The sequence below is a fragment of the Quercus robur genome, chromosome 7 (genome assembly GCF_932294415.1).
Source record: "Quercus robur chromosome 7, dhQueRobu3.1, whole genome shotgun sequence".
Lineage (NCBI taxonomy): Eukaryota > Viridiplantae > Streptophyta > Magnoliopsida > Fagales > Fagaceae > Quercus > Quercus robur.
In genome coordinates this window covers 34,955,163-35,027,251 of record NC_065540.1, presented here as the reverse complement: position 1 = coordinate 35,027,251, position 72,089 = coordinate 34,955,163, and the positions used below count along the sequence as shown (strand labels likewise).

General features: G+C 36.7%; 1 protein-coding gene across 1 annotated transcript; it reads right to left on the bottom strand.

Annotated features, from left to right (window-relative positions):
* Positions 1 to 46,195: 46,195 nt before the first annotated feature.
* LOC126693212 (cytochrome P450 81Q32-like) lies at positions 46,196 to 48,341 on the bottom strand. The gene is made up of 2 exons (XM_050389118.1): positions 47,394 to 48,341; positions 46,196 to 47,072 (listed from the first exon to the last, which is right to left on the bottom strand). The coding sequence occupies exons 1-2, from the start codon at positions 48,285 to 48,287 to the stop codon at positions 46,446 to 46,448; spliced, it is 1,521 nt and encodes a 506-aa protein (XP_050245075.1). The 5' UTR covers positions 48,288 to 48,341; the 3' UTR covers positions 46,196 to 46,445.
* Positions 48,342 to 72,089: the final 23,748 nt, after the last annotated feature.

Below are 72,089 nucleotides of genomic sequence, written 5' to 3'. Positions count from 1 at the left end.
ACATTGATGGACTCCATCACTGTCTTAGTTCTCTTGTTAAAAACTCTATACACCGGACTCGTAGTAAAGTACCCAAGAAAAATACCCTCATCACTTCTCGCATCAAACTTCCCAAGATTCTCCCGATCATTTAGGATATAACATTTGCTTCCAAACACCCAGAAATACTTCACTCTAGGCTTCTTTCCATTCCAAATCTCATAGGCGATCTTCTTTGTTCCTACTCGAAAAAATATTCTATTGCCGATGTGACACGAGGTGTTGACAGCTTCTCCCCAAAACTTTTGAGGTATTTGCTTGTTAAGCAACATGACTCTCGCCATTTCCTGAATCACCCGATTTTTTCTCTCTACCACTCCATTTTGTTATGGAGTTTTGGGAGATGAAAATTCCCTTTTGATTCCATTCTTTTCACAGAAAGACTCGAATCTTGCATTCTCAAATTCCCTCCCATGATCACTTCTTATTTTGGCAATTGGGACCCCTCTCTCGTTTTGTAGTTTCTTGCACAGAATTTCCAACCTCTCACATGCTTCTGATTTTTCTCTAAGAAATTCAACCCAAGTGTATCTTGAGTAATCATCCACAATGACCATAATGTATCTCTTTCCTCCTAGGCTTTCAGTTCTGCTAGGCCCCATTAGATCAACATGAAGTAACTCCAAACACCGAGAAGTAGCAATCACATTCACGTTGTGATGACTTACCTTTGTTTGCTTTCCCATTTGGCATGCACCACAAATGGTCTTCTTCACATTTCCAAACTTAGGAAGTCCCTCAACTGCTTCAAGTTTGGACACTTTAGCTACTTGTTTGAAATTAGCATGCCCAAATCTGTGATGCCAAAGTTCCAACATATCAACACAAGCACTTCTACATGAAATGGGTGCCGTGGGAACTACTCCATAACAGTTGTTTGTTGTCCGATTTCCCTCCAAGACCTGAATTTCTTCTTCATTGATGATCAAGCATCCCTTCTTAGAGAATTGTACCAGGAAATCATCATCACAAATTTGAGTGATGCTCAGCAGATTTGCCTTCAGCCCTTTTATGTATAACACATCTTTCAACAGCGGTAGTCCAGGTATCTCGATAGTCCCTTTGCCTAAGACTTGAGCATGACTTCCATCACCAAAAGTCACATAGTCACCAACCTTTTCTTTGAGTGTCTTAAACAGTGACTTATCCCCTGTCATATGGCGAGAACAACCGCTGTCAAGACACCACAAGCATGCATTAAACACCTTCAATGAGGTATGCACAAATAAGCTCACATAAGACAAACATTCTTGACCTTCAAACAAAAACTCATCATCAGTTTTCATGCTTCTGTCAAATTGACCATTCATTTTCAGACTCTCAATCATCTCACACAACATTCTATTCCTTCTTTTATATTTCTTAATCAACGATTTAGATTTAGATATGCTACTGTGTAAGATATGATTCTGATTTTCAAAATATTCCAGCATGTGAACAAATATCCTAGCATGTTTCTTAGTTTTTAACAACTCTACAAGTTCATTGGCAAGACACCCTTCAAACATATGCATAGAGTCATTTTCACAAACACTTAAACTACAATTCAGTATGGTATTTTCCATAATAGCTACCACAACACAGGGGTTTAGGATCGCACTTAGGTAATAAAACCACAACAAGTGCACCCGTTCTGATACCAATTGAAAGTTCAAATATGTGTAAAAACACCCTTGAATGTTTAGACCCCCAATTTACAAATTAACCAATTCAAGCATTATGTCAAACAACTAGTGTGCGGAAAATGAACATAAGCTATAATATAGAATTGGAAAAACTATCTAAGCCAAATTAAAATCACAACCCACAGCAGATAATAAAAGGCAAAGATAAAAGGGAAGGAAGATGCAAACACAAAGACAACACGCGATGTGTTATCGAAGAGGAAACCGAAGCCCTCGGCATAAAACCTCTCCGCTGCCCTCCAAGCGGTAAATAATCCACTAGATAATGTAGTTGGGATACATAGACAGTAATAAACCCTCCAAGCCTAATTTACCCAGTGCACCTAAGCCCTCCAAGCTTCTTGCTCCAACGAGGTTGCGCCGAACCTTTTTCTTTTCTAGCTTCCCGGATTCCGCTACTAGACTGTAGTATCAACCAATGTAGATTGGTTCCTTCCTAACTACTTCCCAGAACACCAAACAGCCCTCTCACAGTGATGAATATGGTGAGAACAAGGTTTTGGTAAAATGCCTCTCAAGGGTTTTACAATGGAGAGAAAGAGAGTTGAGGAATTTGAAGAGACTCTAATGTATAGATTGTAGATGAATCAATCTTGTTTTACTCTAGAGTTTCTCTCTCAAAATTCTCTCTAGAAGCTCTCTTTCATTTGTGGGTTTAAGGGGTATTTATACTAAAGTGAGAGAGGAATGTGAAACGTCAGGTTTTACAAAATAGAGGTGGCTCGCGGCTTGGCCTCGCGAATTGACTAAGTCGCAAAACCCAGTTGCGAGATAACCGTATGGCCAGTTGTCTTGTTTTGTCCTGTAGTGCTTCAGCTAGCATGACTATTCACCTTCTGGCATGCTTGCCATGTGTGCTGCATCTGGCGGCTTGTAGCTGCGAGCCACCCGCGAGATCAAGCCGCGAGTCTCTGTTTTCTTACACACTCTTGAGCAATCAACACTCTATCTCACTCACTACCCTTACAACAAACCCACCTAAATACAGGGTTACTAAATGCTTAAATACAAGCAAATTTGGCACGAAATAAAGCCAATAAGATGGTTGATTAAATTCAACCTTACATATGTTAATTTGATTAATTAATAAACTTTGCTAATTAATCAATTAATTCATCACAAGGGGTCAATACATTTTTGGCCTATCATAATGACTTCCTACTACCAAAAAAAAAAAAAATTTGGTCCAAATCCTCCTCACTTGTCTGGTGGAGGTGACCAAGAAGAGGGACCACCACTGAAGAAGGGTTCTTCATTACAAAAAATTACAATAGTCAAGCTTACAATTTAAAAAAACATTAGTGTGGGTGCAAGCGCTGGCGACTTAGGTCATCCTTGAAAGCTCGAAAACGTGTTAAAAACACAAGAGATATTTAGACCCCCAAATTAAGGTTACGGCTCGATAGATTTGACACTAACTTAATTATAAGTGCGGAATAGTGTAAATGTGAACAGATAAACAAACAAGCTACTTTAACACATATTCATATAATCGCAGTAGTAAAATGAAATGTAAAAGAGCAGGGAAGAAGATTGCAAACATAGATAACATGCCGATGTGTTATCGAAGAGGAAACCGAAGAACTCAGCGAAAAACCTCTCCGCCGTCCTCCAAGCGATAATCGATCTACTAGACAATCAATTGGGATACATGGGTTAGCGAGAGACCCTTCAAGCCTAATCTACCCGCTGTACCTAAGCCCTCCAAGCTCCTACTCCAACAAGACTTCTCGGAACCGTGTCTTGTCTAGCTCTCCGGATCCCACAACAAGCTTGTAAGGTTGAATTTATTCAACCATCTAATTGGCTTTATTCCGTGCCAAATTTGCTTGTAATTCAGCATTTAGTAACCCTGTATTTAGGTGGGATTGTTGTAAGGGTAGTGAGTGAGATAGTGTGAAGATTGCTCAAGAGTGTGCAAGAAAACAGAGTGTCGCGGCTGGGACTCGCGACTGGACTCGCGGCTTCAACCCGCCAGAAGATGCACACGTGCCAAGCATGCTGGAAGATGAACAGTCATGCTAGCTGGAGCACTACAGGACAAAACAGGACAACTGGCCATACGGTTAACTCGCGACTGGAACTCGCGACTTAGTCAAGCCGCGAGGTCAAGCCGCGAGCCACCCCTGTTTTGGAAAAACCTGACGCTTCGCATTCCACTCCTCTTCAGTATAAATACCCTTTTAACCCACGATTGAAAGAGAGCTTCCAGAGAGAATTTTGAGAGAGAAACCCTAAAGAAAAACCAGATTGTTTCACCCACAATCTCTACCTTAGAGTCTCATCAAATTCCCTCACTCTCTTCCTCTCCATTGTCAAATCCTTGAGAGGCCATTATACCAAACCTGGTTCTCACCATTATCATCTCTGTGAGACAGTCGTTTGGAGTTCTGGGAAGCAGTTAGGAAGGAGCCAATCTTCATTGGTTGATGCTACGGTGTAGTAGCGGAATCCGGGAAGCTAGAAAAGAAAAAGGTTCGGCGCAACCTCGTTGGAGCAAGAAGCTTGGAGGGCTTAGGTGCACTGGGTAGATTAGGCTTGGAGGGTCTATTGCTGTCCTTGTATCCCAACTGTATTTTCTAGTGGATTGATTACCGCTTGGAGGGCGGCGGAGAGGTTTTTCGCCGAGGTCTTCGGTTTCCTCTTCGATAACATATCTGGTGTTATCGCTGTGTTTGCATCTTCCTTCCTCTCTATCTCTGCCTTTACATTATCTGCTGTGGTTTATTTTGTTGTGGCTTAGATAGTTGTTTAATCAATTCCATGTTATAGCATATGTTAAGTTTCCGCACACTAGTTGTTTAACATATTGCGTGTGTTGATTAAATTGGTTTTTGGGGGTCTAAACGTTCAAAAGTGTTTTTGTACACGTTTTTGAACTTTCAATTGGTATCAGAGCGGGTACACATCTGTTTGGTTTCATTACCATTGTGTGACCCTTGACTCCCTTTCTTTTTGAGATGGATAGGTCTCAATCACTTAATGCACCTCCATATTTTGATGGAAGTAATTATGCATTTTGGAAGGTTCGTATGAGAGCCTTTTTATGCTCTATTGATGAATCCGTGTGGGATGCTGTTGAGATGGGTTGGACCAAACCTGAAGCAGCCAAATCCACATGGGATAAGGCAGCACTTACTGCATCTAATGCTAACAGTAAAGCACTAAATGCTATTTACTGTGGTGTGTCTCCAGATGAATTTCACAGGATTTCACACATTATTATTGCCAAAGATGCATGGGAGATTCTGGAAACAACTTATGAAGGCACGAAGAAGGTGAAAGATACCAAGTTACAAATGCTGACCACTCGGTTTGAGGAACTCAAGATGAGTGAGGATGAGTCCTTCGACTCGTTCTATGGGAAGTTAAATGAAGTAGTTGTCAGCAAGTTTAACTTGGGGGAGAAGATGGAGGACTCTAAGATTGTAAGGAAGATCCTTCGATCATTGCCGGAAAGCTTCCGTGCTAAAGTGACAGCCATTGAAGAGAGCAAGGATCTTGACGACATCAAGGTGCAGGAGCTGGTTGGTTCTCTACAGACCTATGAAATGTCGCTGCCAAATCAACGGAAGGGTAAATCCATTGCTCTAAAGACCGTTAATGAGAAGGTGGAAGATCAAGGCTCTTCGGGAGAAGATATGGTGGACAAGGATGTAGCCTATCTTGTTAAAAATTTCAAGAAGTTTTTGAAATTCAAAAACAATGGAAAATTTGATGATAAGAGAAAATTCCAAAATTCTGGAAGGGAGAAGAGGGATTTCCAAAGGAAAGATGGAAAAGAATCCCAATCCACACAAGGTGTTACTTGTTTTGAATGCAACGGGCATGGACACTTCAAGAGGGAATGTCCTAACTATTTGAAATCAAAAGGCAAGGTGTATGCCACGACCTTGAGTGATTCAGACTCATCCGACTCAGAATCTGAAGAGAGCTGTGATGGAGAAGGGAACTATTCAGCTTTCATGACTATTGCTCATGTTGAGTCTTCGGATGAATTGAATTTGCTTGTTCAAGACCTTGGAGAACATAGTGAGGATGACTCACTAGAAATTGTTGAAGAATCGGAAGCTGAAGAAGAAGAAAGCACAGCTACTCTTCAAGAAAATTACAACTCACTTTTGGAGAAATCTGGTGAATACACAAGGGTGGCCAAGGCTGCTGTGAGAAAGATGAAGAAGGCTGAGGAGGACTACAAAAGTCTCCTAATCCGGTATAGGGAGGCCAAATGCGAGATTGAAACTTTGAATGGTGAGCTCTCCGAAGCTTACACTAAAGTTAGATTTCTTGAAAGTGAGGTTGTTCAAGCAAATGCAAAAATAGAGAGGGTCACCACCAAGAAGCTTGACGATGTTATATCTTCTCAAAAGAGCTTCTCAGACAAATCCGGACTGAGATATAGCGGAGGAAGTAGTTCAACTGGAAATGTCACCAAAGAAGTAAAGTTTGTCAAAGCCAAAGATCCAGTTGCAGCTGACCCTATTGATGAGAAGCTCGAGGTGGAGGAGAAGAAGAATGTGGTGGACCAACGGATGCTGAATCATCGTAATCAGTATGTGGGCAGGTCTGAGTCTCGTGCCAAGTCACGTCCTCGACCACAAAGAGGTCCTAGAGGAATGTATGTGTGCCATTATTGCGGACTTCAAGGGCACACTCGACCGAATTGTCAAAAGCTGAGAGCAAAGAACAGTGCTACTCCTCAAAGGTCAGGAGGACCAAGAACTGATAGGAGAACTTGGGCAGGGGATCAACCTAGAGAGCAAAATGGAGATCCCGGAATGATGGACGTGATGAAGATGATTGGTGCATTCACCAACTGCTTGGAAAGCTTCTCACGAAGGTTTGAAAGCCCTAACTCCCGTACCCAATCCTTTAAGGAAATCACCCCAAACGCAAGTGACGTGTGGGTGAAAAGGGGTACTCATGCATAAGCACTACAACATGTCCATGCATTAATTCTTCCTATGCTTTGTGACTATGTTTGTTCGGTATGCTTGTTGCTTTTGATTTTGTTTGTTTGTTTGTGAATTTTTCTTAATTGTGTTTTATCAATCTTTTTGTTTCTTGAGTCAAAAATCCAAAAATCACATAAAAATTTGAAAATCAAAAAGGCTTGATTGACTTTGTTGAGTTTTGTCTTAAAACTCGTTTTGCCTTGTACCTTTGTGCTAATGGCTTTGTGCATTTTCGAGCATTGCTTGTTTTCATGCACTCATATCACTATGGGAAAAATCTTGAAATCTATGTGATTGTTGTAAATAGATCTTCAAACTTGTCATGAATGATTAGTGAATGGTTATGTTGATCTTGAAACATGCATAGACTTGTGTCTATATCTCTTCCCATTTTTTATTTTTTTTGCTTAAAAGAGCTCACTAAATGTAAATCTCCAAATGAAAAGAGATATTGAGCTGCAAAAACCTGTCGCACATTCTAGTATTTGACTAGGAAAAAGGGTAAGCGACCTTATATCAAAAGTGAAATTTCTTTCAAAAAGGCCAAAGGCCTGTTCTTCAAAGAAAAATGTTGTCTATACCTCTCACAATGAGAGATGATTGCCTCAAAAGATCAAAGGTTATGGCTGAAAGTGGAGTCAAATGAAAGGCTCCAAGTTATGTTATCAAGTTGTGTGGGAAGTCATATATTCATATTTCTATAATTGAGATTGGTCACATGATCTAGTGCTAATTGTGTATGCCTTGGTTGAATTGATCATTGAAGCTTCACATTAGACAAAGGACTATTTCATTGTTGATATCCACACACAACACACAAGTTTATGTTTGATAAATGCCATATTCATTTGTGTGATTGTACTTGATAAAATGTGTTTTCACATGCTCAATCTTTGTTAATTCAAGCACAAAAAGATTTTTGAGTGTTCTAGGTGTTTTTGGAAAGTATTTTGCTGGAAAAATCTGAAAATTTCAAAAATACAAGTTTTGCCCTGTTTTGGCGACTCAGTCGCGGGTATGTCAAGTCGCGAGCCTCAGCCGCATCTTCGCTGGTCAGTTTTGGCGACTTATTCGCGAGTGGAAGGTCCAGTCGCGAGATTCACTCAGAGATTTTCGCGGCTCAGCTCGCGACTCACTCGCGGGTAGACCTTCCAGTCGCGAAAAACACTTAGAAAAATTTTTCAAAATTTTCCTCTTGTGTGCTTTGGCGGCTTGAGCTGGCGACTGTGTGGCGACTTGAACCAGTCGCGAAAATCGCGTGTTTTGCAGAAACAGGAGCAATTTTTAAACTTTTTCAGTTTTTCCCTCGAATTTTTGTGACTGTTCATCTTCTCTCTAAACACTCTTCCTCCCAAACACTCCGTGCTCCCTTTTCCAATCTCTTGTGTTGCACTCTTACAGCCCAAAATCGTCAAGATACAGGTATGGGTTTTCTGATTTTCACTCTTTTCTACTTGATTCTGTGCTTTTACCCTTGATTTTTCGCATTTGATTGTGTTTTTTTTTGAAATGGGTTTGTGGTTCGGTCTCTGTTCTTTGTTCTTGCTTTGCGTGTGGATGTTGTTGATATAGGTTGTGTTAATGATAGTCTTATTCCTATTGCTCTTGTGCTTAGCTAAGTATTCCTTTCATTTCAATCTGAACTTTGAGTTGTTGATGTTACTCTTGGTTCTGTTTGAGGTTGTGAGTTTTCCTTTGCTAGATTTGCATGTCTTAGATTGTTAATCTGTGGGAAGATTCTGTTAGGCTCAATATATTGTGTGTATGTCATATCATTTTCCATAATCTGCCTCAATGTCATTTATTTGCCTTCAGGATAGCTTCACCATGTTGTTCATGTGTTTCCTATCCTAGGCTTGGTTTATCCATATGTTTGAACTAAATTGCTTGCTGTTTAAGTGTTTGAAGTTCACTTGTTTGATTGATATCTCTCTCTGTTAACTACATGGTACTGACTGGTTATGCACATATATTGTTATATATTGTTGTGGCCTTTTCTGATTGTTCACAGATGGCTCCTTCACCCCAGAAGAAGAAATCTACTGCTAAAAGGGCTGACAAAAGACTTAAGATGGATCCTAGATTGTTTAGGTCAGTTCATCATTTTGAGAGATACAAGGATAACTTCTTGAATGCAGGAATCATTCAAGAGAGATTTGTGGATTTGGAAGATTTAAGGCAAACTTTTATTCCCAGTTGTTTTGAAGGAAGAGGATGGGACAAACTTTTGAGTGATTTCCCTTTGGTGTGTGAACCCCTGATTAGAGAATTTTATTCAAATGCTGTGATAAAGGAGAATGAGTTAAATTGCTGGGTTAGAGGGAAAGAATTCATTTTGGATGCACATGTCATAGATGATGTACTAGGGCTTGAGGGTTTGGATGATGAGGAGTTTATCAATTTCAAGGATAGGAGTGTCTCTATTGAAACAGTTCAACAGAGGATAGGTGGGCAGAGAGAAGGGAAGTGTTTGAATACCACTGCCTTTCCAGTGGACATGAGGGTTCTAACCATAATCATGATGTTTAACCTTTATCCTATTAAGAAGTTGACCACAATCAATTGTGCTAGAGCAATTTTTCTGATGGATCTCAAAGAGAAGAACTTCATAGATATAAGTTCCCACATCTTTGACATCATTGTGGATGAGACAAGAACAACATCTAGACCAAAACTGATCTTTCCCAGTCTCCTAATGAGGATATTTCGAAGGAAGGGTGTTCAAATTCCTCAAGACATCAGTCACATGTCTACACCCTCTGCAATCAACAAACTTACCTGCAAAAGGATCAGTGTTAGGCTTCCAGGAGAAGAAGATGAAGGTGATGAAGGAGAGGAAGTCCCAATGGAGACTGATGCAGAGGCAGCAGGGCATGCATCCACCTCAACACCAAGAAGGAGTGGCAAGAGGTCCAGAGCTTCAACTTCTGCAGATGCACCTCCAGATGCTTTCCAGATCATTCTGGAAAGGCTTGATGGGATCAGGGCAGTCCAGACTGAGCATTCTGACAGGATGAGAGCCATGCAAGACCAGATTGATGTCTTGGCTGCTACACTTGACAGCTTCACAACTCAGCATGACCAGTGACCCTTTGGCCATTCCATGTCAAAAAGGGGGAGAAAGTTCATTGATAATTGAAGCAGAAAAGCAGCTCTTGAGGGGGAGTAATTTGTTGAGGGGGAGTAATTAGTGTTTTTATGGTTTTTATGGTTTTAATACACTGGGTTTTGGTGTATAACTGTTTCTAACTCTTTTCATATACTCTTGGTTTATTCTTTAAATATATTTGGATGATGTTATTCAGGTATTAGTTAGTTTGTACCCATATGCTTTTGTAAGCTTTGAGGGTTTATGTTTTATGCATAGTTTGTAGGCCTTGTGGTATGTACCATGCTTAAGTGCAGCCTTTATGCTATGTTGAAATCAGTACTTTAATCTAAATGTTCTGCATTGTGATTGTTGTACTGTCACTCTTGTGCCCTTGTAGGATTGTTCCTAGATGCATATGCCTTGTGTGCTATGCATTGGTTGAGTGTTGTACATACAAGTGTCTTGCCTTGTGCTTGTTAACTTGTATGTCCTTGTGTTCATTCCAAGTGTGAATGAACACTGTGATCACTACCTTGTGGTGTTCACTTGGTTGATCAAGCCATGGTTTGTTCATTAACTCCATCTTATGCTTGATCTTATATTGCATGTTTCATATGCATTTATAATTTTCTGCTTACAATGATCATGGTGTATTGTTGTGTTTCAGGAGTTTATGTTCATATGATTCAAGTGCTTCACAACTTCTAGAATTAGGTGTGAGTGAGTTTTGATCAACTGTTCCCAACTCACATGTTAAGTCTAGAGTCTGTTTTAGGGTTTTGTCACGGAATAGCCAAAGGGGGAGACTGTAAGGTTGAATTTATTCAACCATCTAATTGGCTTTATTCCGTGCCAAATTTGCTTGTAATTCAGCATTTAGTAACCCTGTATTTAGGTGGGATTGTTGTAAGGGTAGTGAGTGAGATAGTGTGAAGATTGCTTAAGAGTGTGCAAGAAAACAGAGTGTCGCGGCTGGGACTCGCGACTGGACTCGCGGCTTCAACCCGCCAGAAGATGCACACGTGCCAAGCATGCTGGAAGATGAACAGTCATGCTAGCTGGAGCACTACAGGACAAAACAGGACAACTGGCCATATGGTTAACTCGCGACTGGAACTCGCGACTTAGTCAAGCCGCGAGCCACCCCTGTTTTGGAAAAACCTGACGTTTCGCATTCCACTCCTCTTCAGTATAAATACCCTTTTAACCCACGATTGAAAGAGAGCTTCCAGAGAGAATTTTGAGAGAGAAACCCTAAAGAAAAACCAGATTGTTTCACCCACAATCTCTACCTTAGAGTCTCATCAAATTCCCTCACTCTCTTCCTCTCCATTGTCAAATCCTTGAGAGGCCATTATACCAAACCTGGTTCTCACCATTATCATCTCTGTGAGACAGTCGTTTGGAGTTCTGGGAAGCAGTTAGGAAGGAGCCAATCTTCATTGGTTGATGCTACGGTGTAGTAGCGGAATCCGGGAAGCTAGAAAAGAAAAAGGTTCGGCGCAACCTCGTTGGAGCAAGAAGCTTGGAGGGCTTAGGTGCACTGGGTAGATTAGGCTTGGAGGGTCTATTGCTGTCCTTGTATCCCAACTGTATTTTCTAGTGGATTGATTACCGCTTGGAGGGCGGCGGAGAGGTTTTTCGCCGAGGTCTTCGGTTTCCTCTTCGATAACATATCTGGTGTTATCGCTGTGTTTGCATCTTCCTTCCTCTCTATCTCTGCCTTTACATTATCTGCTGTGGTTTATTTTGTTGTGGCTTAGATAGTTGTTTAATCAATTCCATGTTATAGCATATGTTAAGTTTCCGCACACTAGTTGTTTAACATATTGCGTGTGTTGATTAAATTGGTTTTTGGGGGTCTAAACGTTCAAAAGTGTTTTTGTACACGTTTTTGAACTTTCAAAGCTCCATGTTGCGTCTACCATCCATGGCTTCTTCTAATGCTTCCCAGCAGCACCAAACGATCACTTAACACTTTGAAAGGGTGTGATAAGTGTTTGGGCTATCAACCTCTCAATGGTATGGAAATGGAGAGGTAGGAGTTGAGGAAAATCCACAAGCTATTATGTAGAGGATTGTGGGTATAACAATCTCTAACTCTAAAGGTGTTTTGCTAGAGTTTTCTCTCTGAAGCACTCCTTTACATTTGTGGGTAATATGGGTATATATAGTATGGGTATAGAAAGTGTGTATCAAATAGCATAATCTGGCAAAACAGAATGTCTTGTGGGTGTCTCGCGGGAAGGCCTTACCTGCGAGATACCCGCGAGACACAGCTGTCTCCATCTGTACTGATTCTTCGCATTCCAGTCATGTGCAGGGCACATGCATTACTTCGCAGGATACTAAGTCGTGAGATACCCTCAAAAACCTCTTCAGTCTTCAATAGCTTAAGTCTTCACACACTCTCTCTCTCTATCACACAACCCTTACAATCAAATCCCACAATAAATACAAGATACAAAAGTTGGATTGAAATTACAATCAAATTTGGCACAGAATTGAAGCCAACAAAACACATAGTTGTAAATTACAACTTTACAATCTCCCCCTTTGGCTATTCCGTGACAAAATCCCTAAAACAGACTCTAGACTTAAACGTGAGTTTGGGAACAACGGCAAAACTCACTCACACTCAATCTAAAAGTTGTGAAGCACTTGCACGTATATACTTGTAACCTGAAACGCTTGCACACAAACAAAACTTCCATTAAGCTTATGACACATTGAATACATGGTACGTATATGAGCAAGTAAAATGCAATCAAGTTAGTAAACACAACATCTAAGCATATCTTGATCAAACAGGATCAGTCATTGAAGAATGACTACAATGAACATTTAGCAAGTAAATGCTCATCCGAAGACGCAATGCAATAAAGAGCAATCCCACGGATCAATTGCATGTCCAACACTCGACTAATGCAAAATACATGAAGTATATGCATCTAGGAACAAGATCCTACTAGGATACAAGAGTGAGGTACTCAAGACATATTGGCAATATCTTAAGAGTACAAAAAGATGCTACAAAGGAAAAAGGTAAACAACATACTGAATTAAACTGAAATTAAAAACAGAGTGTACTAAAGTTTTAAATAAAAGCAGTAAAAGCATAAACATAAACCAGCAATTATAAAAGCTAAAAATAAACACAAGTAAACTGCCTGTGAACCAATAACCAATGTTTCTAAGCCTAAACCTATGCTCCCCCTAACACTATGCAAGTTCTTCCTTAGCTTCCCCTCAAAATTTTCTCCATTTTTTTTACTAGAATGGCCAAAAAGGCTAGAATTGATCAAACTCTAAATCTAATCCCTGAGCCATGGACAAGTCCTTGATCTGTGAAGACAATGCAATGATCTGTCCCTGGACGTATGCAAATTAGGTCGCGGTGTGCTGCACATGGGAGTCTAGCATGGTGAACATCTGATCCACTCTAGCTAGAAGGCGATCAAGTCTGTCTAGTCCTCGTGCTGGTGTAGAAGAGGATGGTTGTGCTGAAGTCTCTGGAGTAGAAATGAATCTATTAATCTCTTCCTCTGCATCTCCACCCTCGTCCTCAACACAATCCTATGATATCGTATGCACACTTGTTTTAGAACCCAATGTGAGCTGTGCTCCTAGTGAGTGTATGTGCACCAATGGGATAATCCTTCTGAACTACTTTAAGGCCACTCGGAATTTTAAGGTGCTCCTTCGCAATGAGGCCCATAATGAGAGAGGGAAAGGGCATTATAGTTCTTGAATTCTGCTTCATAATGCTCTTTTTCAACACGTAGAGAATGTGTCCATAAATATCAATCTCCTTGTGGGTGAAGAGATCGTACAAAAACATTACCCTTAGAGCTGACAATGTAGTGAGGTTGGTGACTGGGTACAGGTTGTGAATCATCACATAGGCCAATGTCCTCATCTCTGGTGAAAATGGTATTGTGTTCATGGATGACTTCTTCGGTGTACCCCCAAGTATTCTTATCATCTCCTCTGTAGAACCCAACCTATCCTCATATTGCACTGTAATTGGCTGTGAGGGAGGATGAACTTCTAGAAAATCCTTAATACTTTCCCTAGTTATGACAAATTCTTTGTGTCTCACCCAGCAGTTTATGTGATTTTCTTCTACACTGGCATTGGAGAAGAACTCTTTGATGATCTCCGAGTACACAACTCCACTCGGGTTCAAGAGCTTTGTCCATGTCCTGTCCTTGAACACTTTAGGTATGAAAGTTTCCGCAAGTGATTCCATTTGTACGACCCTTTCCATGATGATTGTTTTATCCTTATAACAGTCATTATACTTCATATCAGCTTCAGCAGACTTGAAATGATCAAAATCAGTGCGTGCACATTTGGAAGTTGGTTTTTTGGTGGTTGTATGCTTAGTAGGAGCCATCTGGGCAAAGGAACACAAAACAGAAAAGAAACAAGTGTACAAACACAAAACAGAACACAAAACTTAATTAGATTCAAGTTAGTTCAAAACAAAAGTAAACAACTTAAAACAAAGCAAAAATAATACAAAACAGAGTAAATAGACTCAAACAACATGCTAAAGGTGTTAAACCAAGAAAGCATAAACACAATGCATGAATTAAGTAACTGTGCATGTGTGTGTCTGTGTTGAGCATGTGCTGATGCATGTGTGTACAGCATGTGATGCATGGGGATGTAGCATGAGATGCATGAGGTGTGCTTAATGTGGGCACAGCATGGCATTGAGGCACAAATTGGACATAGTGTGTAAAAGCCACAAACACTGACCATTCATGATAAGCATGATCAGTCAAGATAAACTCTAAGCATTGGAACTTACTTGAGTCCAATTCAACACAAAAATTTCACTAGGACATTTTGTTAAACACCTAACATGCAACAAAGTACACAGATGATGTAGAATGCATGAACATAATGAAATTTGCCTCAATACATGCTCAAACTGCCATAAGGGGCCAACACAAGAACAATCACAGTAAATGGGACTCAACCTAATCAAAGATTTTGAAAAAATTTCACAAAAACTAAGAACCCCAACCCTTTTTAGAAAAATCCCCAATATATAAAACCCTAAGCTAAAATCTGCATAATCTCAGTAAAATGATAAAAGAGGGTATCAGAAATGCATACCTTGAAGAGATTTTGCAAATATAAACTTGAAATTGATGGGGTTTTGAAGAAAAATAAGTTTTGGGTTGAAGGGGGTTCAAGAGAGTCTAAGCGAGGGAAGTGAATAATTTTTGAAACCTTGTCACATCTGCTACATAAAAACTGAAAACATGCGTTTTTCGTGGGTTAGAGAGTAGTGAAACAGTCGCGAGAAAGTCGCAAGATAGTCGTGATAGCCTCTGTATGAACTTGAAAAAATTCAGTTTTTGCCTAAAAACATTTCGCGAGAGGAGTTTAGTCGCGAAATACTCGTGAGGCAGTAGCGAGACTTTCTGTATGAAAATGTGACTTTTTAGTTTCCCTTAAGCACATTTCGCGGGTAGCTCTCAGTCGCGAGCTTCTTGCAAAAAGACCTTTGAACCAGTTTTTGAAGAAAAACACAAAAATGCATTTTGAACAAAAAACTAAAAGCACAAAGTATAAAATCACTTTCAAAACACATATAAAACACTCAAAAATCTTTTTAGGTTTGATTAGCAAGTACTTGAGCATACACATCACGTTTGAATATGTACAATCACACAAATGAGATAAGCATTATCTGAACAAAGTCTTGTGTGTAGTGTGTGAGTATCAAACGAGGAATAGTCCATAGACCAGAGTGAAGCTTTAATGATCAATTCAATCAAGTCATACACAACTGGTACGAAATCAAGTGGTCAATCTCAATTATAGAAATAAACATATATGACCTCCCACAAGAGAATGATTACAAAAATTAGAAGCTTATCATTTGGCTTCTGCATAAATCATAACAGTTGATCCTTTTTGGATAATATATCTCTTTTTGAGATCGGTGCTTGAAATTTTTGATATTTCAACATGTAGAGTTAGCCTTTGGCTTTTTGAGCACCATACATTTCAAGATTTCTCTCACATAGATAAATGTGCATACATAACAAGCTAGACTTGTAAATGCACTACGCCATTAGTATGAAGGTACTAGGCCAAACTCACATGTGATACACAAAAAACAAGTGATCAAACTTTTTGAAGATTTTTCAATTTTTATGATTTTTGAATTTTTGAACACACTAAAAAATAGAACAAGAAAAGTAAGATTAATAACAACAAGTAAAAGCAAAACTTGTAAAAGAAACATGCTATAAACAGAAAGAAATGCATCATATGATGCATGAACCTATGATCCTAAACATTGGAAGTATTGATGCATGGACATAGGAGATAATCATGCATGAGTACCCCTCTTTACTCACACGTCACGTGCGTTTGGGGTGATATCCCTATAGGATTGAGTACGTGAATTGTGACCTTCAAACTTGCTGTTGAAGTTTGCCAAACATGTGGTGAATGCCTCAATCATCTTCATTACATTCATCACACAGGAATCTCCATTTTGACTTCTTGGTTGCCCAACAACCCAATTCCTCTTGTCATCTCTTGGTCCTCTTGACCTTTGATCCCTGGCATTATTCAATGCTCTCAGCTTATGACAATTAGGTCTGGTGTGTCCTTGAAGTCCACAATGATGGCATACGTGGTTCGTTCTCAAACCTCTTTGTGATTTTGAAGGTGATCTCCCTTTGGCTTCAGACCTGACCGTTGATTGGTTGCGAGGCTTGTTCAAAACCCTTTGGTCAGCCACATTCTTCTTTTTCTTAACCTTTTCCTTCTCCATAGTAGGGGCAACTACAATTGGCTCTTTGGCCTTCACAAAATTCACTTCTTTGGAGATATTCACAGCTGAACTACTTTCTCCGGTGTATCCCAATCTGATTTTGTCGGAGAAAGGTTTTTGATGAGAAAAGACTTCATCGAGCTTCTTGGAGGAGACTTACTCTACTTTAGCATTGGCTTGAACCACTTCAAGCTCAAGAAATGTTATCTTTGAGTAGTCTTCGGTCAGTTCTCCATTCAACGTCTCTATTTCACATTTGGCCTCTTTATAACGCACTAGAAGACTTCTATAGTCCTCCTCTGCCTTCATCTTTTTAACAGCGGCCTTGGCTACCCTTGCATATTCTTCAAACTTCTCAAGAAGGGAATTATAGTTCTTTTGAAGGCCCGCTGAACTTTCATCTTCTTCAGCATTCGATTCTTCTAGAATTCCCATGGATTCCTCATCACTATGCTCCCCAAGTTCGTGCACAAGAAAATTCAGGTCTTCTGAAGATTCAACATGAGCAGTAGTCATAAATGCTAAGAAATTCCCTTCTTCATTACAACTATCCTCTGAATCTGAATTGGAAGAGTCCGAATCACTGAGAGTTGTGGCATATTCCTTGCCCTTCATTCTCAAATAATTAGGACATTCTCTCTTGACATGTCCATGTCCATTGCACTCGAAGCAAGTGATTCCTTGAGCAAATTGAGGCTCCTTCCCATCTTTCTTCCTGAATTCCTTCCTGTCACCCTTGTAAGATGAAAACTTCCCTTTGTTGAAAGGCTTCCCACTATTTTTCATCTTCAAAAATTTTCGGAAGTTCTTTGCAAGGAATGATACTTCCTTTTCCACATCATCCTCTTCGAAGGAGTTGTCCATTCTCTCGGTGATGGTTTTAAGAGCAAGTGATTTGCTCGATTTATGAGAGGGCAGTCCCAGCTCATATGTTTGGAGAGATCCAATTAGCTCTTGGATTTCGATCTCATCCAAGTCTTTACTCTCTTTTATAGCTGTGACTTTTGTTCGGAAACTCTCCAATAAAGACCTCAAAATCTTTCTCACCACCTTATCTTCAATCTTCTCTCCGAGATTGAGTTTGGCAATTACAATTTCATTGAGCTTTCCATAGAAAGAATCGAAAGCCTCATTATCTCCCATCTTAAGTTCTTTAAATCTAGTGGTAAGCATTTGAAGCTTCATGTCCTTGACTTTCTTGGTACCCTCATAGGTTGTTTCAAGGATCGTCCAAGCTTCCTTAGCTGTCATCACGTGTGATATCCTATGAAACTCATCAGGGGACACACCACAGAATATAGCATTAATGGCCTTACTATTCGCATTAGCTAATGCAAGAGCTACCTTGTCCCATTCGGACTTGGCAGTTGTGGGTTTAACATACCCATTCTCAATGGAATCCCATACGGACTCATCTATAGCACACAAGAAAGCCCTCATTCGGACCTTCCAAAAAGTATAGTTGCCTCCAACAAAGAATGGTGGGACATTAAGAGATTGTGACTGGTTCATCACAAAGGGTCAAGGAACACACTCAGGTATTTAAACCATAGCGAGTGTACCCACTCTGATACCAATTGAAAGCTCGAAAATGTGTTAAAAACACAAGTGCTATTTAGACCCCCAAATTAAGGTTACAACTTGATAGATTTTATACTAACTTAATTATAAGTGTGGAATAGTGTAAATGCGAGCGGATAAAAAAATAAGCTACTCTAACATATATTCATATAATCACAGTAGTAAAATGAAATGTAAAAGAGTAGGGAAGAAGAATGCAAACACAGATAACACGCCGATGTGTTATCGAAGTGGAAACCGAAGAACTTAGCGAAAAACCTCTCCGCCACCCTCCAAGCGGTAATCGATCCACTAGACAATCAATTGGGATACATGGGTTAGCAAGAGACCCTTCAAGCCTAATCTACCTGCTGTACCTAAGCCCTCCAAGCTCCTACTCCAACAAGGCTTCTCGGAGACGTGTCTTGTCTAGCTCCCCGGATCCCGTAACAAGCTCCATGTTGTATCTGCCATCCTTGGCTTCTTCCAATGCTTCCCAACAACACCAAACAATCAATTGACACTCTAAAAGGGTGTGATAAGTGTTTGGGATATCAACCTCTCAATGGTATGGAAATGGTGAGGTAAGAGTTAAGGAAAATCCACAAGCTATTATGTAGAGGATTGTGGGTATAACAATCTCTAACTCTCAAGGTGTTTTGCTAGGGTTTTCTCTCTGAAGCACTCCTTTACATTTGTGGGTAATATGAGTATTTATAGTGTAGGTACAGAAAATGTGTATTAGATAGCACAGTCTGGCAAAACAGAATGTCTCGCGAGTATCTCGCAGGAAGGCTTTACCTGCGAGATACTTGCGAGACACAGTTGTCTCCATTTGTACTGACTCTTCGTATTCTAGTCATGTGTAGGGCACATGCATTACTTCGTGGGATACTAAGTCGCGAGATACCTGCGAAAACCTCTTCAGTCTTCAATAGCTTCAGTCTTCACACACACTCTCTCTCTATCACACAACCCTTACAATCAAATCCCACAATAAATACAAGGTACAAAAGATTGATTAAAATTAAAATCAAATTTGGCACGGAATTAAAGCCTACAAAACACATAGTTGTAAATCAAAACTTTACAATCCTTTCCTTTGTGGGAAGTATGCATTGGCTTATGGTGGACTATGATGGAAGGTGTAAATGGAGTCACCACCTAGTTTAGGTCTAAGATCAACAAATATAACACCCTTTCAGTTTAGAGGGAGTTTGTTGAGGACAACAGTGATAGTTGGGATGGTAAGAATGATGGTGATGATGTTGTTGAACCAAGCCAAATGGGTGCTGGTATAATGAACTCTAATTTTGAGAGTGAGGGGTTGCACAGTCTTGATGAATCATCATCTAATGATGAGACTGGAGATGATAGTGATGATAACACTGAGGATGAACCGAAAATACCTAGGGGAAAGAGAAGGGGACATAAACCTGAGAAAAAGAGGAGCTTCCTAATGTTTAAGCCAGTTGTTAAGGCTGAACATATCAAATTTGAGAAAAATATGTTGTTTACAACATCTAAGCAATTCAAAGAAGCTATAACTGAGTATGCAGTTCATGGTGGCTAAGGGATCATATTTGCAAAAAATGATTTGTAGAGGGTCAGAGTAGTTTGTCAAGAAAACTGCAAGTTTGTAGCCTATTTAACAAAGGTGCCAAGGGAGAAGAACTACTAGCTAAGAACACTGATTATGGATCACACATGCTGTAGGAGTTATAAGAATCCAAAGTACACTTCTTCATACATTGGAAAGAAATTGATGAAGAAGGTGCAAAGATAGTCTAACATGAAGTTAAGAGACATTCAAGATGCTATATATAAGAAGTTTACTCTAAACATAAATGCAGGAAAAGCCAGCAGGGCAATGGAGAAGGCAAGAGAATATGTTGATGGGGCTTACACACAATAGTACAATCAGCTATGGGAGTATTGTAAGGAGTCGAGGAGGGCTAGTCGTAACAGTACCATACTTATGAAAGTACATACCTTCAATAAAGGTGATTTAGCTGCTAAGACAGACTTGGTCTGTGGGGTTCCTTATTTTAAGAGGTTGTACATATGCTTGGAGGGTTACAAGAAAGGGTTTCCGACTAGATGCAAGCCAATCATTGCTTTGGAAGACAGCCATTTGAAGACTAAGTCAGGTAGACAATTGATTATAACAATTGCTAGAAATCCTAATGAAGAGTATTTCCCACTTGTATATGTTGTAGTGGAGGCTAAAATGAAAGTCTCCTGGACTTGGTTCATAAATCTACTACTTGCAGACATAAGTCAAAATAGAAGATGGGCATTTATATCAGACTAGCAAAAGGTATGTAGCTTTATTACCATATTGTAGTCTAGGGTTACTAACACTACATATTTTCTTGTTATACTGAAGGGGTTGGTGCAGACTTTCATTGACAATTGACCAAAATATGAGCATAGGATTTGCTGCAGACATTTCTACAACAATTTCAAGAAGAACCACCCTAGTGTTTTGATTAGAGACCTGTTTTGGAAAGTATCCGAAGCTACTTATAAAGTAGAGTTTGATAGGGTGATGGATGAACTGAAAGAAATTGATGAGGATGCACACAATTGGCTACAAGCTCATTCAACCACCATATGAGCAAGACACATGTTCAGGGAGGATGGTTTGATTGATACAGTATTGAACAACATGTGTGAAAGTTTTAACTGCAGGATACTGAAGTTCAGATCTAAGCCTATAATTACTATGGTATGATACTTATGTTTTCACTAACAGCTAGATAGATACATTGTTTGATACATTATTTATGTGTGATTGCAGCTGGAGTGCATCAGGCTTTATCTTATGACCAAGTTTCAGGAGAACAAGCAGATGATTATGAAAGTGGAATAAGAGATATATCCTAAAGTGCTTAAAAGATTGCATAAGGAAAAGATTGCAAGCAATAGGTGGCTTGCTTGTTATGCAGGTCGTACACAGTTTGAGGTTAAAAATGGCCTACAAAGTTTCACTGTGGACTTGGACAAGGCGCATTATAGTTGGGGATATAACAGGCATACCATGTGCCCATGCAATTACCTACATATTCATCAGCAAGCAAGATGCTGAGCAGTATGTGCACAAACATTTCCAAGTCTCTACAGACAAGGCTTATTATGAGCCAAAAATAGCACCTATCAATGGGCAAAATATATGGAGGCCCAGTGGTGTCCAACCTGTAAAGCCTCCTATCAAAAGAAAGCCACCTATTAGGCCCAAAAAGAAGAGAGCAAAGGAGCCTAATGAACCAACAAGTAGAAGAGCTGGTATCTCCAAGCAGTGTAGGGCCTATGGTAAATTAAGGCATAATAAAAGAAGTTACAAGGGTGAGATTGGAGGAAACTCTTCACTGCCAAGCAACACTAACAAAACCAACGTAGCTAATAAGGTAATATTCTAACATATGTGCCAACTAGATGCTTTTACATAATACATATTAAGAAATGTGGTTTTCTTGTTTGTAGACCAGCAAAATCAGAAACTATTCCAACAAGACAAGCTCAGCTAAGCTTAGCCACACCATTTGCATCATTCCAGCCCAACAAGCACAGTTTCAGTCCAAGTACACCACCTAAGTCCTAGACAAGCTCATCTAGTCTATTTTCACCATACCAAACCAATATGCACGGCTTTGCCACATCATTTGCACCAACCCAGTCCAACATGCATAGCTCTGCCACACCATTTGCACAACCCCAGTCCAACATGCACAAATCCAGTCAAAGTGCACAATTTGAGGCTAGGAGAAGCTCATCCACTCAATTTGTATCACACCAGACTAGTATGAGCCAATCCAGTCCAAGTGCACCACCTTAGGCCCCAACAGGATCATCCAATCCATTTCAGGCCAGCAAAAGCTCAATCATTCAAGCTTGTACAACTCCAAGACTAAAGAGGAAAAGGGTGGTCACATTAGAGACTCTAAATGCTCCCAAGAATGCATCTAGCTACATGGAAGCAATCAGATTTGCTGGGATTTAGTCATCGGTGCATGGTCCAAAGAAATGAATAAAGGCTGAACAATTCTATCCAAGCCAATCACTTTTGTATGGCCTGCGTTTTTGTTTTTTTGATGAATGGCTTGTGTTTTGTATAATTATAGCCAAGCCAGTCACTATTGTAGTTGAATAATGCCCTGTTGTTTGGGTAAAGATTGGTAGTTGAACAATGCCCTCTTATTGATTTAAACATAAATCTATTGTCCCGCTTTCGTATTGATAATTATTAAGATGTTTTAGTAGAGCATATGTTCTGTTTTGGTTAACCCTGCTTTGGTATTCCCAGTAATGACAACCTGTTAATGAAGATGTTGAATTTTTTATTTCCTTCTGACTTGTTGTATACATTGATGCATTGTTTGAATCTTGGAAATATGTTACCTGTTTGACTTTGAAATATGTTATCTGTTAATACCAAGTTTCCTTGAGATATTTTTGTTGGTCCTCAAATCATGTGGGACATTGGGTTGCTATCTTATATGGGTATTGATTGGCTTTAATAAGGCATATTCATCCATGTGGAACATTCAAACTTCATTGCGATAGGAATTAGCTTGTTCCAATACTAAACAAGAAGTGAGCTATTGTAGTAGGTCCCTAGAGAATTAATGAAACAGTGAGAAGAATTGAGAGAGATAGAGAGTAGAGAAAGTAGGGAATAAGGAATTGTATATCATTCTTCATTGATTGCTACTCCTTAATATATTCACGCTTTTATACTAGAGTGATTAACAACGCTATGGTTACAGTGATACAACAACTATAACTACCTCTAACTAACTAACAATTCACCCAATCACTATAGATAGCTGTAACTAACTAAATAATCCATAATTATAACTACTAACTACCCAACTAATGCCTTGTAAACAATATTGATTACAACAGATTAACACAGCAGCACAATAGCACCTAATCACAGTAGCAGGGCAGCAGCACAGCAGCACCTAGTCCACTCCAACATAGCAACACTTTAAGCACTCCTAAGACATTGTGCTCAAATCTTGGGGGATCAAGATTGTGCTTCTTCCTACTATTTCATGTTTTCAATTTATAGAAAAATGTTTATCACATTATCACACTACCAGTCCACACATTTAAGGAGAAAGGTATTCATTTCACAACATAAGAGTACAAAATAACCAGCAGGTGTTTCATTGCTAATAACTAATCATACAAAAATTGAACACACTGCCAGCCCTACATTCATTAACACTGCCAGCCCTACATACACTACCAACTACAGTAACCCATAGAAGTTATTTCCACCCTCTACCTAACCAAACATAGAATTACACAAATCAACATTAACAATGCCAAAGCCACAACTAAAATCTTCTCTCTCTCTTCTTTCAATTTGCAACCTCAGCCTCAAGTGTGATGATCCTTTGTCTTTGCTGTGGGATTAGTACCTTACCATGATCACATATCTCATCATCATGCCATTGGAACAACCTACACTTTTGCCCTACCTAAAATGCAAATAATGCTCTAAAAAATGAAAATCCATAAACTATTGCAGCAAAAAATTAAAACAAAATACTGAAATTAATATAGTAAACTATGGGAAGAACCTAAACTCAAACAAATTATTGAAATTGACATACCCAATAGTTTAGACAACCATAGAACCTTCTGCCAGGATTGTCTGCTATCCACGACACAACTACGACAGGTTTTTCAGAACAGTAGCACCTTATTTGGTGTTCTCCTCAAGCTTAAACTTGTTTTGATCATGGTTTGGAGGTGAGGATCAACTGTGTGGGTGGAGGTCCAAGCTTGAATTTTTTGGTGGGAGGTGATATAGGGTTTCTGGTACTGATTTGGGAGATTTATTTGGTAGTGAAGGTTGGCTTGCAAACACGTAAGGGTCACGTGTGAAATAAAAGGGGTAGGAAACCCACGTGGCATGGGTGATGAGTGCCACAGTAGATTTTTAATTATATTTTAAGTCCTCTTGTTAGCCACGTCAACTATTTCTATCTATTGACTGACGGAAAAGACCTAAATAACATGCGTTAATTTAGGAACTAAAAGTGGTGAAATGAAAATGTAGAGACCAAAATAGAAAAATGTGCAAAGTGTAAGGACTAAAAGTGCATTTATGCCTTTCACCTTTTGCTTTTCCCGCCTACCTGATTAACTCTCCCACCTTCCCACCTATCCCCATTATCTCTTTGGCAATAAATTTTCCCCATCTACCTCACCCACCCCCATTCTTCTCCTTTTGCTTTTCCTTCTTTTGCTTTTTGGAATACTACAACCCATTCAAATTTCGAAAGAACAATTTTTGGTATGATTTATTCTCACTTTTCTCTCACATTTACTCTCCCATCTCTTTCACTTTGCATCTCTCCTTTCTCTTAGTTCTCCTCCTCATTCTCTTCTTTATTCCATGGCCAGATTGTCTCTCTCTATCTCTTCAAACCCAAAAAATGATCTCTCAAACGCGTTTTTTGAGGTGGGTTAAGGTTCTGGAGGCATAGAGATCGATCAGCTTGGTGGAGACATGGAGATCGGCTTCTGTGGTGGAGGCGTGGAGATCATGAAGTAGTGGTGCAACCATTGTTGTGGATGGGTAATGATGGTGGTGGTGTTGGGTTCCGATGCTGGGTAACGGTGGTGGTGAGGTTAGGTTTCGATGTTGGTTGTTTTTTTTTTTTGGTTCTGGTGGGCAAAGGGCAGTGGGCATGGTGGTGGCTTAGTGGTGTTGGGTTAGTCTGGTTGTTTTTTAATGGGTTTGGAATTGGTTTGTGGTGGGTTTGGTGTCACGGTGGTTGCTGTGTGGTGGTGATTGGGTGTTATGATAGTTTTTACAATAGGTTGTGGTAGGGTTTGAGGTTGGTTTGTGGGTTGGTATTTGCTAGGTTTGTGGTGGGTTTGGGGTCATAGTGGTTGCTGTGTGGAGTTGGTGTGGTTGAGAGGGTGGTTGTAGTGTGGAGGCGTGGAGAGTGACAGAATGACAGAAATTAGAGAGGAGTGATATATTATTCTGGGTTGTTCATCGTTTTTCTTTGATGTTTTTAGGTTGTTTATCGTGTTTGTGTTTCATTTTTCTAGTTCTTCAAATTTTTATCTATTCAAATCTATTATTGTTGTTTTATTTTTATTTTTTGATGTGTTGTTGTTATATTTTTATTTTTATCTATTTATGGAATTTTTAAAGTTTTAGAGCATTTAGATCTGTTATTTTTGTCTTATTTTTTTTTTCCTTTTTGATGGTTTGTTCTTTTATTTTTATTTTTATCTATTTATGGAATTTTTAAAATTTTATAGCATTTAATTTTATGTTTCATAAATTTTAAAATCTATTTAATTTATATGAAATTTTGAAAATTATGAAAAAGGTGTAATCAAAATTTTATGTTCGACTTAATCAAAAGAACATCCAATTTTATGCTTTCAATTTAAAAAAAAAAATTAAAAAAAGTTTTTGATTACCAAAAATTAATTTTTGGTAATCAAAAAAGAAAAATTTGTGGTGGTTTTTGGCTAAAATGGCATTTTAAAACGCTGTTATAACCAATTTTTTTTTTTTTTTTTTAAATATAAGGGTCTATAGCAAAGCTACTATAGGGTATGTACCTATAGTGGTGTTTTTGTAAAATGCCTCTATAGGTCTATAGTCATGGTACAATAGTGACTTTTGTAACCACCACTATGGAAAACGGTGTTTTTAGGACCTATAGTGGCGTTTGTGAAACGCCACTATAGGTCCAGCTTTTTGTAGTGTGTTGATGGTTATGAGTTTTTTGGATTTGGATTAGTGGTAGGGTGTGGGTTATTGGTGGTGGCAGTGGATTTTGGGTTATGGGTTTTGTGAATGTGTTTAGGGCCATGATTTTGTGGTGCATCTCTCTAATTTATGTTCTTTTTCCTCTAGTCTTACCTAACTTTCTCTTTATATTTCCTTTTTTCCTCTGCTTGTTCTATTTGTTTTTACTTTGAATGTCCTAATCCCACCCTTGATGGGTCTTCTTTCTCACATCTCTTCCTCTTTGTTATTGGCTAGATTTGGGTTTGGTCAACGTTTTGTGGTGGATCCAATTCGGTTGGGTTAAGGACTCAAGGTGTGTTTAGTAAAGTAGATTTGAGGGAGGATGAAAAATTTTGGAGAGAAAACGGGAGGGAAAACTTTTTTATAATGTGTTTGGTTGGGTATGGGGGGAAGAAAAAAAATAGTGGGGCCCAAGTGTTTTCTCCCCGGAATCACTAAATTTTTTTTCCCCAAAATGGGGATTGAAAAAACTAGAGGGGGAGATTGAGCCAAAAATTTGTGCACCAAGGCTAAGTGAAATGTCCATGTGCACATGCACATAGGCTTCGTCCACGCCTAGGTGCCTTTTTTTTTCATCCACTTGCACAACCACACCTATTTTTGCTAAAAAAATTTGTTATTTTTTTTTGTTTGCACATGTTAGGACATATGTGTTTCACATGTTAAGAACATATTTCATGATTTTATGTAATTGGCTTATCCTTTGACAAAACGCACTTTACTTGTATTTGGGTAGATTTAGGATGTCTTTAAATACTTCAAGAAACCTTGTTTCAAGATCAAGTATTGAAGTCTTCAAGTCTATTCAAGAAAACAAGTTCAGAGTGCAATTTCATTAAAGCTCGATAGATGCCTCGATCGATCGAGCTTACGAGTTTTCAAATTATAGCTAGAAACGTTTTATTCTAAAAGGCTATTTGTTTATGGGTTTGTATAATCCTTATAGGACTAGGAAAGCCCAAGGTTTGTGTAAACCTATTTGGAATAGGAGAGCCCATTAAACTCCTATTTAAAGGAGGTGGAAAAAGAAAAACTTAACCCTAGAGAGCTTCATAAGGTTTTCTTTTGGAAACCCTAAGCCTCCTCCTACAGAAGAAAGAGTTCTTGCTGCATTTCTTGTACGCCTTTGGGTTCTGTAACCAAGCAAAATCTCTTGTACCAACATTGAAGATCTTATTGGTGTTTCTATGTGAAGTTGCTGCAAATCAACTACAACAATCAAAGGGTTGCTGTGAAGTTAGTCACGTACTTGGATTTGTGCAAAGAAGTAAACCGCATACTGGGATCCGTGCATCAGATTGATTAGTCACGTACTTGGGAGCCGTGCATCTGAAAGGGGAACTGTCACTACAGAACAAGTCCAATTGGGTATTGGGGTAAGGGTTCAACTGTAGGTTGGTAAGGTACTTGAGATTCCTTTACTTGTAACCGCTTGTTGTGATAATAGTGGAGTTTCGAGAGTGGTGACTTGAAAATCACCCGGTGGGGTTTTTGCCGTTAAGTTTTCCCCATTCGTAAACAAATCACCATGTTATTTATTTTTCATTGCATATTTAGTTTGTTGGTGATTTGTTTGTGCTACCACGCGTTTGCATGATAAATTGATTAATTAATAACTTGGCTAATTAATTAATTAATTTCTATCATAAGGGGTCATTCAGTTTGTGGCCTATCAGCACATACATAATTTTTTTGGCTAAAAAAATGTGTTATTTTATTTTATTTTATTTTATGGGGATATAATTGTAAATTTATACCAAATTCACTTTTCCATCCTCTCATTTTTCTTCTCAACCAAACAAATAAGTTTTCTATCTTTCCACTTTTCCATCCCCCCAACCAAATACAAATGAGAGAAAACTAAATCTTTTCTATTCTCCCACTTTTCTATCCCCTCCTCATTTTCTATCCTCCCACGTTTCCACTCCTCTCCACTTTTCTACCATTTTGTATACATTGATGCATTGTTTGAATCATGCAAATATGTTACATGCTTAACTTTGAAATATGTTATCTGTTAATACCAAATTTCCTTGAGATATTTTTGATGGTCCTTAAATCATGTGGGACATTGGGTTGCTACCTTATATGGGTATTGATTAACTTTAATACGGTAGATTCATCCATGTGGGACATTCAAGCTTCATTGTGATAGGAATTAGCTTGTTCCTATCCTAATCAAGAAGTGAGCAATTGTAGTAGTTCCTTAGAGAATTAATGAAACAGTGAGGGCAATTAAGAGAGAGAGAGAAGAGAGAAAGTAGGGAATAAGGAATTGTATATCATTCTTCATTGATTGCTACTCCTTAACAAGTTCACCCTTTTATACCAAAGTGATTAACAATGCTATGGTTGCAATTGTAAGGTTGAATGTAATCAACCATCTTATTGGCTTTATTCCGTCCCAAATTTTCTTGTATTTCAGCATTTAGTAACCCTGTATTTAGGTGGGTTTGTTGTAAGGGTAGTGAGTGAGATAGAGTGTTGAATGCTCAAGAGTGTGCAAGAAAACAGAGACTTGCGGCTTGATCTTGCGGGTGACTCGCGGCTGCAAGCCGCCAAATGCAGCACACGTGCCAAGCATGCCAGAAAGTGAACAGCCATGCTAGCTGGAGCACTACAGGACAAAACAGGACAACTGGCCATACGGTTATCTCGTGATTAGATCTCGCGACTCAGTCAAGTCGCGAGGCCAAGCCGCAAGCCACCCCTGTTTTGAAAAACCTGACGTTTCACATTCTCCTCTCACCTCAGTATAAATACCCCTTATACCCAAATATGAAGTAGAGCTTCCAGAGAGAATTTTGACAGAGAAACCCTAGAGTAAAACAAGATTGATTCATCTACAATCTATACATTAAAGTCTCTTCAAATTCCTCAACTCTCTTCCTCTCCATTGTCAAACCCTTGAGAGGCATTTTACCAAAACCTTGTTCTCACCATATTCATTACTATGAGAGGGCTGTTTGGTGTTCTGGGAAGCAGTTAGGAAGGAACCAATCTACATTGGTTGATGCTATGGTCAAGTAGCGGAATCTGGGAAGTTAGAAAAGAAAAAGGTTCGACGCAACCTCGTTGGAGCAAGAAGCTTTGAGGGCTTAGGTGCACTGGGTAGATTAGGCTTGGAGGGTCTATTGCTGTCCATGTATCCCAACTACATTTTCTAGTGGATTGTTTACCGCTTGAAGGGTGGCGAAGAGGTTTTACGCCGAGGGCTTCGATTTCCTCTTCGATAACACATCGCGTGTTGTCTTTGTGTTTGCATCTTCCTTCCCTTTTATCTTTGCCTTTTATTATTTGTTGTGGGTTGTGATTTTAATTTGGCTTAGATAGTTTTTCCAATTCTATATTATAGCTTTTGTTCATTTTCCGCACACTAGTTGTTTGACATAAAACTTGAATTGGTTAATTTGTAAATTGGGGGTCTAAACGTTCAAGGGTATTTTTACACTATTTGAACTTTCATTTAGTATCAGAGCGGGTACACTTCTAGTGGTTTCATTACCATTGTGTGATCCTTGACTCCCTATTGAGATGGATCGGTCTCAATCCCTAAATGCACCTCCATATTTTGATGGTAGTAATTATGCTTTTTGGAAGGTTCGCATGAGAGAATTTTTGTGTTCCATTGATGAATCTATTTGGGATGCTGTTGAGATTGGTTGGACCAGACCTGAGGCAGCCAAATCCACATGGGATAAGGCAGCACTCGCTGCATCTAATGCTAATAGTAAAGCACTCAATGCTATTTTTTGTGGTGTGTCTCCAGATGAATTTCACAGGATCTCTCACATTACCGTTGCCAAAGAAGCATGGGATATATTGGAGACCACTTACGAAGGCATGAAGAAAGTAAAAGACACCAAGCTGCAGATGCTAACCACTCGGTTTAAGGAGTTAAAAATGAGTGAGGATGAGTCTTTTGACTCTTTCTATAGCAAGCTGAATAAGGTGATTGTAAGCAAGTTCAATTTGGGAGAGAAATCGGAGGATTCTAAAATTGTAAGGAAGATCCTTCGATCATTGCCGGAAAGTTTTCGTGCCAAAATGACAGGGATTGAAGAGAGCAAAGACCTTGATGACATCAAAGTCCAGGAGCTGGTTGGTTCTCTTCAGACTTATGAAATGTCGCTGCCCAATCAACGGAAGAGTAAATCTCTTGCTCTTAAGACCATTAATGAGAAGGTGGAAGACCATGACTCATCGGGAGAAGATGTGGTTGACAAAGATGTTGCATACCTTGTAAAACATTTCCAAAAATTCTTGAAATTCAAGAATAATGGCAAATTTGGTGATAAAGGAAAATTCCAAAGTTCAGGAAGGGGGAAAAGGGAATTCAAAAAGAAAGATGGAAAAGAATCCCAATCTACACAAGGTGTCACTTGTTTCAAATGCAATGGCCATGGACACTTAAAGAAAGAATGTCCAAATTATTTGAAATCGAAAGGCAAAGTGTATGCCACGACATTGAGTGACTCGGATTCATCCGACTCAGATTCTGAAGAAAGCTGTGATGGAGAGGGGAACTATTCAGCCTTTATGACTATTGCCCATGTTGAGTCTTCAGATGAGTTGAATCTGCTTGTATGAGACCTTGGAGAACATAGTGATGAAGAATCATTGGGAGTTGTTGAAGAATCTGATGCTGAAGAAGATGAAAGCACAGCCAATCTTCAAGAGAATTATAACTCACTCCTAGAGAAGTCGGGTGAGTACACAAGGGTGGCCAAGGCAGCTGTGAGAAAAATGAAGAAGGCAGAGGAGGACTATAAGAGTCTCCTAATCCGATATAGGGAGGCCAAATGTGAGATAGAAATACTGAATTGTGAGCTGTCAGAAGCTTACACAAAAGTGAGATTTCTTGAGCAAGAGGTTGTGCAAGTGAATGCTAAAATAGAGAGGGTCACCACCAAGAAGCTAGATGATGTTATTTCATCTCAAAAGAGCTTTTCAGACAAATCCAGATTGGGATATACCGGAGGAAGTAGCTCATCTGGAAATGTCACTAAAGAAGTGAAGTTTATAAAGTCCAAAGAATCAGCTGATGTTGGCCCAACTGCTGAAAAGCCCAAGATAGAGGAGAAGAGGAATGTAGGAAACGAACAGTTGTTGAATTCTCGAAATCAATCTGTGGGCAGGTCTGAATCCCGAGCCAAGTCTCGTCCACGACCACAAAGAGGTCCTAGATCAAATTATGTGTGTCATCATTGCGGACTTCAAGAGCATACTCGACCAAATTGTCAAAAGCTGAGAGTAATGAATAGTGCAACTCCTCAAAGGTCACGAGGACCTAGAAATGATAGGAGAAATTGGGCTGGTGAACCATCAAGAGATCAAAACAATGATCTCGGAATGATGAACGTGATGAAAATGATTGGTGCATTTACCAACTGCTTGGAAAGCTTCACACGAAGGTTTGAAAGCCCTAACTCTCGTACCCAATCCTATAAGGAAATCACCCTAAATGCAAGTGACGTGTGGGTGAAAAAGGGTACTCATGCATAAGCATTACAACATGTCCATGCATTAATTCTTCCTATGCTTTGTGACAGTGTTTGATTGTTTGCTTATTGTTTTTGTTGATGGTTGTTTGTTTGTCGATTTGTGCATTCTTTTGGTCATTTTTATTTTTGATCAATCTTTTTCTTCTTATGTGTCAAAAATCCAAAAATCACATAAAAATAGAAAATCAAAAAGTTTGATTGACATTGTTGAGTTTTGTTTCAAAACTTGTTTTGCCTTATACCTTTGTGCTAATGGCTTTGTGCATTTTCGAGCGTAGCTTGTTTCTTTGCACTCTTATCACTGTGGGAGAAATCTTGAAATCTATGTGATTGTTGTAAATAGATCTTCAAACTTGTCATGAATGATTAGTGAATGGTTATGTTGATCTTGAGACATGCATAGACTTGTGTCTATATATCTTCCCACTCTTTATTTTTGTTTTTGCTAAAAGAAGCTCACCAAATGTAAATCTCCAAATGAAAAGAGATATTGAGCTGCAAAAGCCTGTCGCATATACTAGTATTCGACTAGAAAAAAGGGAAAGCGACCAAAAATTAAAGTGAAAGTTTATTCAAAAAGCCAAAGGCTATCTCATCAAGGTGAAATATCAAATATCACTCTCACAAGGAGAGGTGATTGTCTCAAAAGGATCAAAAAGATCAAATGTTATGATTGAAAGTGGAGTCAAATGTAAAGCTCCAAGTTATTATAATCAAGTTTTGTGGGAAGTCATATATGCATACTTCTATAATTGAGATGGGTCTCATGATCTAGTGCTAATTATGTATGCCTTGGTTGAATTAACCATTGAAGCTTCACATTAGACTAAGGACTATCTCATTGTTGATATCCACACACAACACACAAGTTTATGTTCAATAAATGCCATATTCAATTTTTGAGTGTTTTAAGTGTTTTTGGAAAGTATTTTGTTCTTAAAAACTGAAAATTTCAAAAAATCATTTTCGCCCTGTTTTGGTGACTCAATCGCGGGTAAGTCAAGTTGCAGGCCTCAGTCGCGAGTTCGCGGGTCAATTTTGGCGACTTGTTCGCGAGTGAAAGGTCTAGTCGCGAGGGTTACTCAGAGATTTTCGCAGCTCAGCTCGCGACTCCCTCGCGGGTAGACCTTCCAGTCGTGAAAAACACTTAGAAAATTTCTTCAGAATTTTGTCTTTGAATGTTTTGGCAGCTTGACCTGGCGACTTGTTGGCAACTCACTTCAGTCCCGAAAAACGCGTGTTTGGCAAAAATAGGGGCAGTTTTTAAATCTTTTTCAGTTTTCCCTCGAACTTTTTGCGACTATTCATCTTCTCTCTCAATTGTCTCCTTCCCAAATGCTCCATGTAACCATTTTCAAACTCCATTGTTGCTTAATTTCTTCTCAAAATCATCAAGTAAAGGTATGGGTCTTCTCTTCCTCACTTCATATGCTATGGTTTGTGTGTTACTTTCTTGTTGTTTGGGTTGTTATTTTTGTCACATTGTGTTCAATCGTTTTACTTTTTGTGTGCTGGGTATGGTGGTTTGTGTTTGATGCTGATTTCATATGGTATTGTTTTGTTGGTCACAATGTTCTTATTCTTTGTTCTGTGCTTTGGCTGTTGTTGATTTTCAAACTCTTTTGTTAAATGGGTTTGGTACTTTTTGTGTCTTACTCCATTCATTTGTGTGTGTGTTGTAGTATGCTTGAGGCATTGGATTACCTATCTCATATTACTATGTTTTGTGTTGACACAACATGTGTGTGCTTGCGTCTTGAAAGTATCTCTTTAAAACACTTCATTTTATGAATGTTATGCCTCATTACCATGTGCTCCTTTTTGGGTGTTTGTGGTTTCCACTGATCTTTCATTTTGATGCTTTATGCCTATTCCTATCTTATGTGGTCTTATCTATACTATCCGTTCTTAATGTTCGAATGTTGTCAATCTGTGCATATCATGGTCATGGTAGACTGTCTCATTGACAGTTATTTCTAAATTTGTGTTTCTCTATGCTCTATTGTACTTTCGCCATTTTGTTGCACCTGACTCATTGTGCACTTTAGTATTGATTGTGGTTTTGTTTGGATCTGACCTGTCTTAAGCTTGTATTTGTGTATAAAATCTCTGGTTTACACTCTTATTTGCATCTAATCATGTTGATATTTATCTTGTGTGGTGCTGTTTTTGGTTCTTTGCTGTGTGCCTATTCTCTTGCAGATGTCTCATCGATCCTCTAAGGGCAAGGACATTGTTGCTGACGATCCAGCAACCCCAGTTGCTAAAAGGACTTGACTCTCATCTCAGTCATCTCAAGACTCCAATTTGGAGAGGTTCAGAACCCCGCTTACCTCACACATCTACTCAAACATCTTTGACAAGTCAACTCCTATAGTGGAACGGGTGGTTGATTTTGACACCTTAGGGACCACATTTATCCCTCAAATCTTTGAGCCACGAGATTGGGCAAACTTATTTGAGAATTTTGTCGATCCAATGGATGAACTGGTTAAGGAATGCTACTCTAATACGAGTGATCTTGGAGTTGAACTAATTTTCTGGATCAGAGGAAAAGAGTTTGGCATTTCCCCGAACTCCATCGCCAATATTCTCTGCATCACTAGACCTCAGAATATGGATCTAACTTCGTACGATGATCGAACTCCAGAGATTCAAGACATTCTACAAGTTCTAGGATCTGATCATGAAGTATCCAATATAGGCACATCCATCAGCACCGCAAAGTTTGCACCAGAGCTAACCACACTAAAGTTGATCATGTTCTCTAATCTCTACCCACTGTCCAACACTACCTTCATAAATCTTGGGAGAGCTCAATTCCTTTGTGAACTTATTACAGGAGCCCCCATTGATATCTGTCCTTACATCTTTCAAACCATGAGGAAGACCGCGGCTCGAACTGCAGCTCGAGGATGTATTGCATTTTGCAGTCTCATCATGAAGTTCATTCTTCGTGAAGGCATTGTTCCTCCCTCAGATGGAAAAATGTTGACCCGTCAGCGTCCAATTTCCATGTACACTCTACAAGCCAGCAGAAGTCATTCCTCTAAAACACCAAAGAGTGCACACATCTCTCTAGTTACTCCATCTGCTCCTGAGTCAGAGACACCTGTACATACCACACCTACTTCGCGTGTCATCCCTGATGTTCCACAAACTAGCATTCCGCAAGCACAGACTGATCCTCAAACTGATAGAGTGGGTAGTTTGCTTGCAAATATTCAGAAACGCATTGATGAGATGGTGACACTTCTCTACTCCACCAACAACCATGTTCAAATGCGACTCGAGACATTGGAGAATCAGCTAGAAGCTATTCAATGGAAGTTAGACGACAGCCTTTAGCTATTCGTGCCAAAAAGGGGGAGAGCATTCAGTAAGGGAGACAAAGCTCAAAGGGAAGTGTGCATAGTAATAGGGGGAATACATACATACTTTTGTTTTAAGACTTATCCTTTAAAATTATAGGTTTATGTTTTTGGATATTTAGTGTTTCTATGGGTTTGATACACTGTGGTTTTGGTGTATTTTTGTTAACTTATAAACTTGGTTTACTCTTTATATATATTGTTGATGTTATTCAATATATATTGTTCTTTGTACCCATGTTGCTTATGTAAGCTTTTAGGGTTATCTTTTATGCATATTTGTAGGTTTTATGGTTTGTATCATGCTTTATGCAGCCTTTTATGCTTGGTTTAAATCAGTATTTCTATCTAAATGCCTTGCATTTTCTTTTTAGTACTGTTACTCTTGTGCCCTTGTAGGATTGTTCCTAGATGCATATACTTAGTGTATTATGCATTGGTTGAGTGTTGGGCATACAAGTCACTTGCTTTGTTCTTGTTAACTTGTATGTTCAAGTGTTCATTCCAAGTGAGAATGAGCACTGTGATCACTACCTTGTAGTGATTACTTGTTTGATCAAGCCATGATTTGGTTCTTAACTTCATCTTTTCTTGATCACTTTAAGCCTGTTTCATATGCATTTCATGTTTTTCGGCATACAATGATCATGGTGTATTGTTGTGTTTCAGGAGTTTCATGTTCTTATGATTCAAGTGCTTCATAGCTTCTAGAGTTAGGTGTGAGTGAGTTTTGCTCAATTGTTCCCAACTCACATGTTAAGTCTAGAGTCTATTTTAGGGTTTTGTCACGGAATAGCCAAAGGGGGAGATTGTAAGGTTGAATTTAGTCAACCATCTTATTGGCTTTATTCCGTGCCAAATTTGCTTGTATTTCAGCATTTAGTAACCCTGTATTTAGGTGGGTTTTGTTGTAAGGGTAGTGAGTGAGATAGAGTGTTGAATGCTCAAGAGTGTGCAAGAAAACATAGACTCGCGGCTTGATCTCGTGGGTGACTCGCGGCTGCAAGCTGCCAGATGCAGCACACGTGCCAAGCATGTCGGAAGATGAACAGTCATGCTAGCTGGAGCACTACAGGACAAAACAGGACAACTGGCCATACGGTTATCTCGCGACTAGATCTCGCGACTCAGTCAAGTCGCGAGGCCAAGCCGCGAGCCACCCCTGTTTTGAAAAACCTGACGTTTCACATTCTCCTCTCACCTCAGTATAAATACCCCTTATACCCACATATGAAGTAGAGCTTTCAGAGAGAATTTTGACAGAGAAACCCTAGAGTAAAACAAGATTGATTCACCTACAATCTATACATTAGAGTCTCTTCAAATTCCTCAACTCTCTTCCTCTCCATTGTCAAATCCTTGAGAGGCATTTTACCAAAACCTTGTTCTCACCATATTCATTACTGTGAGAGGGCTGTTTGGTGTTCTGGGAAGCAGTTAGGAAGGAACCAATCTACATTGGTTGATGCTATGGTCAAGTAGCGGAATCCGGGAAGCTAGAAAAGAAAAAGATTCGACGCAACCTCGTTGGAGCAAGAAGCTTGGAGGGCTTAGGTGCACTGGGTAGATTAGGCTTGGAGGGTCTATTGCTGTCCATGTATCCCAACTACATTTTCTAGTGGATTGTTACCGCTTGGAGGGCGGCGGAGAGGTTTTACGCTGAGGGCTTCGGTTTCCTCTTCGATAACACATCGCGTGTTGTCTTTGTGTTTGCATCTTCCTTCCCTTTCATCTTTGCCTTTTATCATTTGCTGTGGGTTGTGATTTTAATTTGGCTTAGATAGTTTTTCCAATTCTATATTGTAGCTTTTGTTCATTTTCTGCACACTTGTTATTAATTTGTAAATTGGTTAATTTCTATATTATACAACAACTATAACTACCTCTAACTAACTAACTATTCACCCAATCACTATACATAGTTGTAACTAATTGAACAATCCATAATTATAATTACTAACTACCCAACTAATGCCCTGCTAACAATATTGATTACAACAGATTAACACAATAGCACACAATAGCAGCATAGCAGCACCTAGTCCACTCTAACACAACAACACTTTAATCACTCCTAACACATGGTGCTCAAATCATGGGGGATCAGGATTGTGCTTCTTCTTTCTATTTCATGTTTTCAATTTATAGAAAAATGTTTATCACATTATCGCACTACTAGTCCACACATTTAAGGAGAAAGGTATTCATTTCACAACATAAAGCGGGTGTTTCATTGCTAATAACTAATCATACAAAAATTGAACACACTGCTAGCTCTACATACATTAACACTGCCAACCCTTCATGCACTACCAACTATCGTAACCCACACAAGTTATTTCCACCCCCTACCTAACCAAACACGGAATTTCACAGATCACCATTAACAATTCCAAAGCCACAACTAAAAACTTCTCTTTCTTCTTACAGTTTGCCACCTTAGCCTCAAGTGTGATGATCCTTTGCCTTTACTATGGGATAAGCACCTTACTATGATCACATATCTCATCATCATGCCATTGGAAGAACCTACACTTTTGCCTTGCCTAAAATGCAAATAATGCTCTGAAAAATGAAAATACATTAACTGTTGTAGCAACAAATTAAAACGAAATACTGAATTTAATATAGTAAACTATTGGAAAACCCTACACTGAAACAAATTACTGAAATTGACATACCCAGTAGTTTGGATAACCATAGAACCTTCTGCCAGGATTGTCTGCTGTCCACAACACAACTAAGACAGGTTTTTCAGACCAATAGCATCTCATTGGTGCTCTCCTCCTCTTACTTGAACTTGTTGAAGAGCTTGCTTCCATTCTAGTCTAGGGCTTTGAAGACTGTTTTGATCATGGTTTGGAGAAGTGAGGATTAGCTATGTGGGTGGAGGTCCAAGCTTGAATTTTTGGTGGGAGGTGATATAGGGTTTTTGGTATTGATTTGGGGGATTTATTTGGTAGTGGAGGTTGGCTTGCAAACATGTGAGGGTCATATGTGAAATAAAAGGGGCGAGAAACCCACATGGCGTGGGTGATGAGTGCCACAGTGGATTTTTATTTATATTTTAAGTCCTCTGTCAGCCACGTGGACTATTTTTGTCTATTGATTGACGAAAAGGTCCTAAATAACACGCATTAATTAATTTAGAGACTAAAAGTGGTGAAATGAAATTGTAGGGACAAAAATAGAAAAATGTGCAAATATAAGGATTAAAAGTGCATTTACACTTTTTACCTTTTACTTTTCCCACCTACCTCATTAACTCTCCCACCTTCCCACCTATCCCCATTATCTTTTTGGCAATATATTTTCCCCATCTACCTCACCTACCCCCATTCTTCTCCTTTTGCTTTTCCTTCTTTTGCTTTTCGGAATACTACAACCCATTCAAAGTTCAAAATAACAATTTTTGCTATGAATTATTCTCACTTTTCTGTCACATTTACTCTCCCATCTCTTTCACTCTACATCTCTCCTCTCTCTCAGTTCTCCCTCTCATTCTCTTCTCTCTTCCATGGCCAGAGCTCACATGCTCTACCACTCACCGCCACCAACACCATTCTCTTCTCCATTCCATGGCCAAATCGTCTCTCTCTCTATCTCTGCAAACCCAAAAAATGATCTCTCAAACTCGATTTTTGAGGTGGGTTGAGGTTATGGAGGCATGGAAATCAATCAGCTTGGTGGAGCTTTTGTGGTGGAAACGTGGAGATTGTGAAGCAATGGTGGAATCATGGTTGTGTCTGGGTAATGGTGGTGGTGGTGTTGGGTTCCAATGCTGGGCAACGGTGGTGATGGGGTTAGGTTCCAATTCTGGGTTTTGTTTTTTGTATTTTTTATTTTATAATTTGTGTTTTTGGTTCTAGTAGGATTTTGGTGGGCAATGGGGATGGTGGTGGCTTGGTGGTACTGGGTTTGTTTGGTTTTTTTTTAATAGGTTTGTAATTGGTTTGTGGCGGGTATGGTGTCATGGTGGTTGCTATGTGGTGGTGATTGGGTTTTATGATAGTTTTTATAATGGGTTGTGGTTGGGTTTGTGGTTGGTTTTTGGCTGATTTGTGGGCTGGTATTTGCTAGGTTTGAGGTCGTGGTGGTTGTTGTGTGGAGTTGGTGTGGTTGAGAGAGTGGTTGCTATGTGGAGGTGTGGAGAGTGACAGAAATTAGAGAGGAGTGATATATTATTTTGGGTTGTTCATCGTTTTGTTTTGATGTTTCTGGGTCGTTTATCGTGTTTGTGTTTGATTTTTCTAGTTCTTCAATTTTTTTTTGTCTATTTAGATCTATTATTGTTGTTTTATTATTATTTTTTTTTGATGGTTTGTTGTTTTATTTTTATCTATTTATGGAATTTTTAAAATTTTAGAGCATTTAGATCTGTTATTGTTGTCTTACTTTCTTTTCTTTTTTTCTTCTTTTTGATGGGTTGTTGTTTTATTTTTTTTATTATCTGTTTATGGAATTTTTAAAATTTTAGAGCATTTAATTTTATGTTTCATAAATTTTAAAATCTATTTAATTTATATGAAATTATGAAAATTATGTAATCAAATTTTATGTTCGACTTAATCAAAAGAACATTCAATTTTATGTTTCATAATTTTATGCTTTCAATTTTAAAAAAATTAAAAAAAAAATTTATTACCAAAAATTAATTTTTGGTAATCAAATTATTTTATTTTATTTTATTTTATTTTTTGTTGGTTGTTTTTGGCTATAGTGGCTTTTTAAATCTATGCTAGAACCATTTTTTTTTTTTTTTGAAAAAAAAAAATAAGGGTCTACAGTAGTGTTTTAAAAACGCCACTATAGGACCTATAGTGGTGTTTTTAAAACGCTGCTATAGGGTATGTACCAAGAGTGGTGTTTTTGTCCTATAGTGGCGTTTTTAAAACACTGCTATAGGGTATGTACCAAGAGTGGTGTTTTTGTAAAATGCCTCTATAGGTCTATAGTCACGGTACAATAGTGACTTTTGTAACCGCCACTAGGGAAAACGATACTATAGTCCAAATGGGTCTATAGTGGTGTTTTTTGGACCTATAGCGGCGTTTCACAAACGTCGCTATAGGTCCATATTTTTGTAGTGATGTGGATAGCTGTAACTTTTTTGGATTTGGATTTCCTTTGGATTAGTGGTAGCTTGTGGGTCATTGGTGGTGATAGTGGATTTTGGGTTATTGGTTTTGTGGTTGTGTTTAGGGCTATGGATTTTGTGGTGCATCTCTCTCATTTTTGTTCTTTTTCCTCTAGTCTCACCTAACTTTCTCTATATACTTTCTTTTTCCTTTGCTTGTTCTATTTAGTTTTTCTTTGAATGGCCGAATCTTACCATTGATGGGTCTTCTTTCTCACATCTCTTCCTCTTTGTTAATGGCTAGATTTGGGTTAGGTCAACATTTTGTGGTGGATCCAATTCGGTTGGGTTAAGGACTTAGGGTGTGCTTGGTAAAGTAGATTTTAAGGAGGATGGAAAATTTTGTAGAGAAAATGGGAGGGAAAACGTTTTTATGGTGCGTTTGGTTGGGTGGAGAGGAAGGAAAAAAAAAAGGTGGGGCCCTGGTGTTTTCTCCCAAGGACCACCACAAAATTTTCTCCCCAAAATGGGGATTGAGAAAACTGGAGGGGGAGATTGAGCCAAAAATTTGTACACCAAGGCTAACTAAAATGTCCATGTGCACTTGCACATAGGCTTCGTTGATGCGTAGGTGCCTTTTTTTTTTTCATCCACTTGCACTTCCACAATTATTTTTGCTAAAAAATGTTTTCTTTTTTTCATTTTATTTAATGGGGAACATAATTGTAAATTTATACCAACTTCACTTTTCCATCCTCTCATTTTTATTCTCAACCAAACAAATAAGTTTTCCATCTCTCCACTTTTCCATCCTCCCAACCAAACACAAATGAGAGAAAACTAAATATTTTCTATCTGCCCACTTTTCTTTCCCCTCCTCATTTTCTATCATCCTATGTTTCCACTCCTCCCCACTTTTCTACCATTTAGGCCATTGAGATTTCTTGGTTTCTTTGTGAAGGAGAAGAGGTTTTTCCTTTTGGTTTCTTGGCTACCAAGAAGTGAATGGAGATAAGACTTTAATTGGCTTTTTCTTTTGATTTTCTTGGCTACCAAACATGGAATGGATAAGATTTCTTTGACTTTTCCTTTTGATTTCCAAGGCTAACCAAACACAGTCATTAGTACTATTGTTTTTTTCTTTTAATTTTATTTTAAGGGGGGAAAAAAAAGAAGAAGAAAAGATATCATTTTGTTTTTGGAAATTCAAAGTAAAATGGGTTAAAGCCAAAGGATCGAATAGGATTACAGGAAGAAAATTCATTGAGAAATAGAAAGACAATTAGCATTGTGTTTGTGGGTTGTCTGAAGAGACAGAGCGAGAGAGAGAGAGAGAAACAGTGTTGTAACGTCATTTGTGTTTTAAGGACCAAGTTGATCTGTTAGAAATGTTTTAGACCTGGTTGATTAACCCAAACCTTAAGGTAGGTTGGAAAAATTTACCATTTTTTTTAAATTCTTCTCATTTATTTTATTTGAGGAATATCATTGTGAATATGGAAAGATGCAACTGAATGTTATATACAATCTAATTCAATTAAAGAAGCATATAATTTAAGAGGAAAAAAATTATATCAGAATATGTCACAAATTTCTAGACTTCAATCTCACTGATTTATTAAATAAATAAACTAAAAAAGAGTTTTTTTAACTTAACTTTTAAATTTTTAGCAACTTGAAATATATGCATTGTGGGCACACCACCCCACACTTGCGGGTTGCATGGTCCACTTTTTTTTTTTTTTTGGTGGGGGTAGGGGGGGATTTGAAACTTAGTTTAGGTTTAAGAACCAAAATGGAGGTCTATATACAAAATTCTAAGTCCCGAATTAAGGTATGTCGATGAGAAGGTGTTAGGCACCCAACCCTACTTAACTCGTGGACTGATCTTTACTAATGTTGAAAGACCACATTTAGTTAAAGAAGATTATTAACAAAGCCCAAAAGTCCAATCATGCAATTGAATCAATTATAACCTCACACACAGGGAAAATATTATATCACATCATGGTATAAAAGAAAAGAAATTCAAATAAAACAAGTCAAGTCAAATATCAAATTATATCCGAATCAAATATTTACAATCAAATTAATCAGTAATAAAACCATGTATTAAAAGGAAATATAACATGTTAAATATATCATTATGGAAAAGTCAAGGTGAAAATTAGGGAACGCAACTAATTTATATTTCTCATCCTAACCCTAGATGTTCATGGTCAAACTAAATAACTGAATATGAAAAATATCAAACTAAATAGATCAAACAATCATAAAATGGATTCGGTATTTTTCTAGTTTAAGCTGCGTATGCATGGAGGAGGTTGCGTACGCATCTTTACAAGCATGTGTACGCACCTTCAAAAATGCACATACATCTTGACATAGAAACACAATTCCAGAAATATTCACATGTTTGTGGCCGCTAAGAAAAAATTATCCCCTAGGAGTTTCACACATTAGGTGCTTTTGATGACGTGACTTACGTGTGCATATGTTTCTAGGCATGTGTATTTTTTATTTTTTTAATTCGATTTTGAGAAAATTAAGTTACAAAAGAGGGGTATTTCCCTAATTAGTTTAGGAAGGGGGGCATAAGGCTATATAATTTGGGTGAAAAGAGCATAAGGCCCTTTTGTCCTGCTTTATTGTAAATACTCTAAATACGAGTAAATTTATGTACAATATTTGTTTTACACATTTTTTTTACAACTTGCTATTTCGGCAAGGTGTGATTGATAGATGAAAATGTGATGATATTAGTGATCTATATTGCCACTAATCACAACTTACTGCTTTACTAACTTGTAAAAAGAATATATATATATATATATATATAGATATATAAATGTGTGTATATCCCTATTATCATTGTCATGAAAGCTTTAAATTACGAGCAATGCTTAAGAGCACTCACATCAATGCTTGCATAATAAAAAAGTATAACATTTTAACTAATCAAGCCTAAAATTCATACACAATAGTCTTTATAAAGTTTTGTAAAAATACATTGTTATTACAATAACTCTGTAAATTTACATTAACATTATTCATTTTGCATTTATTTATTTATTTTAAACGCTGTAGAAGGCAAAAAATTAATTAACCCAATTACAATATGCCATGTCAAAATTTAATGAGATATTCCAAATCTATGTGTCATTAAATTAATTAATTAAATCAAATGAGGACATGTGAAATCCAAGATGATATCACATTGGCAAATGAAAATTTTCCACATGTCTTTGGCCCATAGAATAAAGATAAATTTCTTATTCAAAATTAATGGATAATTATCTTTACTAAAAAAAATAGAGACAATTATCTACAAGTAATAAATCCTAGTGGGACTCTTTGTTTGATTATTGTCTTTATCAAAATAAATTTGTAAAAATAGAGATAACAACAAGTCCTAGGGGTCTCTTTGACTTTGGGACAATCAAAATCCACTACTTCTCCTCAAGTAGATCAATTTAGAGTAGAATTCTTTCTCTGAAGCCACTAAAAATAGAGGGCACCCCCTCATATATGTCCATCAACTTTTCTAGACATCAAAAGTCTGGAGAAATTCTACCTTAAAAACACTTAAAACCATTCAAAGAAATTCATTCAAATCACTCTTCCAAGACTCGAAGTTCTATTGGAATCAAACTCAAAAGCCTCCACAAACTTCAAAAAGCCCTAAATCATTGAAGCTCAATGGATCAAGCCTCCAAAGCTCCAAAGAATTTTCATCCAAAAGCCTTTTCATTCGAAAAATCTTCAAAGAACACTTGAAGAACAACAAATCTCTAACAAGCTCAAAACCAAAGATTCATTGTGAAGACCACTTGGTCTATCTGTCTATCTCCCAACCAAAGTGACGAAGATCTCTTGATCGAGCCAAGATTAAAAGAAGATAGAATTAGATGATTATTCTATTGTATTAGAATCCAAATACATATAATTGTACTTACAAATTCATCAATGAAAATTGCATTTGTGAAACTATTTCAATTGTTTGATTTCCAAATTTGATAATTTTGGGTTCACATATGTATCTGGAGGATAAAGGAAAATAATTTAAAAAAGAAAAAGAAAAATTGGTAATATGGACAATCCATGATATACATATATATATATATATATATATAATAATAATAAATTATATATAAATTTTAACAATTAATATTTGTGAATCTAATTTTTATAAGTTCATAAATTAATATCATTTTTTCTTCTTCTAATTTGATGATTATTTTGAGCTTACCAAGTGTTCAAAATAAAGTTAAATGAACAATACTAAACTTTTAATACTTGGCTTGCCTTATAGGAAAATTTAGCTAACAAGCCTCAATATCACACTACAAACTCAGTATATACCCCAACTATGTGTTCTTTTATCCTCTTACACCACACATCCATCAAACCCATTCTTTTATCCTTTTGGTATAGGATGTAAATAAATCAAGTAGTTCGAAATTTGAAACTTAACTACAAAAACACTGGTTTATTTTATAAATTTGTGAGATGGAAGTGTAGAAATTTGAGACATATTTTGGGATAAAATATTACTTTTTGTTTTGTTTTTTTTTTTTTTTTTTATAAATGATACGCATCTTGAATTTGACTCTTTTTTTTTATTAGATTCAATTGCATCTTTCCTTATTTACAATAATATTATCCAAAGCAAATAAATGAGAAAGATTTTTTTTTTTTTAAAGGAAAATTACCGATCAAGCTTATTCTAGTCAACTTTTATCTATGATTAGTTTTCTCTCGTGTCCCTTCTCTCTCTGTTTCTCTCTCATAGAGAGATTGTGACTACTAAGTGCAAAAACAAGAGAACAACTCTATTGTTGCACAAACCCTTACTCCATATAGGATTGTAATCCTTACACTTGAATTCAAGTGTACCAAGTCCAACAACAAAAATAATCACAAACCAATAAGTGAGTTATTTGGTCTTTTATCTTTATTTATTAAAAATTCAAACTTCTTCGATATTATTTTAAAAATGTAAATAATTAAGGATTAAGGTAAATAATAAAGCCACTGAACATCCCTGCAATCTTTCTACCTGTCCCATTGAATAAAATTGAGAGGTTTATTACTCCATGTACCAAGATCAAAAGGGTGTTGGATATCTATTGAAACCACACAGCTTTCATCCTAATTTTCATGTTTTTCCTTTTAAAAATAAAAATTGTGAATAACCTATGTTTCCCAAGTGGGAGGGACTATGATTTTTAGCTTAATGTCAAGCAACATAATCCTTAATTATTTGCATTTGTAATATAATATTGGAGTAGTTTGAATTTTTAAAAGATAAAGAGAGAAGACCAAATAACCCAATTATTGATTTGTGATTATTTTTTCATTGGGCTTGGTAAACCTCATTTCATGTGTATGGGTTACACTCTTGTATATATGGAGGAAGGCTTTGTGTAAAAACGTAGTTTTTCTCCTTATTTTTTACACTTAGTAGTCACACAATCTCTCCATGAGAGAGAGAGAGAGAGAGAGAGAGAGAGAGAGAGAGAGAGAGAGAGAGAGAGAGAGAGAGAGAGAGAGAGAGAGAGAGAGAGAGAGAGAGAGAGAGAGAGAGAGAGAGAGCTTAGCCAAAACAAAAGGGACAACAAAGAAGACAGGCCTAGACATAAAAGTTGACTGGAATAAGCTCGAGTGGTAATTTTCTTCTTCTTCACTAGTCTTTCCCTTTTTAAAAAAAAATCTTTCTTAGTTATTTTCTTTTGATAATATTACTATAAATAATGAAAGATGCAACTGCATTTATATAAATAAATAAATAAATATATATATATATATATATATATATTGTAAGGTCCAGATTTGAGTTTCTAGCATAACAAAATTAGATGCTCGACCTGGGACCCAGATTTGTAACAAAGCTTCAAGAGCAATATTTAAGAGTCAGTCTCCAATCAGTCTCCTTGGATAAAATCCGAGAACATTTTTCCCTAGTAAAATTTTGTTATCTTTCTTTCTTTATCATCAAAATCCATTGGTCAATCATCTAATTAGCAAAAGCCCAGGTTTCCAACTCATTCTCTACAAATTTATTGTTTGGACTTTTTTGGGCTTAAGTCCGTATATCTGTTATGCTAGAAGCTCAAATTTGGACCTTACATACATACATATATATATATATATATATATCTCAAATTTCTAGACATTCATCTTATCAATTTAGTAAATAAACAAGAGTTTTTGCAGTTTACTATCAAATTTTAGACGATCTTTTTTCTTTATATCCTACAACAAAATATCCTAATTTAACATAAAAATTTGGAAGGGAAAAGTAAAATTATCCAAATTCTTTCTTATTCCTTAAACAAATATACAAATCTCCATCCAGTACAAGCCAAAACAACAACACCACACCCAAAACAAAAACAAAAAACAAAAAAACAAAACAAAAAGGGATACAACTCCATATAGATTCAATAATTCAATTTTCAAATTGAATATGTAATGGTTTATTTTAGGTTATTAAGTGATTAAAATTATCAGCAAATAACTAAGCAAGTCTCTCAAAAGTAACTTGAGGAGATAGTTCAAACATCATCTGTTGACTTAGAAAGAAGCTTATGCATGATTGGGCGTGCTTTACACATGGCCTCCAATGGCATGGCTTTAGGCATAGTGAGCCCACTACCTTCATGCATATCAACTTCTTCTGTGGTAACCCTTTCCCACTCAAAACTTTGAATTAACGAACCCAAAGTCAGGCTCACTGTACGCTGGGCGAGGCCCGCCCCAGGACAAGTCCTCCTCCCAATCCCAAATGGCATTAGATTACGTCCTTCACTCTCACCATTTTCAAACCTCTCAGGCTTAAAACTAGTTGCATCATCCCACACTTTAGGATCTCTATGTATGGCCCATGCATTGACCAATAACATTGTGCCACTTGGTACATCATATCCTCCAATGGTGCAATCAGCGGAAGACATATGGGGTACTAACAATGGTGCTGCTGGATACAATCGAAGGGTTTCTGAGATAATACTCTGAAGGTAGTGTAACTTGGAAACATCTGATTCCTCAATCAATTTATCTTCTCCAATTTGACTATCTATCTCATCTCTAGCTTTCTTCAATATATTAGGATGATTAAGTAGATTAGTCATCGCCCACTCTAATGTGACTGCTGATGTATCCGTCCCAGCAAGTACCAATGCCTGTGCATTATATATGAGATGTTTAGAATAAAACAACAATATATTAAATAAAAATGGTTTGTTCATATGTTCTGCAACATTCAACACGATGATGATGATATGTAACTAGTTAGTCTAATGTTACTGCAGATTTTTTATTTTTTTATTTTTCCCCCGAGACTTAGAATGTCACTTTTTCGCACTAGATAGCAATTCCGATGAAGCTATTAAAGAAAAATAAAACAGATAATTGTGTAACTGCTTTTAAGATGTAAGAATCAAACAAAAACATGATTTCCTAGTTTTCTCAATAAGAGATGAAGAATTATTGAGTGCACTTACCAATATAAGCCCCTTGATGATTTGGTCCGTGTAGTACTCTGGCTGTGATTTTTGCAAAGAAAGCATATGGTCAATCATAGTGTTACCCTCTTCCTCCTTATGCCTTTTCTCATCAATGAGTGCTTGCAAGAACTCATCCATCCTCTTGGAGAGACTCTTTAACTTCTTCTCCAAACCTCCATAATCCATCCACCGCAAGACAGACACAAACTCTGCTGGATTTGATGCCCCTCCGAACCTTGTTAACTCTTTAATTATCCGCCTAAACTGTCTCGCTTCTTCCTCGTCCTTCACGTCCTCACCGTACCTGTAGTATCGTTTCCCTGCCACCATTCTCATTATGTTGTTAAATGTCATCTCCAATAGCATTGATTGTAGCTCCACCTTGGCGAAACCGTGGCAAGAGTTGCGTGACAAGTTTCGTAGCAAGTGCTTGATCTCGTCACTTCGAATGCCTAAGAACTTGTTGAGGCGATTGTTTGAGAAGATTTCAAGCGTACTAATGCGGCGGAGGTTGCGCCAGTGATCGCCATATGGGGATTGATTTAAGGTGGTGTTGTTGTAGGAAACGTGCTTGCCTAGTAGGAAGGGAGGACGGTTGGCTAATACTATGTCATTCTTTGTGAAGCATTCTTCAACTGCTGATGGGGATGAAACAATGACCACAAGTTGTGAACCAAATTTGAATGAGAATATTTGACCATATTTTTGTGAGAAGGCATGGAAAGTACGGTGCAATGGTTTTTTAATGAGATGGAGATGACCTATAATTGGAAGAGAAGGTGGGCTAGGTGGGAGGTGTTTTGGTCGAGTAGTTCTTGTTTTGAGGATGAGCTTGAAAGCAACAAGAAAGCTGAGAAGAGTGAGAGACAAATATAGTAAGATGGCTTCCATGTTTATTTTTATGATATTTGATACTGAAATGATTTCTGATGCTGTGTGATTCAAGATGCATGTGATCACTACATATTTATAGGGACTAGGTAGTTAGTGTTAGAATATCATTTGTTTTAAAGGTAAATCACACGTTTACACACGACACTCTTCAAATGAGCAGAAGTCAATTTTGTGTACACGACATTGAAGGCCACGTTTTCAATGAAGTTTTAACAAATATACGCAGTCAGTGCCTCACGTCACTGACTGCGTATATTTGTCTCTCTCATTTGATTTGCGTTGCCAAGTGCGTAATCGCATTTGGCTTTGTTGTTGAGAAAATACCAGAACTACCCTGGCAGGTTAGATCAGCTTTTACGTGAGAAGGAGAAAATATGACACCCTCGTTATATGCCAAGAACCAACCACATAGAGGCATAGAAGAAAACGTGATGGTTTTTAACACCTTATAGGAAATAGCATGAAAAGTGATTTTGGCTTCATGAAGTTATAATTTTCATGGAGTTCTCCACAGTCGTATTCTTTGACAAGTTCTGAAGAAAATTAGTCCAAATCTTCTAACCTTGTCTAGTGAGTCCCGCGGAGAACCGTATTGGCTAAAGCTGAAGGAGACCGAGAAAAGAGGGACCTCCGCCAAAGAAGAGTTCTTTATAAATTATAATTGCAACCAACAATTACTATAACAAAAAATAAAAAACCATTACGACAGTGAAGATTAAGAATAAAAATAAAATCATCGTGTAAATAAACCCAAACCAAAGAACGAAGTGGAAGATTTCTCGTAAAAAAGAATCACCCGTAAAATAAATTCTTGAGAATAACAGTCTGTACAAAGATTCCCCAAATTAAAAGAATAAAACCCACAAAGCACAGGAAATTAGAAATGAAACTTTCTCGCAGCAAAGCATCACCAAGGTAATATTCGTAAGAATAACTAAATGCCTTTAATTAAATATTAATTAAATAATATTTATTTGATCTTTGATATATTCTTTTTTTTTTTAAATATCATTTTTTTTTCTTTTTACAATGAAAAATTACTAATTAAGTTTTTGTATTCAAGTTCACTGACAATTAAGTGAATCAATTTCGTACCAAATGCCGTTCGATTCAGCTAAGGAAACAACATGTTTCGATATCGGTTAATGGTGGTTTACTATTTCAAAATTACCACTATTTCAATAAATAAATAAATATATATTGTTAGGTTCTAAAGTCTTAGGATTTTATGTATTTAGAACTCTAATTTGTATTGTTGGCAAACTATGATCAAAACAACGTTTTAGAAGTGTTTTTAGTCTAGCTCAAAGTTGTGATTTTATGTAAAGTTGGAATCGAGTTAAAGCAGGAAGCATTGTGCCTTTCGGCCTGGCTCGATCGATCAAAAGACAGGCTCAATCGATCGAAGCTCGGGCAGAATGTTTTTCTGCAGATTCGTCAAACTCAGCCCTAAGTGTTTTAAAACGTTTTTAAGGTTTCTTAATTGTCCTAAGTATAAAAGGCAAACCGTAACCACGTTTTAGTGTTACTCATAATTGCGATTTGTGTAAATCTCTTGTGAGATCTAGAGGAGCTTTCCTTTACACAAACTTAGGGTTTTTAAGGAGAAGATTTATCTACGCCTTGATGATCAATTCAGTTGCTGCCATTGAAGTTTAAAGAAAACACAAGCAGGTGTGCTTGTATCTAGTGGTGAATCCAAGAAAGAAGGAGTCCGTGGATTCGGAGCTTGCACGTGGTCGTGTCAGTAAGTTCTACTGGTTGGTAGTAATAAGAAGTCGAGCGTGGGGGCTTGTAAGTCTTATTGTATGAATTTCGATTTTTTCAAGATAGTGGATTCAAGTTTACCTTGAGGATAGCTAGGTCAAATCCTCCTCAGGTTTTTACCAGTTTCGTTTCCTAGGTGATCATATCTTGTATTATTTATTTTCCGCTGCTTTGCATGATTTGATATTTATTATTGTGATAACCTAGACTTGTTTAATTGGACTAAGTAACAACTTGGCTAATTACCTAGGTTTAATCAATTTTTTAAGGGGTCTAAAAACTATTAAGTGGTATCAGAGCAGGTAGCTCTTTTGTTGTTGATCCTTTGATCACTGAGCTAATCCTTGACCCCTGTTGTCATGGAACACGGACACTCTCTAGTTATTCCTCCTCACTTTGATGGGAATAATTATGCTTATTGGAAAGTAAGGATGAAAGTATTCCTGAAATCCATTGATGAGAGGGTGTGGAACTCCGTTGAATACGGATGGGAGAAGCCCACTACTCCTGTTAGTGAGTGGGAAACTTTTAAAAAAGAAGCAGCTGCATTTAATAGAAAGGCTATGAATGCAATCTTTAACGCTATTTCTATGGAGGAATTTAAGAGAATCTCTAATGTTGAGGTTGCTCAGACTGCTTGGAATATCCTCCAGACTGTGCATGAAGGCACAAAGGCTGTCAAAATCAATAAATTGCAGCAATTGACTTCTAAATTTGAAAGCATTAAGATGTCTGATGATGAATCTTTTGATGAATTCTATGCTAAATTGAATGATATTGTTAATTCTGCTTTTAACTTGGGTGAAATCTATGATCAACCTAAAATTGTTAGGAAGATTCTTAGATCTTTAACTGAAGACTTTAGACCCAAGGTGACTGCCATTACTGAAAGCAAGGATGTGGACTCCATCCTTGTTGATGAACTTGTAGGATCTCTTCAATCTTATGAGTTGGATCTACCCAAAACTACCAAATCCAAATCAATGGCTCTTAAGTCAGTTGATGCTGTTGAAGGTGGTGGATTTGATGATGAGCTCTCTGCTACAGAGATTGCCTACCTTGTTAAGAACTTTAGAAACTTTCTCAGGAATAGTAATAGAAAGGCAAGAGGCACAAACACTACTGAACCTAGAAATTTTTGGAAGCATGATCCCACTAAGGTTAACAACAATGATAAACCTAGAGAAAGAGTAGGTCAATCTTTCAATAATTCCTTGGGCTCTCAATGTTTTGGATGTCAAGGGTATGGACATATGAAATCTGAATGTCCAACCTATTTGAAGTCTAAGGGTAAGGCTATGGCTGTAACCCTTAGTGATGGTGAAGTTTCTAATAATGAGTCTGATTGTGATAAGGATGGAAACTTCATTGCTTTCACCGCTACTGTTGTAGTTGATGAGAGCATATCTGTTGAAGAGAACCCTTTTGATGGGGAACTCTCTGAAGATGTAAATCTTCAAGAGACCTATAATAAACTTTGCAAAGTTGCTGTAAAGGATGCTATGAATGTTGAACTTGGCCTGAAGAAAATTGAATCTCTTGAGCTTGAAAATAAAAATTTGCTTGTTAAACTGTTTGATGCTAATGAACTTTTGAACAATGTGAAAACTAAAAATATGCTTTTACTTGATAAAGTTAAATCTTTGGAACTTGATTTATCTGTTGCTAGATCTGCTAGTTCTAAACTTGATCAAATGCTGAGTGTCCAAAAGTCTTCTTTTGACAAAACTGGATTAGGTTATGTTGAAAGCATCTCTGTGTCCACTCCCCATTCCATAAAGTTTGTTCCTTCGTCTTCTTCTTCTGAACTTTCTGTGAGTGAGATAGAGAGTGAAACTGTCAAACCCCCTGTGAGTAAGGTTGTTAAATCCTTAGAAGGTTCATCATCTAGGAAGATTATGGTTGATCTGAAAGAGTCTAAGTCTAAGAAGCCTACCCTATCTAAGGACAAGACATATGATAAGCCTGCATGGGTTTGTCACTTTTGTGGAAAGTCTGGACATATCCGTCCAAACTGCTACAAGTTGCAAGTTACTAAGAGAGCAAACAAACCAAAAGTACCTGTGCCTCAAGCACTTGATCCTATGGTACTTATTGGTGATTTGGTAAAAGCTTTAAACCTTTATTCCAATCCTGGAGTTGGTAATCATTCTCATGTGAATAAGAACTCCAATGCTCATGGTGCATCTAAAAGGTTTTGGATGCAAAAGACTCGATATAACTGAGTCTTTCTGACATGGTCCTTGTGCTTCATTGCTCTACCCTTTGTAACCATTGTTCTTTGGTTTTGTTTTTTTTTTTTGTTTTTTTTTGTTTTTTTTTTTTGTTTCTAGGATTTGCATAGCATAACATTCATGCATTTCATTCTAGGTGTTTTTTTTAAATTAAAAAAAAAAAAGGAAGCACATTTTGTTTTGTACTATTCTTTTTGGTTTTTGAGAACAAGGTTGGTCAATTTATTTTCACATAACATGTCTTTTGTACCTTGTTTAGCTTTGATGAGCTTATTTATTGCACTTTACTAGTTGAAGCTTTGCAGTGCATGTTGTGTGGGAAAGATGTTTATGGTTTTTGATTACTATGTCTTAATCTTGAAGTCACATGTTTTTAAATGTTTGACTTGAACTTTTAGAGAAAGGCATAAATAACCATCTCACCACTGTTCACTAGCCAATCATGAACACCTTAGTGCATATCATAAGATTTTGTGCTCGAGAAAGTGTAGCACATGCACAAAAAGAACATAAGGTGAAGCCTCGGGTTAAATTGCTTAATTCTTAAAATCAAAATTGGTGTGTACTATTAGGTTTGATGCCAAACTCACATAACTTAAAATTGATATGTATATTATGAGGCATAAATACAAGAAACTTACATGATTGCAAGCTTATGATCTAAAAGAAGTGGGAGTTATATGATATAACTCTTTAGGTGATAGTCTCTTTTAAATTCTTTGTGATGAATTTTGTAGACTTTATGATTGATTGTTATTCACATATCACCTCACATGTATCTCAAACTTTTGCTAGTTGCACACACTACACAAGTTACTCTTTGCTAAACTTTGTACATGTTATTGTGTGTGTTTATGGTCTAACCAACCAAGTTTTGCAAATACTTTGAATTTTGTGCAAAATTAATTTGTTGCTTGAAAATTTGTGCAGAATGGAAGAAATTTTGTTTTTTGGGAATTTGGGCTTAAAATTCTTGTTTTGAAAATCATATCATCACATACTCATGCATTTTTATTCTTAAATTTCAATACTTTGAGTTAATTCTAAATGTTTTTCGAAAAAAAAAAAAAAACTATGTTTTTTCCTCAAAATTTAGTGAGCCTCTGCCTATTTCGATCGATCCATTCTGTTTTTTGATCGATCGAAAATTTTTAAATTTGATAGAGAGAGCCTCTGTCTGTTTCAATCGATCGAAACTGATTTTCAATCGATCGATCTTGTTTCAAATTGTTTTTATAGAGTCTTTGTCTGTTTCGATCGATCGAGGCTGTTTTTCGATCGATAGAAACTCGTGAATCCTGTTTTTTAAAAAGCCAGTTTGGACTTTTCAAAGTCACTTTTTCAAAAAAGTTTTTCAACTTTTCTCTCTCTCCGACTTGGCTAAAGGCTCCACCATCAATTTTTTGTCATTTTCCTCCAAGATTTTTGCAAGGTTTTTGTCCTTGAAGGCCGGTAAGTCTCTTTTGCCCTTCCTTTTGCATTTTATTTCTTGATTTCATGCATTTTTCATGCATTATTATGGGTATTTTCGGCACTTTCAAAATATTGGGGTTTTTTGATGTTTCGAACCTATTTTTGTGAAATTGATCAATGGGTTTTTGTCCTATGATGCTATAATGATGATTCTTGTAGTTTAATTTGATCAATTTTGTGGTTTTTGAAAAATTGGAAATTCTAGAGTTTGAATTTGATCCGAATTGGGGATTTTTGTCTAATTGGGTTCCATTGATGAAATTGGCTTATCAAATTGATGTATTTGGTCATTATTTTTGTTATTCTATCATGTGTAATGATCAATTCGTCAATATTTTTCAAATTGATCAAGTGGTTTTCCAAATTTTGGGGTTTTTGTATTAATACCTCAATGTTCAAGCCAATTTTGTGAATTTGAACCTTTTGGACTTAATTCACTGCATTAGAACATGCATCATATAGATTTTATTTCTATTTTTTTTTTTTTGTTCTAACTGCCCTTGGTTTTGGTTTTGTGTTTTGTTCTTTTGCTCTGTGTTTTGGTCCTTATCTTAGCACCATACCTAGGAAAACTAGAGCCAATAGGACCCCTTCCACTTCCTCTGTGTCTCCCTCTAGGGTTGAGGAGTTTAGGAATGAGAAGTGTCGAGAGGCCTTTAAGAATTTGAACCGTAAGCGTAAGATATGGGCTGAGCGAGCTGCGGTCTTAGATGAGCTTGATCTAACCATAGGGCCAATTTTGAGTCTAGAGGTTGGTTGCCTCTCTTAGAGATAGATCATCCACCCCTGACCGCCCTGATTAGAGAGTTCTTCTCAAACCTCTTTTGCACCCTTGTTAGGAGTTGGATACGAGGTGTTGAGTTCACCATTACCCCTAGGGTAGTGGCTGAGGCTCTTGGGGTTCCGGTTGTTCAGGAGCCTGACTATCCCTATGATAAGTCACCCTCATTAGATGTAGTCATGTCTTACATCACCGGGTTATTTATCCAGTGGGGTTCTGATCCTCGAATCACGTCCGTTGAGCTTTCCAAGACTGCCTATCTCTTCTTTAGGATAGCGAGTCATTCGTTGTGGCCTATCTCTCACTTCCACACCATCCCTTTAGAGTGATGTGTGTTTTTGTATGCCTTTATTTCTGGAGCGTCTATCAGTTTTCTACACTTGTTCCTTCGTTCTTTAAATGAGGTTCATAGGAGTTCTGCCGTAGGGCATGCGCTGATTCATCCTATTTTCATTCATAGGATTTTGCTCTTCATAGGTCTAGATGGTTTTCCGTTTGGTGAGCCTGTTCATGTTATTGCTCCCATAGGTGCCACCTTTCTTCGTCAAAGGGCTGCTCAATTGAGAGTTGCTCATTCTCATCCTAGAGGTGCGTCATCTAGTGGTGTTCCCCCTCCTCCCTCTTCTACAAGTGTTGATGCTGCTGCGACATCAGGTGCTGCTGCTGATGATGATGTTCCTCCACCGACTGTCACGGATGATTCCGACATTCATCGCACGTTGGATCATGTCTTGACCGTTTAGGCGGCTCATGGACAGATTTTGGTGGATATGCTCGATGAGATTCGTGTCTTGTGTGCGGAGTTAGCGCAATTTAGACGACCTCCCTTTTGATGATGGATTTTGTTTGCCCTTTGGCATTCCGTCACAAAAAGGGGGAGTACTTTGTAGAGTTTTTGCTTTCAGGGGAAGTTTATTTGTTTTTGGTTGGAGCTTGTGGTGTTTTTTTTTTTTTTTTTTTTTTTTTTTTTTTTTGATAAGCAGCTTGTGGAGTTTAGACTGTATCTAGGTGCTTCACTTTGTACTTTACATTTTTAGCTCTTGCCATATTTTTTATTGGGATATTCATGTTAGGGGGAGTTTTATGTTTTGTTGGTACTTTATATGTTTCTTGTTTCAAACTGCTTATTGATTTATATTTATGAGCTATTCATTGATATTTGTCTTTATTTGTGTGTTGTTTGAAATCAAGAAGTTATTTTGTTTACTTGTATTGTTTCCACACATGAGGTTATGCATTTTGCTTAGTGTTTCAGGAAATATACAGGTTGATTCAATTGAGCTGCTGTCTACACTTGCAACTGATGAATAGTAGTTAGGATTGAATTTGTTTTATGAGCATTATTTTGTAAAGGGCTTTTTATTTTGTAAACTTTGAGCTTTTAGTTGTGTTTTGTCACGGATTGCCAAAGGAGGGGTTTGTTAGGTTCTAAAGTCTTAGGATTTTATGTATTTAGAATTCTAATTTGTATTGTTGGCAAACCATGATCAAAACAATGTTTTAGAAGTGTTTTTAGTCTAGCTCAAAGTTGTGATTTTATGTAAAGTTGAAATCGAGTTAAAGCAGGAAGCATTGTGCCTTTCGGCCTGGCTAGATCGATCGAAGCTCGGGCAGAATGTTTTTCTGCAGATTCGTCCAACTCAGCCCTAAGTGTTTTAAAACGTTTTTAGGGTTTCTTATTTGTTCTAAGTATAAAAAGCAAACCCTAGCCACGTTTTAGTGTTGCTCATAATTGCGGTTTGTGTAAATCTCTTGTGAGATCTAGAGGAGCTTTCCTTTACACAAACTTAGGGTTTTCAAGGAGAAGATTTATCTACGCCTTGATGATCAATTTAGTTACTGCCATTGAAGCTTAAAGAAAACACAAGCAGGTGTGCTTGTATCTGGTGGTGAATCCAAGAAAGAAGGAGTCCGTGGATTCGGAGCTTGCACGTGGTCGTGTCAGTAAGTTCTACTGGTTGGTAGCAATAAGAAGTCGAGTGTGGGGGCTTGTAAGTCTTATTGTATGAACTTCGATTCTTTCAAGATAATGGATTCAAGTTTATCTTGAGGATAGCTAGGTCAAATCCTCCCCAGGTTTTTATCGGTTTGGTTTCTTGGGTGATCATATCTTGTGTTATTTATTTTCCGCTGCTTTGCATGATTTGATCTTTATTATTGTGATAACCTAGACTTGTTTAATTGGACTAAGTAACAACTTGGCTAATTACCTAGGTTTAATCAATTGTTTAAGAGGTCTAAAAACTATCATATATAATTAAATGTAACACTAGTTATTTTCATTAACATATTAAATAGATTATTTAAATAATATATAATTATATACCATATATTTCTCTAGAAAATAAAATTTTATAAAACTAATCTTTTCTTTTAGTGATTATTGAATTAGTTAATGTAATTTTAATTTTATTATAATTAGTACTTTACACACATTATTTTTGGTAAGGTTGCTATGCATACTAATATATTAGTGAAAGTCTCATGCCTTACATGGCTTTAATCATGAATTATATATATATATATATATATATATATTAGAAATAATAACTAAATAAGTTATTATTACATAATTTTAGAAGTTGTTTCTAACAAAATAATGAATGATTATTATTATATAAAATGCATAATTTTGTATATTTGTACTTATATATAATATCTCTACTTAGAATAATCAATAAAAACTTTTCTAATTATTTTTTTATAATTCCTTATGCATTAATGAAGAGGGTGATTTGAACTTAAGCGGTTAAATATTTTATAATACTTGCATAAATAAAATTATCCTAAAATAATTAATTACAAACTTAAGATTAAAAAATCAATTTTATTTGTACACCTAACATAAATTTCATTTTTAAGTCTTATTTTGATATTTAAATCATCTATTTTAGTGTTGATTTTTTTCAAATGGTTAACACCCTAACATATAAAACTTGAGCAATGTCTCTAATTATATTGTGTTTTAGCCTTAATGAACACATATATTAGTATTATACATGAAAGAAAAAAAAAAACCAAATTTCAGAACTTTAAAAAAAATGAAAAAAAAAAAAGGATAAATAAAGATAGACTTATATTGGAATTCAGAATGAATCTAATTTAGCCAAATATTTTCAATGATCTAAAGAAATATAGGAGGAATTCTAAATTGAATTTAGTTATAATTTCGAAGAAATATTAGAGGAATTCCGCATACTAAGAAATTAACATAAAGTACAAACAAAATTTTAAAATATAAAAAAAGATAAGCATTGATAAAGTTTAACAATCAATAAGTAATAATAACTTGGAATCAAATTGCATTACATCACATGAAAGAAATATTTTGAACCAAATTTTTCATAGTGACAAACAATTGAAAAAAATCAAAACACCTATAAACTAAACGCATAGATTATCCAAAACCTAAAACACACAAAATAGTTCAAAAGTTGATCATTTTAAAAATAAATAACTTAAGTACCTAAATTTAAACTATTGTTAATTTTATCTCTTAATTTGAGAAAATATATCCTAACAATTAATAAAAAATTAATTTAATAATTAATATTGAGAGTAGTTGTTTATTAGGAAAAAAAAAAAATTGTTCTAGAGGGAGAGAGAGTATTATATAAATTTATCAACTCCTATGAATCTATATAGCATATATATCCTTCAATTACAAATACTTCTAAATAAGTTGCAACTTGAAGAAAACAGGAAAAAAAAAAAGTGGGGTGCAAGAGAGATTCTATGGAAAGACCATTGGTGAACATATATAAGGTTTGAAATTTTGATAATAGATTTTCATTTGGAGTAGGATTTAAATTTCTAAAATTCAGATGCATGTTGCATGCCTTGTTAAAACACCTTATTTGTTAGGGTCATATTTTCTATATAATTGGCTAATCATTTGACAAAACACACTTACTTGTAATTAGGTAGATCTAAGTTGGTTTTAATATATCATGAGGAATGTTGTTCAAACATATCAGGTGGTATCTTTTGTTAGGATATATGTGTTTCACATGTTAAGAATATATGTCATGACTTTATGTAATTGGCTTATCATTTGACAAAACGCACTTTACTTGTATTTGGGCAGATTTAGGATGTGTTTAAATACTTCAAAAAACCATGTTTCAAGAAACCATGTTTCAAGATCAAGTGTTGAAACCTTCAAGTCTGTCCAAGAAAACAAGTTGATAGTGCAAATTCATTAAATCTCGATAGTTGTATCTATCGAGCTTAAGAAAGCTATTCAAAGTTCGGTGTGCTTGACACCTACTCGATAGCTGCTCGACACCTCCTATCTGTCGAGGTTTAAGATTTTCAGAATTCAAATCTGATTTTCTTGGGATCCGTGAATATGTCTTTGGACCTTCTTTTCTCCTAACCCTAGACATATAAAAAGATTGTTTTAAGGGCCGTCAAACAGTTCACAAGTTGCACAAGTTTTGAGCAAACTTTGTTCAAGCAAATTGTGACTGGAGAGGAAGTTCTTACCCTAATTCATCTCTTTCTCTTGAAAAAGTTGCTGTGTATGTGCACCATAGGGTTTTGTGACCAAGTATCTTCTTGATATTTATTGTGTAGATGAACTGAAGAACTTTGCAACCAACAACCTTTTTAGTTGGTGATTGAAGTCGCGTACTGGGATCCGCGCAATTGGTTAGTCACGTACTTGGGAGTCATGCATCTGAAAGGGGAACTGTCACTAAAGAACAAGTCCAATTAGGTATTGGGGTAAAGGTTCAACTGTAGGTTGGTAAGGTACTTGGGATTTCTTTACTTGTAACCGTTTGTTGTGATAATAGTGGAGTTTCGAGAGTGGTGACCTGAAAATCACCCGGTGGGATTTTTGCCGTTAGGTTTTCCCCATTCATAAACAAATCACCGTATTATTTATTTTCCACTGCGTTATTAGTTTATTGGTGATTTGTTTGTGCTATCACACGTTTGCATGATAAATTGATTAATTAATAACTAGGCTAGTTAATTAATTAATTTCTATTACAATGGGTCATTCAGTTTGTGGCCTATCATCTTTAAAGACATGAAGATTGATCTAAGAAACAAGTGAAGAAAAGCTAATTCATTAAGTCTCGACAGAAGCTTGACAGATTTTGTAATCGAGGAAATGAAGAAACTCGACACAAGCTCAATCTATCAAGATCTACGATTTCATAATTTTCAAATCTGAAATTCAACCCATAATGACTTGTTTGATTAGGATTTCTTTTCTCACAATGCTAATCATATATAAGGCTTATTTTAAAAGTCATCAAGCACGGATACAGAGACCTAGAACTCATATACTCTGTGTGAAGCTATTACGTTTGTACACCTTAGAGTTTTGTAATCAAGTGCTTCCTGATCTTTATTGTTGATGAAGTGAAGAACTTTGCAGCCAACAACAATCAATTAAGTTGCTGGAGTTAGTCACATACTAGGATACATGTAAAGGAGTTAGTTACAGATTGGAGATTTGTGCAACAAATGAAAGAACGCTACAACAAGATCAAGTCCAATTGGGTATTGGAGCAAAGGTTCAACTGTAAGTTGGTATTTTGGGATAAGCTAGGGTAGTGGTAAGATTCCTTATACTTGTAACCACTTGATTATTGATTAGTGAATTCTTGGGAGTGGTGACCTTAAATTCACCCGTTGGGGTTTTTGCCTTGTGAGAGATTTTCCCTATTTGTTAACAAAGCACCATGTCAATTTATTTCCTATTGTATATTAGCTATTTGGTGATTTGTTGGTACCTCTACGATTTTCATGTAATTTGACCTAATTAATCAACTTGGGTAATTAAATTAATTAACCAGGTTCAATCTATTTATTGTCTCTATCAACTAAAACTTAGATGCATGTTGCATATATTGGTAAAAGAGTTATTGTTATTTTATCTAAAGAAATCGATAAGAAAAAATAAGTTGTTGTCCTCTCAATCAAAGAAATTATTTTTATCTAAAATATTTTTGTAATTTAGTGAACCCAATTAGCATAACCATGACTTTTAACCCTAATTTTAAATTATATATAATATATGATTAGCCAAGACTTCTTGGAAAAAAAAAAAAAAAAAAAAAAAAAAAAAAAAAAAAAAAAAAAAAAAAAAACCCAAGCCCAACATAATTTTTTTACTCCTCCTAGTTGTTTCTTCCCACCATTTTTCATTTAATTTTTCTTTTCCTTAACATCCACACATTACCAATCTGGATTACAACTTCCCATGTCCTTAATCTCTTTCAAATGGTTTTTGATAAAATCTTATCTATTTTTCACACGGTATGAGGATGAGAATATGTTAAGCACCCAACCCCACCTGACTCGTGAGTCAGCTTCCACTCATTGTATTCCAAGTCATAATCTCATTAAAGACATATTTAACTTGTTATTCTAAAACACACACTCTAGCATAGTCGTCGCAAGTCACAACTATGATGGCTCTCTCTCTCTCTCTCTCTCTCTCTCTCTCTCTCTCTCTCTCTCTCTCTCTCTCTCTCTCTCAAGAGACATTGGTTCATGGGTCTTCTGAGATGATCATTGTGGATTGTGGAGGATGTGAACAGCGACAATTGTTGTGGATGGCTTTGAGTTTTTTTCTATTTGGATTTTTTTTTTTTGGATTAGTGGTAGGTTGTGGGTTATTGGTGGTGGTAGTGGATTTTGGGTTATGGGTTTTGTGGTTGTGTTTAGGGCTGTGGATTTTCTGGGGCATCTCTTTCATTTATGTTCTTTTTCCTCTAATCTCACCTAACTTTCTCTTTATATTTTCTTTTTCCTTTGCTTGATCTATTTGTTTTTTCTTTGAATGGCTGAATCTTACCCTTGATGGGTCTTCTTTCTCACATCTCTTCCTCTTTGTTATAGGCTAGATTTGGGTTTGGCCAACGTTTTGTGGTGGATCAAATTCGGTTGGGTTAAGGACTTGGGTTGTGTTTGGTAAAGTAAATTTTAGGGAGGATGGAAAACTTTGAAGAGAAAATGGGAGGGAAAATTTTTTTATAGTATGTTTGGTTGGGTGGGGAGGAAGAAAACAAAATGGTGGGGCCGGGTGTTTTCTCCTCAGGACGACCAAAAAATTTTCTCCCCAAAATGGAGATTGAGAAAACTGGAGGGGGAGATTGAGCCAAAACTTTGTGCACCAGGATTGGTTGAAATGCCCATGTTCACCTGCGCATAGGCTTCGTCCACGCCTAGTTGCCTTTTTTTTTCTTTTTTCATCCACTTGCACATTTACAATTACTTTTACTTAAAAAAATGTGTAACTTTTTTGTTTGCACATACACAATTTTTTTTGGTAAAAAAATGTGTTGTTTTTTTTGTTTTATTTAATGGGGACATAATCGTAAATTTCTACCAACTTCACTTTTCCATCCTCTCATTTTTCTTCTCAACCTAACAAATAAGTTTTTTATCTCTCCACTTTTCCATCCTCCCAACCAAACACAAATGAGAGAAAACTAAATCTTTTCTATCCTCCCTTTTTTTTTCCCCTCCTCATTTTCTATCCTCTTTTCCACTCCTCTCCACTTTTCTACCCTTTAGGCCATTGGGATTTCTTGGTTTCTTCATGAAGGAGAAGAGGTTTTTCCTTTTGGTTTCTTGGCTACCAAGAAATGAATGGAGATGAGACTTTAATTGGCTTTTCTTTTGATTTTCTTGGCTTCCAAACATGGAATGGATAAGATTTCTTTGACTTTTCCTTTTGATTTCCAAGGCTAACCAAACACGGTCATTAGTAATATTCTATTTTTTTTTCTTTTAATTTTATTTTAAGGATAAAAAAAGAATAGAAAAAAAGAAATCATTATGTTATTGGAAATTCAAAGAAAAATGGGAAAAAGCCAAAGGATCAAACATGATTACAGGAAGAAGATTCATTAAGAAATAGCAAGGCAATTAGCATTGTGTTTGTGGGTTGGACGAAGAGATAGAGCGGGAGAGATAAACAGTGTCGTAACATAATTTGTGTTTAAGGACCAAGTTGGTCTGTTTGAAATGTTTTAGAACTGGTTGATTAACCCAAACCTTAAGGTAGGTTAGTAAAATTTACCATTTTTTTTTAATTCTTCTCATTTATTTTATTTGAGGAATATTATTGTTAATATGGAATGATGCAATTGAATGTTATATACAATCTAATTCGATTAAAGAAGTATGTAATTTAAGAAGAAAATAATTTATATCAAAATATATCACCAATTTTTAAACTTCAATCTCACTAATTTAGTAAATAAATAAGATTTTTTTTTTTAAATTAACTTTTAAATTTTTAACAACTTGAAATATATGCATTGTGGGCGCACCGCCCCACACTTGCGGGTTGCATGGCCCACTTTCTCTTTTTCTTTTTCTTTTTTTTCTTTTTTTGTTGGGATATGACACTTAGTTTAGGTTTAGGAACCAAAATGGAGGTCTACATACAAAAGTCTAAATCCAGAGTTAGACTAATGTTGATAAGAAGGTTTTAGGCACCCAACCTTACCTGACCTGTGGGTCGGCCTTTAATAATGTTGATGAACCACATTTAGTTAAGGAGATTATTAACAAAGCCCAAGTCCAATCATGAAACTGAATCAATTAAAAGTTCACACACATGGAAAATATTATATCACATCATGGTATAAAAGGATAGAAATTCAAATAAAACAAGTCAAATCAAATATAATATTATATCCAAATCAAATATTTACAACCTAATTAATCAGTAATAAAATCATGTATTAAAAGGAAATATAACATGTTAAATATATCATCATGGAAAAGTCAAGCTGAAAATTAGGGAAAGAAACTAATTTATATTTCTCATCCTAACCCTAGATGTTCATGGTCAAACTATATAACTGAATATGACAGATATCAAAGTAATTAGATCAAACAATCAAGAAATGGATTCGGTCTTTTTCTAGGTTAAGCTGCGTATGCATGGAGGAGTTTTCGTATGCATCTTTACGAGCATGCATATGCATCTTCAACCATGCACATTCATCTTGATATAGAAACACAATTCCAGAAATATTCATATGTTTGTGGACGCTCAGAAAAAATTATCCCCCAAGAGTTTCACACATTAGGTGCTTTGGCAACGTAATTTACATGTGCATGTGTTTCTAGGGTGAGGTGTATGTGTGCTTTGGCTTTTTATTAGGTGTGATTGGTCACCTATTTGTCTAATTTTTTTTTACCTAATTAAATAAAAAAACCAAATTGGGAGTTATTAATTAATTAAGGTAGACCAACGTCTTGAACCAAACATTTTGGATTTAAAAGTTTGGTTACAGGTGGAGAAGGTATTAGGCACCCCACATGGCCTATCCAAAGAATATTGCTTCATTTTAATTTAACAATAACATACACATTTTAATATAAAAAGAAATAAAAATAAAAATAAAATTTAAATGCTTGGCATTTTGATTTTCGAAAAATGTTTTGTACAAAACAAATAAGTTTGGCCGTGCACGAGGATAATTGTGTTAATTGCTAATGTTATTATATTTCTTTGACTTGACCCACTGTCTGCTGACTTTGTGACTTGGGCTCTTAGTCTTTTGGCTATTGTGTAGGTGTAATTGTGTTGTTTGCCTCTTGAGTGAGTAGTGCGTTAGGGTTGTGGGGCATGCATTGGGCAATTGGGGTAGTGGACTAGACTAGTGGGTAGTAAAGTAAATAAACAAGAAATTATAAAAGATAAAGAAATTAAACTATGTAAGGTCGTAATGCAGTGGGGGTGAGCCGGTGAGGAAGTATATTTTCAGTCCTTACAATGTGCAAAGTAGGGATTGTTTGCTAGACTGGTAGTGGTTAGTAAAGAAAAATAATGAAACAACTAAATAACAAAAATTTATGTTCGATTAAATCGTTAATAGAATCATGCTATGGACACAACAATTCTTTTCATGCTTATGTGAACTTGCTAAAAAGTTAGTGAATACATAGAAGTATGACATGTATCCATTAAACTATTTGGTTGTGAAGTTAAAGAAGTTTTTCCACAATAAAATATATAAAGAATAAACTACAGAATCTAATGGGAGATCAATAGATAAATGATTGCTTGGTTGTGTACATTAAAAGAAATGTAGCTTACAACATTGACAATAAAACTATCATACAACGATTTCAAAATATAAAAACTCATAAATAGACATTGTAAAACTTTATATATTTGCGGATTTTTTTTTTTTTTGGTCAATATATGAATTTCTCTTTTTATTAGATTATGTAATTTAAGTTTCTTAAGGACCACTTTAGAAAATATTTCTAGAGCAGCCACTGTTCCCTGCCTCATGCCTTAAAAATGTATTTTTAATTTTAAGTCCTCTTACACTGGTGAAAGCAGGTGATATGATTAGTCTTCCTAAATATTAAATACTCATTATAGCAAGAAGAGCCCAATTTGTACACATTTGTTTTTACAACTTGCGACTTAATAAGGTGTGGTGTCGATGAAAATGCGATGACATTGGTGCCTTATATTTCGACTAATCACAATGTACTACCTTTGTAACTTATAAAAAGATTCAAAAAAAGAAAAGTCTATCCCTATTATTGTTGTAATAAAAAAACTTTAAATTGGAGCAATACCTAATACGAACTACATTAAACAAAACAATAATGTCTTGTTTTGCTTTGCGATTCCCATCCCCCCTCCCCTCCTCACTTTTATTCTTTTTTTTTTTTTTCTCTCTTTTATACTTACGGCCGTAAATAAACTTATTTATTATTAATAACCTGGGTTCAGCTAGATAAAAGCCATTTTGCTCATTGTTTTCTTAACAAATGTTCCAAACTTATTCATAACTTTAAGTTTGACTATTAAAAAGTCAAGCTCTAGCGTAGTAATATGTTAGTAAACAAGCTTATATATAGGAGACTCAGTGCGTATGTTAGGAACACCTAGTATAGGCATATAGATAATAATATTGTAACGTTGAATTTAGGTGGTTAGCAAGTTAGAATTCCTAGAATTCAATCAAATTTAACAAATGTTGGAATCATTAGTGCATATGGGGAATAATAGAACCGATAGGATAAGGCCATATGGGCAATAGAGTAGTTTTATGATTCTATAAATACCTAATTGTAATCACATTTAGAGAGCATTGGAATAATATTGCAAATTTTTGCCATAAGTGCATTTTCTCTCTCTTAATCTCTCTTAATCATTTTAATAGAGGGTTATTGCCTCAAATCTAGTCAAATCACAGACAATTTTAAATCAACTTTTCATAAGTTCCAAAACGAATGTCATTTTATCTAATTAAATAAATAAAAATAAATAAATAAAAACCCTTTCCCATTCAAAGCATTGAATCAATGGTCCTAGAGTTAGGTTCACTATAAGTTGGGCGAGGATCGTACCGCAGTACAAGTCATTCTCTTGATACCAAATGGCATCAACATATGTGCTTTAGTCTGACCATATTTATACCTCTTGGGTTTAAAACTAGATGCATCATTCCATACCTTAGGATCTCTATGCATGGCCCATGCATTGACCAATAACATTCCTCTACGTGATACATCATATACTTCAACAATGCAATTATTGGAGGACATATGGGGTCTTAGTCGGCCAAAAGATCTATTAATCAAAGGGTTTCTAAAATAACACTTCAAAGGTAGTGTAATTTGGAGACATCCGATTCCTCAATCAATTTCTCTTATCCAATTTAATTGTGTACCTCATCTCTAGCATTCTTCAATATATTAGGATGGTTCAGTAGATTAATCAGTGCCCACTCTAATGTAATTGTCGATGTATCAGTCCCCACAAGTAATATTACTATGTACTAAAGTTTACTAGAATAAGCTTGATTGGAAGTTTTCTTCTTTATAAAAAAATAAAATAAAATAAAATAAAAAACCACCTCATTTATTTGCTTTAGAATGTAATTGAAAATAAGGAAAGATGCAACTAAATCTAATATACAATCTAATTTAATTAAAGATACATATAATTTAAAAACAAAAAATTAACTTTATTCCAAAATGTACCGAATTTACGGCAAAGAAAGGTTGTGGATGATGCTTTATGTGAACTATGTGGGCAAGATCATGAGTCAATTGTTCATGCTCTGTGGAGGTGTGGTGTGGCTCAAGATGTTTAGGCGGGGAGTGCATCAGCCCTGCAGAAGAGTGTGACTAACCAAGGAGACATGCTGCATTTTCTGGAGTGCTTAATGGAATGGTTGAAGTTGGAGGAGCTTGAGCTCTTTTTTGTGCAGGCTTGGTTTGTCTGGCATCAGCGGAATTGTGTCGTGCATGGTGAGAGGGTACAAGACTCGGTTTTGCTTCACAAACGAGCAGTGGAGTATCTTGAGGATTTTCGGAATGCTCACGTTCGGTTGGATGTGGTCCCTTCTTCGCATGCCCCCTCGCGATGGCAGCCTCCTCTTGCTCCTAGCTATAAGCTAAACGTTGACGGTGCACTCTTTTTGGATCCCCCAGCCTCCGGTTATGGGATGATTATTAGGAATGACAAGGGCGAAGTAATGGCAGCCTACTCCGTTCAGGGCCCCCTAGCAGCTGATAGTGGCGAGATGGAGATCTTGGCTTGCTGTTATGCACTGGAGTTTGCACTTGACTTGGGCTTTCATGACCTGTTCACTGAAAGTGATAATGCTTCTGTAATGCGCAGTGTTAGGTTCTAAAGTGTAGGACTTTATGTATTTAGAACTCTAATTTGTATTGTTGGCAAACCATGATCAAAACAATGTGTTTAGAAGTGTTTAAAGCTAGCTCAAAGTTGTATGTCAATGTAAAGTTGGAATCGAGTGTAAAGCAGAAAGCACTGTGGCTTTCGGCCTGGCTCGATCGATCGAAGCTTAGGCTCGACCGATCGAAGCTCAGGCAGATTGCTTTTCTGCAGAATTTTCCAATTCAGCCCTAGTTATTTTAAAACGTTTTTAGGGTTTCTTATTTGTCCTAAGTATAAAAGGCAAACCCTAGCCACGTTTTAGTGTTGCTCATATTGCGGTTTGTGTAAATCTCTTGTGAGATCTAGAGGAGCTTTCCTTTACACAAACTTAGGGTTTTCAAGGAGGAGATATTCTCTACACCTTGATGATCAAAACAGTTGCTGCCATTAAAACTTAAAGAATACATAAGCGAGGGTGCTTGTAGCTGGTGGGAATCCAAGAAAGAAGGAGTCCGTGGATTCGGAGCTTGCACGTGGTCGTGTCAGTAAGTTCTACTAGTTGGTAGCATTACGAAGTCAAGCGGGGGTGTTTGTAAGTCCTTTTGTATGAACTTCGATTCTTTCAAGATAGTGGATTCAAGTTTACCTTGAGGATAGCTAGGTCAAATCCTCCCCAGGTTTTTACCGGTTTGGTTTCCTGGGTGATCATATCGTGTGTTATTTATTTTCTGCTGCTTTGCATGATTTGATCTTTATTATTGTGATAACCTAGACTTGTTTAATTGAACTAAGTAACAACTTGGCTAATTACCTAGGTTTAATCAATTATTTAAGGGGTCTAAAAACTGTCAAGTGGTATCAGAGCGGGTAGCTCTTTTGTTTTTGATCCTTTGATCTCTGAGCTGATCCTTGACCCCTGTTGTCATGGAACACGGACACTCTCTAGTTATTCCTCCTCACTTTGATGGGAATAATTATGCTTACTGGAAAGTAAGGATGAAAGCCTTTCTGAAATCCATTGATGAGAGGGTGTGGAACTCCGTTGAATACGAATGGGAGAAGCCCACTACTCCTGTTAGTGAGTGGCAAACTTCTCAAAAAGAAGCAGTTTCGTTTAATAGCAAGGCTATGAATGCGATTTTTAATGCTGTTTCTATGGAGGAATTTAAGAGAATCTCGAATGTTGAGATCGCTCATACTGCTTAGAATATCCTCCAGACTGTGCATGAAGGCACAAAGGCTGTCAAAATAAATAAATTGCGACAATTGACTTCTAAATTTGAAAGCATTAGGATGTCTGATGATGAATCTTTTGATGAATTCTATGCTAAACTGAATGATATTGTTAATTCTGCTTTTAACTTGGGTGAAATCTATGATCAACCTAAAATTGTTAGGAAGATTCTTAGATCTTTGACTGAAGACTTTAGACCCAAGATGACTGCCATTACTGAAAGCAAGGATATGGACTCCATCCCTATTGATGAGCTTGTAGGATTTCTTCAATCCTATAAGTTGGATCTACCCAAAACTACCAAATCCAAATCAATGGCTCTTAAGTCAGTTGATGATGTTGAAAGTGGTGGATTTGATGATGAGCTCTCTGCTACAGAGATTGCCTATCTTGCCAAGAACTTTAGAAACTTTCTCAGGAATAACAATAGAAAGGCAAGAGGCACAAACACTGCTGAACCTAGAAATTTTAGGAAGCATGATCCCTCTAAGGTTAATAACAATGATAAACCTAGAGAAAGAGTAGGTCAATCTTCAAATAATTCTTTGGGCTCTTAATGTTTTGGATGTCAAGGGTATGAACATATGAAATCTGAATGTCCAACCTATTTGAAGTCTATGGGTAAGGTTATGGCTGTAACCCTTAGTGATGGTGAAGTTTCTGATCATGATTCTGATTGTGATGAGGATGGAAACTTCATTACTTTCACTGCTACTGCTATAGTTGATGAGAGCATATCTGTTGAAGAGAACCCTTCTGATGGGGAACTCTCTGAAGATGCAGATCTTCAAGAGGCCTATAACAAACTTTGCAAAGTTGCTGCAAAGGATGCTATGAATGTTGAACTTGGCCTAAAGAAAATTGAATCTCTTGAGCTTGAAAAGAAAAATTTGCTTGTTAAATTGCTTGATGCTAATGATCTTTTGAACAATGTGAAAACTGAAAACATGCTTTTGCTTGATAAAGTTAAATCTTTGGAACTTGATTTATCTGTTGCTAGATCCACTAGTTCTAAACTTGATCAAATGCTGAGTGTTCAAAAGTCATCGTCTGACAAAACGGGTTTAGGTTATGTTGATAGCATCTGTGTGTCCGCTCCCCATTCCACTAAGTTTGTTCCTTCATCTTTTTCTTCTGAACCTTCTGTGAGTGAGATAGTGAATGAAACTGTCAAACCCCCTGTGAGTGAGGTTGCTAAACCCTTAGAAGGTTCATCATCTAGGAAGATTAGGGTTGATCTGAAAGAATCTAAGTCTAAAAAGCCTACCCTATCTAAGGACAAGACACATGATAAACCTGTATAGGTTTGTCACTTTTGTGGAAAGACTGGACATATACGTCCAAATTGCTACAAGCTGCAAGCTGCAAAGAGAGCAAACAAACCAAATGTACATGTACCTCAAGCACTTGATCCTATGGTACTTATTGGTAATTTGGTAAAGGCTTTAAACCTTTATTCCAATCCTGGAATTAGTAATCATTCTCAAGTGAATAAGAACTCCAATGCTCGTGGTGCATCTAAAAAGTTTTGGATGCAAAAGACTCGACCTAACTGAGTCTTTCTGACATGGTCCTTGTGCTTCATTGCTCTACCCTTTGTGACCATTGTTCTTTGGTTGTGTTTTTTTTTTTTTTTTTTTTTTGTCTCTAGGATTTGCATTACATAACATTCATGCATTTCATTCTAGGTGTTTTTTATTTTTATTAAAATAAAATAAAATAAAAGGGAAAAGGAAGCTCATTTTGTTTTTGCACTATTCTTCTTGGTTTTTGAGAACAAGGTTGGTCAATTTATTTTCACATAACATGTTTTTTGTACCTTGTTTAGCTTTGATAAGCTTATTTATTGCACTCTACTAGTTGAAGATTTGTAGTGCATGTTGTGTGGGAAAGATGTGTATGGTTTTTGATTACTATATCTTAATCTTGAAGTCACATGTTTTTAAATGTTGGACTTGAACTTTTAGAGAAAGGCATAAATAACCATCTCACCACTGTTCACTAGCCAATCATATGAACACCTTAGTGCATATCATAAGATTTTGTGCTCGAGAAAGTGTAGCACATGCACAAAAAGAACATAAGGTGAAGCCTCGATAAAAGTGCTTAATTCTTAAAATCTAATTGGTGTGTACTATTAGGCTTGATGCCAAACTCACATTAACTTAAAATTGGAATGTATATTATGAGGCACAAATACAAGAAACTTACATGATTGCAAGCTTATGATCTAGGAGATGTGGGAGTTATATGATGTAACTCTTTAGGTGATAGTCTCTTTTAAATTCTTTGTGATGAATTTTATAGACTCTGTGATTGATTGCTATTCACATATCACCTCACATGTATCTCATGTCTTTGCTAGACGCACACACTACACGAGTTACTCGTTGCTAAACATTGTACATGTTATTGTGTGTGTTTATGGTCTAACCAACCAAGTTTTTGCAATCACTTTGAATTATGTGCAAACTAAATTTGTTGCTTGAAAATTTGTGGAGAATGCAAAATTTTGTTTTTGGGAATATTGGGCTTAAAATTCTTGTTTGGAAAATCATATCATCTCATACTCATGCATTTTTGTTCTTAAATTTCAATGCTTTGAGTTAAATCAATTTGTTTTTCAAAAATTGTGTTTTTCCTGAAAAATATGGTGAGCCTTTGCCTGATTCGATCGGTCCATTCTGTTTTTCGACCGAACGAAATTTTTTAAATTTTAAAATTTTTGAGAGAGGGAGCCTCTGTCTGTTTCGACCGATCGAGGCTGATTTTCGACCGATCGAAACTCGTGTATCAGGTTTTTTAAAAAGCAGAATAGGACTTTTTCAAAGTCACTATTCAAACTTTTTCAAGCTTCTCTCTCTCTCCGCGTTGGCTCTTGGCTCCACCATCAAATTTTTGTCGTTTTCCTTCAAGATTTTTGCAAGGTTTTTGTCCTTAGAAGCCGGTAAGACCCTTTTGCCCTTCTTTCTCAAGTTTCTTTTTTGTTTTCATGCATTCTCATGGGTATTTTCGGCATCTTCAAAATTATTAGGGTTTTTGATGATTCAAGCCAATTATTGTGTAATTGATCAATGGGTTTTTGTGCCATGATGTTATATTGATGTTCCCTATAGTTTAATTTGATCAATTTTGTGGTTTTTGAAAAATTGGAAATTCTAGGGTTTTGAATTTGATCCAAATTGGGGATTTTGTCAAATTGGCTTAAATTGATGAATTGGCTTCTCCAATTGATGTAATTGGTCATTATTGTTGTTATTATATCATGTGTAACGATCAAATTCGTCAATTTTTTTAAAATTGATCAAGTGGTTTCTATATTTTTGGGGTTTTCGTGTTTAAAACTTTATGTCAAGCCAATTTTGTAATTTGAACTTTTTTGACTTAATTCACTGCATTAGCACATGCATCATGACATTTAAACTTGTTCATGCATCATATAGATTTTGATTCTATTTTTTGTTTTTGTGCTAACTTGCAGTCTGCCTTTGGTTTTGGTTTTGTGGTTTTTGTTCTTTCGCTCTGTGTTTCGATCCTTATCTTAGCACCATGCCTAGGAAAACTAGAGCTCATAGGACCACTTCCACTTCCTCTGAGTCTCCACCTAGAGTTGAGCTGTTTAAGAATGATAAGTGTAGAGAAACCTATGACACCTTGAACTGTAGGCGTAAGATCT

What these genes read in the sequence shown, in the direction of transcription:
- LOC126693212 (XM_050389118.1), bottom strand. Translation starts at nt 48,287, where the DNA reads ATGGAAGCCATCTTACTATATTTGTCTCTCACTCTTCTCAGCTTTCTT. An exon ending in TCATCAAGGGGCTTATATTG is followed by an intron (nt 47,073 to 47,393) that starts GTAAGTGCACTC and finishes TATAATGCACAG; the next exon opens with GCATTGGTACTTGCTGGGAC.